The sequence below is a fragment of the Onychostruthus taczanowskii genome, unplaced genomic scaffold (genome assembly GCF_017590055.1).
Source record: "Onychostruthus taczanowskii isolate IOZ18803 unplaced genomic scaffold, ASM1759005v1 scaffold13, whole genome shotgun sequence".
Taxonomy (NCBI): Eukaryota; Metazoa; Chordata; class Aves; order Passeriformes; family Passeridae; genus Onychostruthus; species Onychostruthus taczanowskii.
In genome coordinates, this window is record NW_024498462.1 from 10,350,934 (window position 1) to 10,418,108 (window position 67,175).

General features: G+C 55.4%; 1 protein-coding gene across 1 annotated transcript; it reads right to left on the reverse strand.

The window, feature by feature from the left end:
* Positions 1-12,147: 12,147 nt before the first annotated feature.
* On the reverse strand, positions 12,148-60,583 carry EFNB1 (ephrin B1). Its single transcript, XM_041396384.1, has 5 exons — positions 60,366-60,583; positions 31,899-32,176; positions 18,640-18,732; positions 17,714-17,842; positions 12,148-16,593 (listed from the first exon to the last, which is right to left on the reverse strand). The coding sequence occupies exons 1-5, from the start codon at positions 60,479-60,481 to the stop codon at positions 16,205-16,207; spliced, it is 1,005 nt and encodes a 334-aa protein (XP_041252318.1). The 5' UTR covers positions 60,482-60,583; the 3' UTR covers positions 12,148-16,204.
* Between the last annotated feature and the right edge of the window lie 6,592 nt (positions 60,584-67,175).

The window sequence follows — 67,175 nt, forward strand, 5'->3', positions numbered from 1 at the left end:
GAGAGGCTTGGCATGAGGGCAGGAACCCCTCAGGAGGGCTGTGCCCCCCTAGGCCGGCTGATATTCCTGGCACTGTAGTTTTAAACCTCCCTGGCTTTTTCCCTGCAGGATGATGTCCTGCTGCCTTTTGATCCCGGGCACTTTGGGGTGGCACATCCCGCTGAGCTCCATGGAGACCTTGCTCCTCCCCGGGGTCAAGGCCAGCCTGGACAGGGCTTGCTCCAGTGGAAGGTGTCCCGTGGCAGGGGGTGGAATGAGATGGGTTTTAAAGTCCCTTCAAACCCAAACCATTCTGGGATTCCATGATGGGCAACCCCATTCCCACCATGGCAAGTCTACAAACAACCTTTAATAACCCCTTCCTGCCCCCCACCCAAACATTACTGACTTCCCAAAGTCTGGAAGGCCCCTGTGGGCACCATCTTCCCAAGCTACCCAAGGTTTTTCCATGCTGGGATGTGCAGAGAGTGTCACCCATCCGTGGGCACCCAGGGCCACCCAAGCCACTGCTTCCCAAGGAACAAGCCATGGGACAAGGGAAACAGCCTTAAGCTGTGCCAGGGGAGGTTTAGCTGGATATTGGAAAATTCTGTCATGGAAAGTGTTGTCAGGGCCTGCCACAGGCTGCCCAGGGCAGTGGGGGGTGTAAGAGACCAGGGGGTGTGGCACTTGGGGACACAAGCAGTGGTGGCCTTGGTAGCACCAGGGAATGGTTGGACTCGAGGATCTCAGGGAGCTTTTCCCTCAGGTGACCCCCAGCTGGATCCAGCCAAGGCGCCAGCACGGAATGCTCACCTTCATTTGCTTGGGCAAAACAGATGATGGAAATTTACTTTTTATAGCTACAAAGTTGAAGGATTTTCTGACCACAGGCTGCAAAAATCCCCTTAATGAAGCCCCAGAGCTCTCCAGGGCTTTGGGAAGAGCTCTGGCCCCCGGCCCCCCTTCTCCACTTGAAGTATTGTTTCTGTCTCGAGTCTCCTGCCAAGAATCTCTTCAGCTCTGCAGCTGGATTTGATACAGGGGTGGGGAGAGGAGCTTAATCACAGCACTAAAGAGAGAAGCAGTTCTGGGGGAGTCTTTCAAGGAGCAGAGTTGAAAGAGTCCCTGAGAGCGAAGGGGGCTCCCACTTGCACTGCCCAAACAGGGAAAAAAACCCACCCCAGAACGGCCAAACAAAACCTCGCCCAGGCTTTCCTGCCCCTAATTCCCTGCAGCCCCTGGATTAAAAGCAGGCCATTAGAGCAGCTGTGGGAAGGGCTGAGGGCAGCCCTGCCCGTGGCACTGAGATGATGGTGGTAAATCACAGCCCCGCCGAGGCTCCTGTGCCTGGCCAGGAGCCCAAATCCCAGCTGGATGCAAGAGGCACCGCTGCAGCCCCCAGCCCTGGGAGAAGGCACAGCCACGGCCCCCTTCCAACATCCTGATCCGTGGCCTGAGAGGATCAGGAGGAGGGTGGGGAGGTGCAGGGACCAGCTGGGACTGAGTGGTGGAAGCAGGACAGGAATGCTGTGACCTGGTTTTGAGGACTGAGCTGCTGCTGGGGCTCCGGAGAGAGCTGGAGCACTGCTGGCTTCCCACCTCCTGCTCACCTGGATGGGGCTTGGAGAACCTGGGATTCTGGGAGGGTCCCTGCCATGGCAGGGGGTGGAATTGGATGAGCTTTAATGTCCCTCCCAATCCAAACTATTCCAGGATTCTACAGTTCTATGCCCTGGCATTGCCCAGTGCCCAGACAAAAGCTGCTGCCCAGAACTGCAGGATGGGATGGGGAACTCTGCTCCCTCCTCACACCATGCCTGGCACTGGTAATGATTTCCAGCTGAAATGAGCTCCAGCTTTGGTGCTGCCATCACCCAGGGCCAGCAGCACCCAATCCCCAGAGAATCTGGGTCAGAACCCCTTTTCCTGCTCCCAAAATCGCTGAGAGACCAGGGCTGCCTTTCCCACAGCCACAACGTTCCTCTCTCCCCGCCCTGTGCAGCCCCTCCTGAGTTTTCCCTGTGTCCATCCTGCCCTGAGGGTACCAGGAGGGATCCATGCCAGCATCCTGCTCTGGCACCATCCATCCTGGGAGCGGGAGCCCAGCAGCAGCTGGAGGGCAGGCTCAGAGGGTGACAGCAGAGCAGCACGTGGCTCTCCCACGTCCATTGTTGTGCCCCGGGAAGGATGTGACACCTTTGCAGCTTGCAAAAGCTGAGGGGGAACGTGTTCCCTGTGGTCCCTGTGATGGGATTGCCACTTCCCCCCACAGGGGGATGTTGGGGCTGGATGGCTGCGCTCTGAGAGTGTCACAGCTCCTCTTTTCCCAGGATGAGCAGAATCCCAGGGGGCCCCAAAGCGAGAGGAGAGTCTGGGGAGGGAAAGGACAGTGCAGGGGCTCAGCACCAGATCAATAGTAATAGTAATAATAATAATAATAATAATAATAATAATAATGAACAACTCCTTGCCTCAGCCATAGAAGGAAATGCCTGTTGGATGCCACCAGCTGTGACTTCCAGATTTGCTCCATGGAGCTGCAGGGATCGGAGGAGTGGCTGAGATTCCCAGAGGGAATGCAGGAGGTGAAGGGGCTGCCACATTTCCCAGAGCTGCTCCAGGTCTCTCACTCTCCTCACCACACGCTGCAGGCCTGGTGGGATCTGAGATTTGACATGAAAGCTTCCAGCTGGATCTTCCCAGGGCTCAGAACCCACAGGAGTGGTGGGTCCTTGATGCTCCAGCTGGGAGCTGGACCCACTGACAGATGGATGAGACCCCATGGCACAGATGGGGAGCATGGCACGAGGTGTCCATGTGGGAGCATCCTGCTCCTCACCTCTCCCAGGAATGTCAGCAGAGGTGGGGTGACCCTGTCCTGGGACATGATTACTCCCCCTTCCCAGTGCCAAGAGGACCCAGCCCCCTCCCCCAACCCCTGTGCACGTGCAAGACATCCCAGGTGGCCAGCCAGGATCCAGCCCTCTCCAAACCAGGCTGATTCCCGTTGTCTTCCAGGTGGCCAAGCCACCAGCCAAGGAGGATGCTGAGATCTGCAGGACCCTTCTGCTCTTCCCGGAAGGAACCCGCAGCCTCCCACCAGGCCCGAGCATTTGGAGGCTGTGGAGGAGGAGGGCTGTGGGGGCTCTCCATGCCTGGTGCCATCCCCCTGTCCCCACCATGGGGGACACAGCCCCTTCCTGTCCCCTGCCAGCTGATGGCTTGTCCCGTGGCCAGCGGGATGGGGCTGCCTCCAATGAATGTTTCATGCCAAGTCCAAGCAGGCATTGAGGATCTTCAGCTGGCCGTGAGCACCCCCCTCACCATTCCAGCTCCCTGCCCCCCGCTCCCTGCCTGCCGCCAGCCTGGGGCGGGAGGATGTGGGGACAGGGAGGATGGAAATGGCTACAAGCACTTCCCTGGACCTGAAATGGCTGGGAGGTGTCTCTATCCCAGTCTGGGGGTGGTCCCTGCCTGGCTTGGGGTCTCTCCGGACCGGAGCTGTGCCAGGGCTCCAACATTCCAGGAGCAGGGACAATAGCGAGGAAGAGCCGGCTCTGCTGGCGCCGCGGATCCTGGGCTGCAGGACTCGCCACCCACGGCACAAAAGCAATTAAAAGTTGCACACAGAGGCCACAGTGAAGAATGAGGACATGTAGCTGTGTCACCACCGCTCCGTTCACGCCTGTCACACCAGCCCAGCCGGTCCCGGGGGACGCAGCCGGCACAGGGATGCCGGGGAGCTGCTGCTCCAGCAGGGCCAGGATTTGGGAAGCTGTGAGAAGCAGGGAAAAGGAGGCCTTGCACAAGCAAAATTTCCTCCCCCATCATCCTCTCCCTCAGCCACGGCTCGCTGCTCCCAGCCCATAAGGCCAGTGACCGGCAGCGCATCCGCAGTGACCGGCACAGCATCCCCATGGAAAACCCCACGGAGCGGAGCGGGAAGCGGAGCAGCCGGGCAGGATGAGGCAGGGGGGTGTCCGTGGGGGGGTCCCGGTGCCCGCAGCCCCCAGCACAGCCCATTGTGTAACGCGACTGGGCCGTCAGGACGCATCTCGTCACCGGCGCGGCCGCGGAGCCGCAGGGGCGGCTGCCAGGATTCATCAGGAGCGCTGGCGGTGCCCGAGCCGGGCACGGCGTGGGCAGGGACACACGGGGGGAAGGGGAGCAGGGGATGAGCCTCAGCTCACACGGGAACCCCCCGTTTGCTCCCCATGGAGGATCACTCACCGCCCAGCTGGGTATCCACACAGAATTCTGGAATTACTTAGCTTGGAGAAGATCTCGGAGATCTTCCAGAGCGCCCTGAGGAGAGGGTGAGCGAGTGGTGGAGCAGGACACATCCATAGGGATCCCCTTCCCATGGCTCCCGTGGCCTCCCCTTGGCTTTGCTGCTACAGAATCCTCCCAGCCCGGGCACACACCTAAAAAACCTAAAAAACCCTAAAGCGCACACCCCAAAAACAACCCACCACCCCGCAAAGGTCCATCCATGGGAAGTGACACCCCAAATCCCTCTTCCTTCTGGTGGGTAATGGGAAAGTTCTGGAGAAAAACCCACTGCAACAAGAGGTGTGAAAATAACGGATTTAGGGTTTCCTTCAGCAAGCAAATAATAACAAAACCCAAATCATTTCAAGGATCCCAGAACAAACAAGAAACACCACAAAAGCAAACGCCGTGGTCTGCACGAGGGTAAACAAACAATCCTACATTAAATACAGCCAGAGAAAAGGCCAAGTTTGTTTGGGAAGGCAGAGTTAGGCTGGAAAAAATGTTTTTAGAAGTGCTCCCTATGGCTTCACCTGATCTCCCAGTTCTGACTCCAAAGGCAAAGCCAAAATATTTGATTTAAAAAATGTTGAAGTGAGACATTTTTATATTTTTAAAAATCCATTCTTTTGGCCTCAAACCCAGAATGAATGAATAGTCCAGGCCAGTCCAAAACTGCATATTTTTGTTGAGCACAGCATTAATCGGACACGTTTCACCCCACTCTGGTAGAAACAAAGCCACCGCGGCAGAGCCAATCCCAGGTTTGGTGCTGGAACTGGGGAGCAGGGCATGGGACACTGGGCAGGACCAGCATGCCCAGAGGACACTGTGAAATGGGAAATGTTAATTACGTGACTTCAAGGGCTAAACCATTCCTTTAAAAGCCTGCTGGAGGGGAAGGAATGGTTTCCCCATTTTGCAGATGGAGGGTGAGAGCCAAGCTCCCGCAGCACCCCCCAGCTCCGGGGTGAGCTGGGAGCATTCCCAGCTGCCTGCTCCTGCTCCTGGCAGGATGGATCCCACGCGGCTGAGGAGGCTTTTGCTGTGCCAGCATCCCCTGACACTGGAGACAGGAAGAGCTCCACAGCCCAGGTGCCCATTCCGGCTGGAAAACCCCACTGGCAGTGGGAGCAGCCCCAGTGCCAGATGAGGATGATCCAGAGGGGCTCCAGAGCAGATCCCGCCGTGCTCCAGCTCCGTCCTCCCCGTCCTGCCAGGGCTGCGGGGCCTCCCCCGGCTGCGGCCGCGCTCCGTGCTTGGCTGCACTCCCTGAAAGGGCCTTTCTCTCCCATTCAGGGCAGGATTCGCCCGCCCGTCCCTCCCGCCGCTCTCCCGCAGCCAGCGGTGCCGCGGGGAAGAGCAGAGGGAGCAGGGGATGTGGCAGGGCTGGAGCATCTCATGGATCATCCTATGGATCATCCCATGGAGCATCCCATGGAGCATCACATGGATCATTCCATGGAGAATCTCATGGATCATCCCATGGATCATCCCATGGAGCATCTCATGGATCATCCTATGGAGCATGCCATGGATCATCCTATGGAGCATCCCACAGATCGCCCCATGAAGCATCTCACAGATCATCCTATGGAGCATCCCATGGATCATCCCATGGAGCATCTCACAGGTCATCCTATGGAGCATCCTTTGGATCATCCCATGGAGCATCTCATGGATCATCCGTTGGATCATCTCATGTATCATCCCATGGATCATTCATGGATCATCCCACGGATCATCCCATGGAACATCTCATGAATCACCCCATGGAGCGTCTCATGGAGCATCCCATGGAGAATCTCCAGGCAGAGCACACCCAAGACCCACTGCTGCTCCTGGAGAGCCATTTTTTGGCTCCTGCCAAGCCCGCTGCCCATCCCCAGCTGAATGAGGGACTTCCAACACCCAAATGGCATTCCTGGTGGGAATTCCTGCATTCCCCTCACATGCACAGGGGTTCTGTGCCTGGAAATCCACCTCCAGCAGCTGGGATCACCGGGAAGGTGCTAAACTGACTTTGAGAAATGCTGCAGGATTTTCTTCACTGAAAGTGTGGTCAGGCCCTGGAACAGGTTGCCCAGGGAAGTGATGGAATCACCATCCCTGGAAGTGTGCAAAAACATGTGGAAATGTCACCTGGGGATGCAGCAGTGCTGGGAGAACGGTTCCACGATCCCAGCGGGATTTTGCCACCTTAATGATTCTGTGATCCTGTGATACGACATGGAATAAAATCCCCACCCCCAGGCTTCACTGCCTCTGCCTGAGCTGTGAGAGAGCTGTTCACAGCCTGGGATTTCCTGGGATTCGGGATGAGCCCCTCGGCCCCGCTGCCCCTGCACCGCCCACCCCACGGCCCCCAGCCCTCTGCACCCCCCAAGGACACCCAGGCTCATCTTTCCCGTTTATGAGGAGCTAATTACCCCTCTGTTGGTTTTGAGAAGGATCGCGGGATGTTTGGAGGCTCAGCCTTCCTTAACCCTTTCCCCCCAGGCTGGGACGGCTTTCCGGGTGACCCGGGGGGGCGCAGACACTGCGCCTTTGTTCGGCTGCTCCGGCTGCCGGGATATCGGGATATCGCCTTACGAGCCGAGCGCTCCGGCCCCACTCCCTCGTCCAAGAGCAGCAAAGCCCGGCCGGCACCGGGATTATTGTTGGAAGCCCAGGGAGGGCGAGGAGAGGTGTCGGGCTCTGGCTCAGGGATGCACACCCCAGCAGGACCCACCTCTGCCTGCTCATTGCTGCCTTCTCCCGCTGGGATGAGGCTCAGCCCTTCCCGTCCATCCCCTGGGAAACCTTTTCTCCTGTCCCTTCAACCCTCGCTGTGATGCAGCTGCAGATCCCGCCAGCCTGGCCCTGCAAAGTCCGTAATTAATGGCCAATCCCATTTTACATCAAGCAGTGAGAAGCCACAGTTCATCCTGCATCCTCCTCACGAGCTGCTCTCTCGTTTCCAGCCGGGACAAATTGATGGATGCAGGATGGGAGCTGCCATCCCTTCCAAGATCCTGCAGCCATGGCACTGGAGCGAGCTGGGCATTGGCACAGCTGCAGTTTGGGGTCACCAGGGGGTCCCATGCGGACAGCAGCCATGGGAGCTCTCCACCCCATTTTTCCAAGGACAGCTTTCCCTTCTGGGACTGGGGCAGCAGGAAAGCTCCTTTGTTGATGCAAAGGGAAATAAGCCCACAAGCAGCTACCTCTGTGCTCCTGGCTGCAGGTTCACCCACTGGTTCATCTCCCCAGATATTCCCTGTATCCCTCCCCACCTCCATCTGCACCAGGAGGGGCCCATCTCCAGCTGGGACACCCCTGGGCACCCTGGGAAGCCCTTTGCCTGCTGCTGGGCACGACTGGCACCCCACAGCACCCCATCCCCTGCTGCAGGGATGGTCCCACCCCAGCTCTCAGCAGGATTCAGGGCTTTTTCCACCCCTCTCCAGACACCAGCTGGGCCACGTCCCCACCTGAGCTCCCCCAGCTCCCAGGTGGAGGAGAGCAGAGCCCCCCTCCCAGCCCTTTGGAGTCTCCAGCTCGCTTTTCCTTCTGGCTCAGCTTCCCTACAAAGACCCCAGAGCCACAGCCAGAGCCAGTTTCCAGCAGGAACCTGGCGCTGGGCTCGCTGGGGAGGATTACACCAGGCTGCAGGAATTAGGGGGGAGCTCAGCTGAAACCGAAGCCTCGCTCGGCCCTTCCCAGCCAGGGCAGGTCCAAGGCTGGAGGCAATCCTGGAATGGGAACAGGAGCTGCAGGAGGGGAGCAGCAGCCCAGCTTGTCCTGGCTATGCCCAAATCCCATCCCTGAGCTCTGGGTGCTGGCCCTGGGACACGGGAGGTGACAAAGGCTCAGCCACATCCCGCCATGGGGAGGGGTGAAATGATGGGAGCCTGGATCACACTTCCCCCTGGACACATCCACCCTGCAGTCACGGTGTCCTTATTCCCTGTGCCCTGGGGAGCAGGGGAGAAGCACAGAGTGACCAGTGAAATGGGGCGACCTCCCACCCACATCCTGGGCTGGCTCAGAGGAGGGAGAACCCCTCACAGGGTCCTGGGATTAGTGAGAGGCAGAAAAAGCCACATCAGGATCCCAGGATTGCTGAAAGCAGGACAAGCCCCTGTCAGGACTCCAGGGATTGGAGAGAGGCAGAACACCCCAACACTAGTGGGATCCTGGGTTGGCTCAGCAGCAGCTCTCAGGGTGGCCACAGCACTGATATTTCCCATTTTTCTCTCGTCCTCCATCCAAAACAAAAGGAAAAGCTCTGTGTTTCCTTCAGACCCCCTTCCAGCAGCTGGGGGACCCTCTCCAAGGGTTGTGTTTCAGGAACATTAAAACCTTGCACATAATTAACTGATGTTTGCTGTAGAGCCGTGTTCATTCCTTCTTAACGAACCAAAACCTACAGGATTTATCCTGAAGCTCCCTGTTTTATTGGGACAAACTTTCCTCCTCATCCCCCCATGGCTTCCTAGCACTCTCCTTTGCCTTTTCCAGCCCTGGGACCCCTCCAGCCCAGCCCTTTCCTCATGGTTATCCCAGCGGGTTGCTGGCAAAGGAGAGAGGTCATTCACGGGAGCCCCTGCACATCCCGGCTGGCTGGGATATGACCAGGGAAGAGCCTTTTCAGGATGCTGGAAGCGCTGCCAGGGGAAAAAGGCTGCAACCATCCCTGCTGGCTCCGGGCCTGCCTGCGGAGGAAAAACCTTGGCAGCGCGTGACGCTTTTCTCCGAGCACTTGAGCTCCGCTGGGTCCAACTGCGGGGCCTTTGTGCGAGCGGCGCCGGGCCCGCTCCACCCGGATCTGCTCTGCCTCGGGCACAGATGGCTGCCCTGGCACAGGGATGGGGCTGGCAGTGGCACAGGAACACAGGGAGAGCGCTGGAGCCCGACCCGCTGCCTTGCCAGCACCAGCTGTGCTCTTTTCCTCCTCCTCCTCCTCACCCTTCTCCTCCTCCTCCCATCCCAGTCTGACACAGAGACCACTGTCCACATTGCCACCTCCATCCCATCCTCTGCATGTCCCTGTCCCATCCCATCCCATCCCATCCCATCCCATCCCATCCCATCCCTGTGACAAACAGCCCCCCAGTGCATTCCCGTTATTGCTCTTATTACGGAGCCCGCGGGACTCGTTGCATTCCACGACAGCCTAATGGATCTTCCAGGCTCCTCTCCCTGGAAACCAGGTGCAGGAGAGCCAGGGGATGCGGCAGAAAGCCTGGCTGTGGGAAAAGCCCAGTTCCTCAACCAGGAAAACCTGTTAGTTATTTTGGATACACTGTAGGGAAAACAAGGATAAACTTCCCAGTCCTGGTGGCCGCAGCTGGTCCAGCCAAGGTTTATGAACAGGAATTGCTGTTATCCAGCCTCTTCCAGGATGGGGGGTTCAGATGCTCCCCTTGGAGTGGAAATGCCAGAGGAGGCGGCTGAGTGTGCTGGGAAGGGTGGATGAGGCCAGAAATGGGCTGCAGCAATGGGAGAACGGGGTGTGATATTGGAAAGGAAACCTGGGATATGTTGTCCTGCTCACCCTCAGCCCCACTGAGATCCAGAGAACACAGCCAAGGCTGGGAAGAGCAGAGGCTGGGGGCACTGGTCCTCCAGCTCCTTCCCTGCTGCCTCCCAGGGCCAGCTCATCCATGGATAGGCAGCAGCAACTGCAGCTCAGGGCCTTGTGGGGAGTGGGAAGCTCCAGGGATGGCAATGCCTCGGCAGTGCTGGGATTAGGAGGGAGAGGATGAGTGGAACAGGGAGAGCACCCTGTCAGCACCAGTGCCACCAGCACAGCCCCAGCACGTGGAGCCAGTGTTCAGGGAATCCTGGGGGTGTCCCTGCCCTGTGCTCCCCCTCTCCAGAGCTCACCCTGAGCCCCACAGCAGCCCCAATGTCCCTTCTCCAGCTGAGCCTGATCTCAAACTGGAGCTGGAAGTGCTGCAGATCCATCATTCCCTGCTCACCTTCCTCCAAGGGGCTTTTAGATTCCCATCCTTTAACCAGGTCATACAGGTGCTTCCCATATGGGCTCCCCTTCCATGGGGGTTCCACCCTGGCCATGACACACAGTGGCACCGCTCCTGCACATGGGGTGACCCCGGCATCCTGATTCCCAAAATGCTCCTGCACCAGAGACATGGCAGCCCCCAGTATCCCAATCCCCCCAAATGTTCCTGCACCAGGGACATGGTTACCCCAGTATCCTGATTCCCAAAATGCTCCTGCACCAGGGACATGGTTACCCCCAGCATCCCAATCCCCCCAAACTCTCCGGCTCTGCCGGCCTGGCAGCCGCCCCACTCCCGAGTGGGATCCGGCCAAGGGCGAGTTAATAAACTCGACAAAAAGCTCCTTTATGTGAAATAATTAAAATAACTCCTCCAATCCTGATGGACATCCAAAACCATTGGCAGCTCTGCAGCTTTAATGAACTTTCCAGATCCAGAGGCTCCCGGGTAGGATCCTGCTGATCCCTCACTGCCAGCCGGCCCCTGGGAGCGGAGCGGAGCCACCACTCAGCCTCGGCTCCCACGTCCCCGTGAGCACTGGCAGCAGGGTTTGGTGTCCTCTCCCACCACAGACAGGGACAAGGGTGCTCCCAACCAAACCTTTCCCAGCACAGGGATTTCTGCAGGATCTCACACAGGAGGAGAAGCAGCTCCAGCACATCCCTGTCCTATGGAGCCTCTCTGCAGCTGCCTTGGACACACACGGAGCACCAGGAGTGACCCCGCAGGGCTCGCAGGCTCTGCAGCCCCCAGTCCGTGCTGGTCCCACCCAGAGCAGCCCCAGAGCCAGGGGACCCCCCCGCTCCCAGCCGGGGGTGGGTTCCAGGAACCTGTTAAAGCACTTTTCCCTCTGCTGGCAGGTCCCAGCACGTTTGGCACTTCCAGTTCTCCCTGCAGGCATCAGGGCCCAGCAAAGCTGTTTGGAATTAAAAGCCTTATTTCATTCCCACTGGGATCAAAGCATGCAGAGAGGGAGGATTTTCAAACCAGCAAAACACATTTGAGCCCAGCTGGTGCACCCCAGGGCCCCCCTATCCCGACCCCCATCCCAGGATTCCCTGCTCTCTCCAGCAGGCTCTTGGCATGGTCCCGGAGGTTCTGCTTGAGCCCAAACAGCTCCAAACTATCCCACTGTGTTCCATGTCCAAGGCTCACCTCACCCCTCCAGGTTGGGTGAGTGTTCTCCAGCCTCTCTTAGTCAGTGCCTCGGCCCCAGTTTAACTCTGAGATCCCATAAACCAGACCCATTCCTCCCATACTCCTGTGGTCACCCCAGAATCCAACACGCCCAATTCCTGACAGGACAACCTGGACTGGAGCAGGTGTGGTTTGCACCAGGCAGGAACTTCCATGACTCCATCCTCTCCTAAAGCAACTCCAGGGCGAGGAGGAGCCAGCCTCACTCCCTTCCTGTGTTTCCCTGTGCCTGTCTGGTGGAGGCTCATTCCTGTCAGGAGTGGGACATCCCTGTCCTGTGCCACCAGCAGCTTCCAGGCTCTGCCAGCTCCAGAGCACAGGAGCAGCCCTTCAAACATGAGGGGAATCCAGTGGTCTCCAGGAACCTCCAGCTGCAGGCACAGAACCACGGAAACAGAAAATCATTTGGAGTGGAAAAGACCTTTAAGATCGCAAGGTCCAACCGTATCTATGGAGTGCCCAACCATATCCATCCATATCCAACCCTGAGTTCATCCAATCCTGAATCCATGCTGTAAATATTGGACAAAAATCTCCAAATTTCTCCTGACCAAACCAAACCCACCAGGTCCTTCCAGGACCAGCCAGTGAGGATCTGCCCCAGCCAACTCTTTCCAGATCTCTTCAGCTCAGGCTGCAGTTTCAAACCTAGGGCAGGAATAAAGCACACGGGAGACAGCCAGGATTCCATAGGAAAAAAACCCTTTTATTTAACAATATATCAGGTTCCATCACGGCTCCATGGAGTTCAGCTGCCACAGAGCTGTTACCGATGCCGATGATATGCTACTGGGCGGGAGAGCTGGGAGAAGGCGAAAGGAATCAAAACCAGGAACATGACACGAAGAAAGAAAATCTGCGGCGCCGGGAGCGCGGCCGAGGGGATCCCGGCACCGCCGGAGCCCCACCGGGAGCCGAGGAGGATCAACCAGCATGGGGATGCCAAGGCTGGAGCCAGGATGTGCCCTGCAGCCGAGGAGGTGCCAGCACACAGGGGTCTGGTTCCCTCTGTGCCCGGTTCCCCGCACGGTGCCCAAACACTCCCGCTCGGCCCAAGCCCCATCCCGAGTGCCCCGCACCAGGACCGCATCCAGGCTCCAGCTCCGTATCCACCCTTGGCTAAGGGCAGTGGAGGGTGGACAGGGAAAATCCGGCAGCCTGGCTGCTCTGGCAGAGGCACAGGGGTGGGGCAGCGGCAGCCCCGGCTGGTTGATGGCAGAGCCAGGCCCCTCGGGACAGGGACGGCGCGGATGTGACGCTGTGGGATGTGGAGGTGGCACAGCTCTGAAATGTGGGAGCGCGGTAAGGACGTGCCGGGGCGCGGCGCTGCCGGGATGGAGAGAGGGATGTCCATCCCTGCTCCAGCACCTCTGGAACCTCCCAGAAAGCCTCTGTCAATATAATGCAGGTTCACAGCCCAGCTCCTGGGAGAACTGGGGGCTCCCTGATGCCTTCCAGCTGCCCACGACAAGTGCCATGTGACACCAGAGATGGCTCCAGGCGTGGCCACCACCCCTGGGCAGGGACCCTGCACTGAGGTGGGCATGGCTGAGGAGAAGCCAGCCCAGCCCTGGCACCAAGAAGAGATGGGGCCATGGTGAGCTGGCAGTTGGCAACCAAAATAGGCAAACACAAAACGGGAGTGTTGGGAAAGGGATCTGCACCAGGAGCAGCTCCACAGGCCCGGAAAAGCAAAGCAGGATCTCAGGATGTTGCATTGAGTTCTGCATCCCCAAGTCAGGGATTTTTTGGTTAAAGATAAGAAAGCAGATAAATTTGATGTCCCTTTAGATCACCACGTCTCTGCCCATGGCCAGGACAGGGCTCAGAGCTCTGAGACTCACTGGGAATGAGCCACAGATTCTGGAATGGAATAGAATCCCAGATTCCTGCCTCACTCTCTGCTTGGAGCCCATCTGATCCTGCATTATATCGAGGGCAGGTCCCCAGTCCCGATCCCGGCAGTTCCCACACTCCAGCACAGCCACAGGCTCCAGGCTGAGCTCTATGACAATGTTTTACACCCGTTCTTGTGGTTAAAATTTCTTTTTTTTTTCATCTTTTTTTTTTAAGTTCTCATTTGTTTTTCTAAGAAAAAGCAACCAGAAAATAATTCGGAGTTTATACAAAACATCTTTACATTATTTCTTCCAAAAAAGACTAGTATTTACACAAACAAAAGGAAGGGGGGGAGGAAACAAAAAAATAAAAAAAAAAAATTAAAAAGGAAAATCAACCAAATTTCAATGCTTTCCAAGAAAAGAACCCGAGGGACACACTCTGATCCAGGACCCAGCAGCCCGAGGTGCTCAGCAAAAACCAAGAGTTCTGATTTCACCCTTTCTTCACATATTTACAATGTTTTGCAGCTGTTCCCAGCAGCAGGAGTGGGACTGATGGAGACCTCAGCAGGGGACAGCCACCATGAGAAGCCACCGGCACTGTCAGATCACTTTTGGTACAATCTGTGGCCAGACTCTGTCCCTTCTCCACCAAAACCAAACCAAAACTACATCGTCCTCCACTTCCCCCTCCACTCCAGTCACTATTCCTAACGGATTCCACTGTCACTGTCACCATCACCACTGCCACCACCACCCAGCCAGGGCTCTTCCCACTTCGGGAAACACAGGCTAAGGTTTGGCAGAGGGAAGAGGGAAAGGGGATTTTTTTTAAGACACAATTCTCTGGGATTTCCCCATTGGGGAATGGGGGTCCTGGTGGGGGCGGCTCCCAGGCCAGGATGGGCAGTGGATCCCACAGAGGAGAGAGGGATGGAAGGTGCTACACGGGGGAAGCAGTGCTGGGATGGGGAATAGTGGGGAGCACCCACCGGGGTGCATCTCTCCCGAGGGAAGCAGCCGGTTTGGGGCCCTGGAAGCAGAACCACCTCAGGATGCCAAGGGCAGGAGGGGAGCTGGGACACCTCGCTCCGCTCAGGCCCAAATTCCTGCCCTAAACCCAACAACGTGACACCACAGGATGCTCCCATCCCGCTCAGGGCCAAACCCCAGCGCAGCCGTCGGGCCACCAGATCCCTCCAAGTCACCAGATCCTCCCAGGCCACGGCCCTGTCCCTGCTCTGCCCCCGCCCCCGCCCGCTCCTTGTCAAGGCACTTTAGCAGAGCAGCTCCCTCGCTCTTTGGGCACTTCCTAAGGCGGGATTCGGGGCCCTGGGGACAGGCGGGAACAGCCCAGGCGGGGACAGCCCCACCGGCCCCACTCCTGCTCCCTGAGCAAAAGCAGCTACTGCTGGAAGGAAAAGAAAGTGAGGAAGGGGGGACAGCCCGAGGACAGGCAGTGACAGGGCACTGCCAGCCCTGCCGGGCTCACTGGCATCACTGGCTCCTCCCGGGAAGAGGAAGCTGGGAATGATCCCACCAGACAGGCTCAACCCCTTCCAGTTTTGGGCGGGAGATGGGCAAGGCAAGGGCAGGGGAGCCCGGGCTGTGGGACCCCCGGGAGGTGGCAGGACAGGGAATGCTCCTGCACCAGGAGCAGGGCAGGGAACAGGCACAGTGGGGCTGGTCCCCAAAGCAGGTCCCACCGAGGGGAACTGGATTCTTCAGGTGAACCAGGAGGGTGGAAAAGCCTTTGGCTCAGCTCCCAACCAAGCCAAGCCTGGTGCTCCAGCCTCTTGGGGGCTTCCAATCCCGAGCATCAGCCTCCTCCTTACACTCCTGGCGCAAGCTGGAAGTTGGGAATCTTTGTTTTCCAGTTTTCCTTTCCAAGGATAACCATCTGCAGTATGCCCAGCCTGGGAGGGGGCTGCAGCTTCCCCCTGCCACCCCTACTTTGCTTCCAGCAGGCTCAGCCACAGCCCAATGGAAAGCCATAGGCTTTTTTCCACAGTGGGATGCTCCAGAGGGGTTGGGAAGAGCTGCCAGGCCACGGCTGCTCTGCGTGGGGCAGGAGCAGTGTCCAGCCCCTCGTGCACTGAACGCTTGAGACAGGGTGGAGATAGAAATTTTTTTTCTTTCTTTCTTTTTATAAAGAGACTAAAACAAGAGTCAACAGCTACGAACACAAAAGTTTCCAGGGGCAGTGGGGGGAGCGGGATCTGCCCCGTGGCCGGCAGGATGATGTGCTGGAAGGAGGTGATGGCTGTGCCCAGAGGTGGCGGGCCAGAGTCCCACCCGGAATTCACAAAAATAAAAATGTTACAAAAAAATTAAAATAATTATTATAATAATAATAATAGTAGTAGTAGTAAATCGGGTTTGCCAGCTTCCTCCCTGCACAGTTGTCTGCATCTTGGCACCATGGCAAAGCATCCTCCTCCTCCTCCTCATCCCCGTGTGCGCTCGCTGCTCCTGGGACCGAGGCCCCGGCGTCGCTCCAGGCTCCGGGACCCTGCGGCGCTGGCGGGCACTTCCCACAGGGCCGGAGGGGTGACGCGGGGAAATCCCAAACCACAAAGGGGAGGTGGAGTCTCCGGGTTTGCCAGCGGTGTCCCGAGCACAGAAAGGCACGGCGCCCGCCCCCCACGGCCGGCCACAGTCTGGAGAAGAAGAGGAGGAGGCTGAAGGCTCACCCTCAGAGTCTCGGGATTACAAAAGCTGAGAACTACAAAACTAAATACAAAGGGGAGAATCAGCACGTGAGCGTTGAGCCCTCCGCTCCCCGGCGCCGCTCCCGGCGCTGCCCGCGCCGTGCCGGGGGACGTTTCGCTTCCTCCCTGCGGCGCCAGCCCCGCGCCCGGCGCTCCCGCGCTGCTGCATCGGCCGTTCCCAGGCTGCTCCTCACACCTTGTAGTAAATGTTGGCTGGGCTCTGCGGGGGCATCTCCTGCACGATGTAGACGGGGTGCCCGTAGTCCCCGCTCACCTTCTCGTAGTGCGGGCAGTAGTTGTTCTCTGTAGTCCGTAAGGGGATGATGATGTCGCTGGGCTCTGAGCCCGCGTTCCCGCTGCATTTGGGGCTGGCCAAGGTGCTAAGGGACAAGGCTGCGGCTCGCTGCTGCGTGTGCTTCCGGTGCCGCTTGCGGATCTTGATCAGGAGCACGACGAGGAAGATGATGATGAGGATGAAGATGACGCAGCCGGCGCCGATGGCCGCGAACACGGCCACCTTGGAGCTCAGGAAGCCATCGCTGGGACCTTGGGTCTCCTGGCCGTCCTGGTTGACGGAGCCTGCAAGGCAAGGGGAGATGGGTCAGAGAGGCTGCCACATCCGTGCTCTGTCCATGCATGGATCACACCTGTGGAGCAGGAGGGTGAGTTGCTCATTGGAGCCCCTCTCTGCCCCCCAAACTCAGCATAACATTCTCCTGCAGTACTCCCAAGGAGGGGAGCCCCTCACCTCCAAGGGGATGGCACTTGCTGCCCACCTTCCCACCCTAGTCAAACCCACACATCCCTGGGAAGGATTGGGCAGCACAGGCAGGAGCCCCAAGCATCCACAGAGAGGGCACCACCTGCCCTGTTCCCCATCCTGCACCACTGCTCCCCTTCCCATCTCCCAGGCTATGGAGCAGAGTGTTGATCGTGCCCAGGTGACACTATTCCAGACCTGGGGAGCCATCGCTGTCCACAGCAGACCAGGATGCCCTGGTGAATGTGGGCCCTGACACCCAGAGCCCCCTCGTCTCCAATTACTGACCCCTGGGCTGGGGCAGCCGCAGACCCTGCAAGGGCAGTGCTCAGAGGTTGATCCAGGCAGGAAGAAAAGAAAAACTTCCCAGCTTCATCTGATTCCACTTTGCTCTCAGAGGGGTCAGGAACCACCTTCAAAGGGCTCTCACACCCAAGGACCTCACCTCCTCCAAGCCCTCCAGATGAGCTGTGAGGAACACATGAGAGAGGAGGAGGAGGAGGAGGAAGAGTGCTGAAACAGCACTTCTCTGCCAAGCTCTGCCAGGAGCTGGGGAAACAAAGCTGCTCTGCAGCCTGGGCTTGGGACAGCAGCAGGACAAAGAGATGAACACAGCACTTAAGCAAGCCCATCCAGAGCCCGGATCCGGAGAGTCTGGTATCCCTGGGATCCGCGCAACAAGCTTAACTTGGAGGTCCTTCACTGGCTCCAGGACAGGCAGAGCCCCATCTCTCTCCTGGGGATCCCTGGAATACACACCTGGTTTGCCAGGCTCCTCGCAGAGATGAACACAGCACTCAAGGCAAGCCCATCCAGAGCCCAGATCCGGAGAGTTTGGTATCCCTGGGATCCGCGCAACAAGCTTTACTTGGAGGTCCTTCACTGGCTCCAGGACAGGCAGAGCCCCATCTCTCTCCTGGGGATCCCTGGAATACACACCTGGTTTGCCAGGCTCCTCCACCGCCGGGACCTTGCTGCGCGGGCTCTGCGTGACGACCTTCAGGGTGTCATCCGACTCCTTGCTCGGCCGACTCGTCGTCAGCTGCTCTGGGATTACTGCGTTGGGATCTGGCAAAGGGGAGGGCAGGGATGGATGAGAAGCCTTGGTCCAACCTGGAAGGCAGCTGCTTGTTCCCCCCCTAAAGAAGTGCCCCCCGTTGCCAACCACTCCCATGGGGCACAGGAGCACTGGGAGACGCCGAGAGCAACAGAGCAAGGCTGAGCTGCTCCAGGGCTTATGGGAAGCAGGTCCCCACCCTAATTCCCTGGTTTGCTGTTTGCAGAGCTCCCGTGCGTGGGCTGGGACAGGTTTCTTGCTCGGGCAGCAGGAGGAAAGGAAGGGAAGGGCAGGCAGGAGGCCAAGGCTGCAGCAAAGCTTTGCCTGTTTATTATAAATATTGGCCCCAACATGCAAACACAATAATGAGAAGCAGAATCGGGAGCTGCGCATCCGAGATGGGGCCGAAATAAGGCCAGGGCATCGCTGGGGCTGGGAAGCAGCTTGGGATGGAGGTGGTGGGGAGCAGGAACTCCAGGAGAAGAGTATGTTAGTGATATCCCTGATGTCCCACTGCCACCAGAGTCCTCAGCGCTTGGTGGCCTCCAGAGCTGAGATACACCAAGCCCAATTCCTGATGCCTGGCCAGCTACAATCCCCCATTGGACACCAAGGAAGTCACAGGAGCACTGCCTGTGCCAGCCCTCCCGAGACACTTGCAGGGCTCATGGGTCCTGTGCCGAGCTCACTTCCCAGGAGCAGCTGACCTGGCCTCAGTTTCCCTGGCATCTTGAACTCCCACATCCCCCAGAGGAGCAGGAACCCTGGTTCAGGGGGCAGCAAGACCCCAGGGAACAGGAGGACTCACCCTGCCCCACTTTCATGACAATCTTCATGGAGCGTGTCTGGCAGACCCCTCCTTCCCGGTTCTCCAGGCCATCCAGCGTGCCGTTGGAAGTGGCTGCAAAAAAAGAGAGGGAATGTTAGACAGGTTCCTAGGAGCTGGAAGGGCACTGCTGGGCAGCTCTCTGCTTTCTCTGGCATTACTGTGCAGGTCCTCACTGTCCCCTGGCACTGCCAAGGAGGTCCCAGCTATCCCCTGGCACCTCCTACCTCACGGATTCACTCCTGACCCCCCATTACAGCCACATCCTCACACTTCTGTCTGGAGCCCTCCGAATTCCCAGCTCCTGCCCATTCCAAATCTGCCTGCAGCAGTGAGGACATGATCCCTGCAGCTTCCTCTCACTGCCACATCCACACAAGTGAGCCATTCTCCATGCCTGCACCCTCCTCCCCCTTTAATTCCTGGATAATTTCCTTTGCTCCTGGTGCAGAATGGGAACACTTGCATATGCACAGTTTAAATTATACATCTCTAATTACACCCTGTGCCTCGGTGAAGAATGTAAACTCAGAGCCCCAGTGGACTCCAGGGGCTCTAATTGCAGGGCAGAAGTCACTTAAATTCACATTAACTTTTCGCTGGAGCTGGCACAGAGTTTTCAGCCCTTGGGTCCCATGGGAGCACAGGGAAGATTCCCCCTCCTCCAGCCCTCTGCAGGGCTCAGGGCAGGGGGGACACAAGAGAAATAAACCCAATCACAAAGATTTCAGGATTAAGCACCTAAATGGCAGATTCTGCTAAACAGACTAAAAAAACTGGTTTCTAACCCCACCAGGGCCCTGAATGTGGCCACTGTCCCTGGCATGGAGACGGATCTGCCCAGGGATCAGGACGGTTCCCACCCCATCACCTCCCTCTCTCACGGCAACACAAAGCATCCCAGTGCTCCACCAAATCTAACCACAGGGATCAATTCATCCAGGGAAGCAGGGAAACCTGGGAGGAGCTCAGCAACAGCTTGGGGAAGGAAATGCAATGGAGAATCATGGAGTCCAGGGATAATTTTCCAGACACAAGGCAGGACTTGGCCAGCACAGTGCAGCTAACACCTCCCAGAGCCTCAAGGCCAAAGCTCAGGCCTGGCGTTTCACATTCCCAGCGCAGCCCAATTCCTGCCTCCATCCAAAAAGCAGGTTTGCGAGGGCAGGTGACTGACAGAAATTTGGGATGAATCCACTGGACCCTGCTGAGTGTTGGTGAGGGGACAGGAAGAGGCTGGAGTACAGAGCAATGTGTTTCCACATTCCCCTTCCCACAGCAGGAGGCTGGGTGCCTCCATGAGCCTCCACGCTGGGATAAACTGGAAAGCACACCCGGATCCCTCCAGGAAGCAGGCTCCAAGTCCATCAGCTCCTTCCAAACACCTCTGTGCAATCAAGGCTCTTGCCTGAAACCTCAAGAAATGTTTTCCTAATCAGAAAGTCCTTGGGCCATTTGCTGAGTTATCACCTCTCCTGCAGCAGGGTCCCCCCTGCCAGCGGCTCCTGGGATGGAGCTGTGCATCCAGCTGGGATGGAGCATCCAGCTGGGATGGAGCATCCAGCTGGGATCTGCTGGCAGCCCTTCCAACAGCAGCACTGTCAGCACCAAGCCCCACGCAAATGCCTGGGAATGTGGAGAAACGCCCCCGACAGCCTGCACGAGTTCTGTGGAATCCAAACAGGATGGACCTGAGCTCAGCCTCCCCGTAAAAACACACCGGGAGGGAACTCCAGCAGAAAGCTCGGCAGCCCAGTTCTCCCAGGCTGGAGGCGCCGGTCTGGGGGTGAAATCAGCAGGTACATCCCAGCTCACAGCCCTGAAACAGCTCCTTGAACAGTTTCCCAGCTTCCCAGCTCCATGCCATGGGTGGTTGCATCTCGAAGAAACTCATCCATCCAGGGAGAAGGCAGCAGTCTGTAAAAACCAGTCCCTGTGAGGCCTCACGAGGCCTGATTTATAAATAATTAACTAATTATAATAAAATGTGGTAACAAACAAGCGTGGTTCAAGTGGGGGAAACCAGAAGACCCCACAAAGGCAGCAGTTCCTCCAAATAATTATGAAGACATTCCATCCACATACAACAAAAAATAATACAGGTCCAAAGAGGACAGAGGGCGCAGCTGGAGCCACAGGGATGGACAAAGGGATACAGCTGAGCATCCTTCTTCCCACCCCACACTTGGACACAAAGTTTCTTCTTGTTCTAGCCACTGAAATGGTGAGGGAGAAAGTAGCTTTGAGAGGGAACCATGTGGAAAAATGAAGCAGTTACTTGAGGGAACAAAAAAAGGGAAAAACATTTGTAAAACCCACAGTGATGGTCTTGGAATGGCCTCTGGAAACAAGGACATGAGCTTCCACATTCCGTGTAAATCCACAACAGGCCGGAGAGAAGCTGGATGCTCCACGCAGCTGGTTGGGCTTCCAAAAGTCAAAATCTTAAATCCCCGTATCCATCCAAATGGTGCAGAGTCCAGAGAATTTGATGTGAACATGTAGGGCAGGGTGATGTGAGAGCAGCAGGTCCCTGATCCATTGGGAAAGGCTCCTCCAGTGCAATTCCCTGTGAAGCTCGGCAATGAAGAGCTGCTCCTCCCGCTCTGTTTCCTGCTTTCCCAGAGGAAAAAGCTCCAGCAGAAGGCTCCAGGCTCAGCTCAGCCCAGCTCCAATGGATCCAGACTGGGATCCTGGTGGCACATGATGGATTCCTCAGGTGCCTGTGCCACTCACTGCCACGGTTAGGGTGAGCCGTGGTGACACCACCAATGCGGAGCTGCCGATGGAATCCAGAGTCAGCAACCCACAGAGGAAAATGTTAAATCCACAGGCATGGCTGCAGGGAAGCTGGGAGAGCCCCGAGCTGCAGAGAGGCAGCTGCAGGGCAGCAGCAGGACGCAGAGCTGTGACACAATGAAGGAAGCCGGGCAGGGAGCTGGGAATACCCATGGAATAGGAAATGGCAGGTCTCAAACAACAACACTGTCACCTCCCCGTGCCACACCAGCAAGGCTCAATCCAGCCAGACCCAGCAACACCGAGCACACAGGAGCATTTTCCTGCCTTATTCCATTTTGGATGGATTCACAGGTTGGCTGTAGGACTGGGAGAGCAAAAATAACCTCTGGCCAGTGACTTCCAAAGGCTGACTTCCAAAGGCTGCTCCCAGCCCAGAGAGCCATCAGATGCCTCTGCCCTAATGGAGCATTAAGCCCCAGGCTGCTGAGTGATGAGGATTTAACAGTGATACCATTAACCATGTAATTGCTTGTCAATTTAGAGGAGATGCTCAGCCACCATGGAAGAAGCCAGGCAGGACCTCCACTCCTGGAATCCCACACGCCCATCCAGCCCAGTGACACACACCACAGAGCTGGGACAGATGGCTGAGATCCCCAACAACCCCTTGGTTCCATCTCCAAGCCAGCAATGCCATGTGCTGTCCCTGCTGCCTCCCCAGTGCCAGCACTCGGTGTCACCAGAGCTTTTCTCCCTCCCTTAAAAATATTTCAAAGGAGAACTCGGGTTTTGGCAGATGGGAGACGCTGGAAGTAATACCTGGCAAGAGATGAAGGCAAGGGTCTCTTAAATGGTCAGCCTTGGCCAGAGTGAGATGTTTGGTTTCTCTGCTGGATTCCCTCTAGCAGGGCTGCGTTATGATTTGGGCCCCAAAGCACAATTAATGTGCTGAGACTGTAGCGAATCCAAGTCTCTTTCCTTTTATTGCTCTTAATCACTCTTCCATCTGTGCAGCTCAGCTCTGCTCCAGCCCCAGCCAGGCACGGCGTGGCCGCAGCCCGGCCGCCATCCCCAGCACGCCCCTCGCCCCCAGACCTGCACAAGGTTCGTGTTTCCATCACTTCAGGAGAGGCAGCAACATCCCACCGGTGCCCCACAGCCTGACCCCGATCCTGCCAGAACCACGGGGGCAAGGGGCAGCTTGCAGAGCAGCCTCAGCCCAGCCTGGACAGCCCTGGGCTGAAAGCCCCTCCTGGCACAGGTGGAGCCCCTACAGGTCACCCTGGAGATGTGCCTCCCACATCTCTGATGTGCTCGGACACTGCCAGAGATCCCTGCAGAAATCCACAAACAGACTGCAATTCAAATACAATCTCAGCTCCTGCCACCTCCCCTCTCCAGATCTTTCAAGCTGTTTTACACCCCCGTGGTACCGACACAGAGGTGCTGCACTGGAGCCCAACCCACCACGGGCACTGAGCTCCTTCCCCCCCATCCCAAGCAGGGCTGCCACTCCAGGGGACACGGAGCCACTTCCAGGTCACAGAGCAGAAGCACCCGCCTGCTCCACTGCACACCAACTCCCTGGGGCCTCCGGGGAGCACGGCTTGCTTACAGCCCCTGCTCCTCCTCCTCCTCCTGCTCCTCCCAGGCATCAGCCACGCAGCCCCGGCTCAGAGCATCCCGTTATTGGTACTATTAATATTAATATCGGTGTCACTTCCTAGCCAGCCCCACTGTGGGGACACGAGCCCCCCACCCCGCACACATCCCCCAGCCCCTCTCCTGAGCTCCAGCACACTGGTTGGGGCTGCTGCCAGCGCCGGGGCTGTGCGGAGGGAGCCCACCCCACGCTGTCACACTGCCAGCGGGGCCGGCAGCCGCCTTCCAGCCCTCTCCCAGCCTTCTCCCAGCCTTGCTGAGGCAGCTGCGCCGGGAAGGGGCCCTGCAGCCCCTGAAATGGCTGTGTGAGCCAGCCCGGCCCTGTCCCGTCCCCGCACGGCGCAGGAGGTGCAGGGCTTGGGTTTCACAGCCACTCCTGCCAGCTCCAGAGCTGCTCCAGAGCTGCTCCAGCCACACGGTCCGGCGTGGAGAGAGAAGGGCCATGGGGCTGCTCCATGGGCAGCTGTGGAGCTCTCCTCCCTGGCATCAGGGCACTGCCAGGCCCAGGCCCATGCCATGAAGCCAGCTGGGATTGCTGTGTCCCTCCCCACAGCTGTACAGGGCAGGTGAGGAGCCTGTGGCTGCAGCAGCTGGGAATGTGACCATCCCACCCCACACTCCATGCTCCAGCAAACACAGTGGGAAAATCCCCAGTTCCAATGCACTGCTGGAAATAGGAATGAAAATCATCACACGTGGTTTGTCTGTGATGGGGTTTGGCTTTCCCTGGCCAGGGCCAGCACTCCCAAAATCAAATTAAAGGGTTAAATTAGCCTTATAGAGAGCAGAGGGACAAACACAGTTAGAGCTGGAAGAAGGGAGGACACCACTCACCACACTCATCCTCACCACCTACAGTTCCATTCTCTCCCATTCTTTCCTGGGGCAAAAGGAGAGCAGACAAACACTGAAGTATCCACTGGAAAAAAGACACTTTACCCAAGTAGTGCTTAAGTGAAAAGCTAATTTCCCATTAAAACAGCTTTCTGGTGGAAAATTATAACCAGCTCTAATTAGTGTCATAATTAAGAGTCACTGCTGGATTGCAGGGAACCTCATCCAGGCTGGAAAGCACATCTTGGCTGCAGGACCACAGCTTGGTGACTCACTCGAGTCCTTTATCATCAACACTGTCTGTGTGGATGAGCTGTGGAAACTCCCAGTGTCCATCCTGCTTTCTGCCCAGCACAGGAGGACCACAGCCCTAAATAAACCCTTTGTCTTCAGTTCTGTCCATCCCTTCTAAAGAAAGAACACATAATTGGGAGAGGAAGGTGATTTGTGCAGTCTCTGTGGTCGCCCCAAGCAACTGGAGACAGGTCAGGATGAAAGTGCCACATAATTCCCCACCTGATGCTCTGCCAGAGTCATTTGTAAGCCCTGCTGGGAGCAGGAGGGGAGGAAACCACTTACTGCCTTTTAACAGGGTGTAAATCTCTCCTGTCAGGCAGCAAAACCTCTGGGAGCTGACTGAGAAATCTTTTGGGAAGGGGATGGAGACAGACAGTGCCATCCCCCAGCTGTAAGCCCACCTGAGCTCGGGTTCCATCCGCACTCCCAGGGGCTCAGAGAAAACTCAGGTGACCAGAGACAGAGAGGCTGACAGAGGGACAGATTCATGTGCAGATCTTCCAGAAGCTCCAGGTGCCTGGGAGAGCTCACGGAGCCAAGGAGGTGCCAGGTAGTGGGGAGGGACAGCCCTGGTGCTATGGGACAGCCAGAAGGAAACCCCACTGCAATTACAGGCAAACTTTGCATAACCACCAGGAACTTCTGGGACTGGGGAGGTGACACTGGTGAAACTCCTGGCCCAGAATTGCAAATAATCCCCTGCCTGCAAGAGGAGCCAGTCCAGGCACTGCTCCCACAGTGCCCATGCACCCACCATAGGCTGGCTCACAGTAGGATCACCTGTGGCTTCCAGTGCTGCACCCCACAACAATTGGAGCAGAAGATGATCCACTGCTCTTGAGGATTGCATGGCAGGACCTCAGGAACTGGTCTGCTCCATGCAGACACCAGTGCATGGACCAAATAGTATCCAGTAACACGCCGAGTTACAGGGTTTGGAAATTTCCAATAAACCCCTGACTCTCCAAGCAAGGATTTGCCTCCTTGCTGAGTAATGGATGGAGGAAGGGGACTCTCTACCCCCAAATCAGAGTTGATCCCACTGCAGCCACCCCCAGATTCCACTGCTCCTGCAGCCCCCTCTCCATGAGGTGTGTAACTCCCACTCCACACTGCCAGGTGAGATCAAAGAGCTCAGGAATTACACAGCAGCAGCAAAAACATCAATTCCAGGGCAAAGAGACTTTGAGTGGAGGATGACTCCAATCCTCCCTGGAAAGGTGACCTGCTGAAGGTGCCACACAACACCCAGGCTGGCCTGGCTGAAGGGTAGATAGACACAGATCCTTAGAAATTAGGGATGGAAAAGGGTGGCATGTCACAATTCATTAATGTCAGACTCTCTGCACCCTGCACGTCTCAGGATCCAAGTGTGATGGTGCTTCCTGGAGTGCCCAGTGAGCTCTTGGTCTGACAGACAGCACCCACCACCACCAGCATCCACCACCACATCCCAGCACCTACCATTACAGACCCCTCCACACCAGTCTGGAGCTGCAGTGATGCCAACAAGCCTCTTCCCAGCACCACAGGAGCAGTGGATTGCAATAGGGACCCCAGGAGAAAAGCCCGGGGAGAGCGTCTTGATGTTATGGTTATTTAAAAATATATGCCAAGGAAGTAACTGCCTGCACCTATCCATGCACAGTTCCCAGCCACACCAGCATGCCAGGATTTGTTTCAATTCCTCATCAAGCTGGAAATTCTTTCTGCCTTAAGAGTCTCCTACTCAACATTTAATCCAAAAGCAGCCACGTTTAATCACTTTCAGTGTCCCAGAGGAACACTGACCAGTGGTGACCACCACAATCCATGCAGCTGCAGCTCCAGGAGATGCCCTGGGATTTGCTGCAGACATGGCAAGAGGAGCAGGGGCTGGAAGAGCCGGGATGAGGAACGAGAAGATGGGATGCACCAAAAAACCTGCTCTGGTGTGAGCCTCCCACCACAGCTGCCAAGAGACCCTTTTTGGGGGGGACAAGCAGATTCCCAGTATCCCAGGAACAGGAGGGCAGAGCAGGAGAGCAGGATCAGGCAGGTGATGCAGGGGGAGATGTCATCTCTTCACTGCCATCACCCCTGCCATCTCTACTGTCACCTCAGTGTTCAGGAGCACTGAGGAGTTAAACATGTTTTGTTTTCTCCTAATGGGTCGTGACAATGTTAAAGGGGTCGTGACAATGCTAGAGATGCTCTTGCAAATCATTTCTCCTGGGGAAGAGCATCCTGGGATGCAGCCAGCCCCATTTCCCAGGCAGACAGCACCCAGTGCCCAGCTCCAGAGCCCTGTGCTGTGCCAGGGCTGTAGGCAGAGCTGGGCTGCCCAGCAGCCAGGGAGATGAGTGGGCACGGGGACCCCTGGGTGGGTGGTTATGGCAGGCAGGGACCCCTGGGCGGGGGTTTGTGGCAGGCAGGGCCCCCCTGGCCCCAGAGCAGATCAAAGCACGGGGTATTTACCTCCCGGCCGGGCCCGGGACACCGGCCCTTTCTGAGGGGGCTTTTCATCCCTATTAGGGCCATGAAAGGCTGAGCCATGAGATCAGCTGCCAGGGGCTGTCCGGGGACAGCGCTGAGCCGAAAAGGTCAGGAGGGAGGAGGAGAAGAGAAAAGAGGCAGAGGCTTAAGGGACAGGGCTCAACAAAATCACATTTACTGTGGTCACGCTCTTCAGACAAGCCTGCAAGACAAGGAACCGCATGTTGTCTAAGGGCCATTATTTGGGTTTGACATGGCCAGGGCCCGGGCTTTGAAGTCGGGAGCAGGACACCGTTAGAGCCGTTTGTGTCCGGCCAGCGGCTCCCACGCGGCATCACCATCCCTGCCAGCGGCTCCCAGCGGGATGGGGATGGGAATGGAGCAGCAAAGCCCCAAAACCAGATGGATGCCACCAGGCTGGCTCTGCTTGGCCCGGGTGTGTCGCAAGCCAGGCCCCTTTGGGTGAAGAATGAGGAAGCCGCTTAATTGGAGTTTTATCAGCAGAAGTTCACAGCTCCCATCATGGCATCAAACGGCCCTTGGGCTTTCAACTCCCCTCCACCAAACAAGCTGTGGGAAGGAGCATGAGGAGCACATGAAAGTGGCCACATTCAAATGGCATCAGCAAAGAGCTGGCAGGCTGACAAAGCCCCCCCCGGCACAGCCCCCAGCCCAAGGAACCAGGGAGGGAATTATCAAATCCCAAGGAATGCAGGAAGGAGTGAGAGCAGCTCTGCACACACGCACTGGCACAGGCTGAAGGCTTCCCAAACCAACGGAAGCTAGAGGAGCACAGCCAGAAAAGCGAGTATGGCAACGTGTCCCAGAAAAGCTCCTGAGGAGGAAGGATGATCCTGGCAGCTGGCAGGGTATAGGTGACCCCCTTCCTCATGCTGAGCTGCAGGAAAACGCTGACGGAGCGTGGCCCGGGGACGAAGCCACATCGCAGCAGCAGCGATGGTTTACAACAAATAACTCTTGCCAGGTTAAGACTAATTGCATCTAAAAACAGAAATGCAAGACAAGGGCTTTAACACAACACTCAGGGTAATAGATCCGCTCTCACTGCATCCTGCTGCCAAGAAGCGTTGGATTGGATTACGGACATTATTACATCAAAAATGGATTGAAGGGCTTAAGGACTCACAATAAACAGCAAATGCGTCGGATTTATGAGGAAACATCTACTAGGACCTTGCTTTTCCTTCAGCATTGTCATCAAACAAGGACTCTGTGCTTGCTTTAAAGAGGCTCATGGGACAGGTTGGACACTGAGGCAGAACACCTGGAAGAACACCTCAGCACCAGCACCACCACATCTGAACAGCTGCCGGGAGTGCACCCTGCGACTGAGGTCTCCACACCCCACTGAACACAGAAGGGGCTTCCAGGACCACCACCAGCTCCAAAATCCAGAGAAGAAGCTGGGAACTATGGGAGCCCATCCAGTTCATCCCCTGCCATGAGCAAAGACACCTTCCTTAACTAAACCAGGTTGCTCCAAGACCTATCCAACCTGGCCTTGAACACTTCCAGGGATGGGACATTCCAGGAATGGACTAGGTGACATTTAACAGTTCCTTCTAACCCAAACTTTCTTTGATTCTCTCATTCAGAGCTCTGGGATAGCAGGAAGCCACTCCAGGAGCTCCTCCTCACATCACCCTGCTGCCAGGACACCGGGATTAATGGATCTCTATCCAGGCACCTCATTACCAGAGATAGTAAAACTGGAGCAAGTTCAAAGAGGAGCAGCAAACGCAATTAGGAGCTGGAGTGAATTAGGAGGGGAGCTGGAGGGAGCTGAACCTGCAGGGCTGGATAAGCCATGGTGGGGCTGGAGCTGCCCACGACATCCCAGGAGTGCAGGCACCAGGCAGGGGGGAGGCTATTCTGGTGGGAAGTATTTTGAAAGGAGGGGACAGGACACTGGGGACAGGGAATCACACCCAGACACCAAAGGCAAGCAGGGAAACACACAGGAGGAGCAGGGATGGAAGAAACCACAGCACATCATGATATAAAACACACAATTACTAAATTCCCAGCTCCTTCACCCTCTCAGCACTTCATCCTGGGGATGGTGCCCATGTCTTGCTGGAGTCCCACGTGCCCCCCCAGACTCTGTCTCCAGCGTAGACATGCAGGCAGATGCTGCTGCATCTTGTTCATTATGGAAAGCCTCAGGAATAAGCATCACCTTTCCTTATCCATCCCCAGGAGCAAAGATGCTTTTAAGGAAAGCCTGGAGCTGGTGTGGAGGGGGTCAGCGTGAGGCTCCAGAGAGGATGGGGACAGGGAACAGCAGCTTTCAAAAGCCTTTTCATTGCTAAGCCGAGGGCTGGGGCCATGTCCCTCCATGATAAAAGTGTCCCTAAACAAGGCTTGGCATATCCAAAGTAATGGCAAGGAGTAGTCCTGAATAGGAGGGACCCCGGGAAGCCCCTCAGCTCCGGTGAGGAGGTTTTCCAGCTGCTGGGGAAGGTGGGGGATGAGTGGCACACGCCCTGCTCCCCTCGGCTCCAGCGTTGCTTCCCCGGCTTAGAAATGAAAAGGGAGAAAAAAACCCTTTTGTGTGTCCAGGCAAAGCTCGGGGAAAGGGAGGGGAGAAAAATTGGGGGGGAAAAAAAAAGACAACATGTGGGTGGTCTGCTCAGGAGACTTTTGACTTTGTTTTTTTGGCTATTTTATTTCTTGGCAGAAAGAACTCCTGGGGCTGCTCAGCAGAGGGTATGGCCAGATCACAGGAGCATCCTCAGCCCACCCAGGGGCCAAAGTTCAGCTGGCAGCTCCCAGCTCCGAGGGGTTTCGCATCAAAGCTTGGAGGAGTCAAGAGAAATTAAAGTCAGAAACGGTCCAAGGCAGGGGCAGAGGGCACTGCCGGCCCCCTGAGGAGAGGGGGGGCACCCCACAGGGATGCTCCAAGCACCCCGCTCACTGTATCCCTATACAGCCTGAAACTGGGAACAAGAGGATAAATAGGATTTCATATTAAAAAAAAAGTTCAAAAGGCTCAGCCCAACATCCAACGGGACGGGACACACAGCAGGGATTTCCCAACCTGGGCTACACTGTTTGCAAAATCCCGGCTGCGTGTCCCGTCGGATGTGCAGCGAGCCGGAGCCAGTCACCTGCAGTGACCCAGGTGTGCTGGCAGCCTTGGAGGGGAGCTGGCATCGGCTCAAAGCTGCGGGGGCCCCGCGGGAGCCGCGTTTGGAGTCGGCAATGCACCGGCGGCCGCTTGTGAAAGCACCTCCCGAAGCTCCGGGAGGTTGATTTTCACTTCAGTATTCGTGTGAAATGCAAAACATCTCCTTAAAATTTGGGTAATTCAGAGGCTGGTAAATCCTTCTGCCTCCACCTTCCTGATGGTTACCGTAAGAGGGATTCCATATTTCTTCTTCTCGGTGCTTTGTTCACCTCCTGAGTTCATTCTGGGGAACCTATTTGTCTTTGAGGGCTCTTTGCAGCCTGAGAGTCCCACAGGCTGTAGCTCAGAGGACCCCAATTTCAGCCCTCATTAGCTTGATGACTATGTCAGTGCTTGAATGTGACCCCCAAACACAGAGGAGCCACCGACCAAGTGCTTCAAGATGCTTGGCTGACCCAAGCCCGGCACTTTGGCTTCTCTTCCAAGTTTTTGCCCACTGCAGGCAAAGCTTGTATTTAATCAAGCTTTCCATCAGCTGAAGGATGGCACAAAGGCTGAACTTTGCCATCCCAGAGCCACCAGGCTGGTGCAGCTGTGGTAAGGGAGATGGGAGCCTGCATGGGAGTTGTGCCAGGGGTTTTGGCATCCCTAGCCCATCTGGGGCATCTGGGCTGGGATCAGGGTATCCTGCCCACAATGGCTTCAAAGCTGGTGCCTCTCAAGTGACACAGAACAGACATCCCCATGTCTCGACAGTGACAGCTCTGGAAGAGCCTGGCCCTGCCACAGTGACTCAGCCTTGCAGAGCCCACAGTCGCTGCCAGCACCGAGCCCAGCTGGCTCTGCAGGTTGTGGTGCCAGGTCATCACTGCTGTCACCCCTCCTGTTAGGAGAACTTCCCTGGCTGACCATGCAGGAGCCACTCTGGCATCTCCACGGCCACACAGGGAACAGAGCCCCCCACGAGGCCCTGTCACCACCCGGCAAAATTTGCCATGACAGAAGTGATGAGGGCTCAAGGCTGACCTGCCAGAGCCAGGCCCAGCTGCTTCCTCTGCATCAAGTTTATTCCAAATTATTCTGCAGCAAGAGTCCAACAGCCCCAGCCAGGTTTGCTGGGGACATCCAGACCAACACTCTCACCACAGAACCACGCTACAGCACAGCCTCCCTGTCTCCACCGCCCGCCATGGCCTTGCTGCCCCCTCCCAAAGATTCCAGGCTAAAAATACCCTGCTTCCAGCCGGGAACACACGGCTCCCACGGCCGGCAGCTCGCTCCCACACAGGCAGTGACCCCTGTGCCAGCCGCTCGCCGCAGAGCTCACGGCACGCAGCGAGGGGAGCTGAGCCGTGGCCGCCGTGCCCTTTGCAGTGCACCCAGCCAGGCGGGGACAGCCAGGCTGAGGAGGAGGGGAGGGGACAAAGAGAGAGCTGGCAGCGCTGCCCAGACACGGCTGAGCTCCCCCTTCATCCAGAGCAGGCACAAGGGGATACATTTCTGTGCAGCAATCCCCTGCATGCACAGACCACAGGCCCCAAGAAAATTCCAGCCTCCTCTCTCTCCCCTTCATAAAATGCCATGGTGCACCAAGACACAAACAGAACAAGTCAGTGTACAGAATTTTTCAGCCACTTCAATGATATCACACCCTGGACACCACCAGCACTTCCCGGTGCTGGGGCTGCTCTTGGAGGCAACACCCAGGAATAAGGACAAGCATCACCATTCCTCTTTCTCCCCAGCCCCAAAACAAAACCCCGTGACACTTCCAGCAAAGATGGCAGCAAAAAATAGGCTCCAGGCATGACAGTGCTCCAGGGCTGACCCCAGATGGGGATGTGCTCCTGCTCCCAGCCACGAGCAGGGCAGGGGACACAGCAGAGCAGCCAGATAGGGACTGGTGACCCACTCGGCCAGTGACACATTCCTCCCCCTGCTCCCATCCAGCGGGACATATTTTCCATCCGTGTCAGCTCTCTGCACCAGCCAAGTCACACACAAGCGCCTGGTGACACTCTCCAGGCGCCCGAGCCCTCCCGAGCCAGGGCTGGCAGCGAGGAAGAGGAGGGCGACTCACATGTGATGAAGTAATCCTGCTGCCGCTTGAATTCCAGGCCCATGTAGTTGGGGCTGAACTCCTGGAACTTGATGGTGAAGCGGATCTCCTGCTCGGGCCGGTTGCACGTCACCAGCACGTTGGGGTCCATGACAGTGCTGCAGGCATCCGCCTGCTCCTTCCTCACCAGGTACAGCTTGTAGTACTCGTAAGGCTTGGACGGCTCCGCCTTGGGGCAGATAATGTCCAGTTTATCCCCAATCTCTGGGTAGATGACCAGCCCCTTCCCAGTCATGAACCTGGAAGAGAGGAAGGTAAGAGGTTACCACGTGCTGAAGCAGAAGCCACACTAGCCCAGCCCACCCCACGCTGACACCATTTTTGCACTTCAGCTCTGCTGCTCCCCCTCTGTAAGACAGGTTTTGACACCGAAAACAAATTCTCCTCTTCCCTCACCATCCCAGTCTGTGCATGGAGCCAGCACAGGCTCCTGCTGACAGTATCAGGGCTGGCTTGGGTCAGTCCCACTCGCCAGCCATGATAAGGGTGGGCACCCTTCCCGGCCCCAAGCCTGGCATCCAACCGGGAATGAGTCTTCCCACAAAGGGCTGGGAGACGCCACGGCTCTGCCCGACGGCCAGGCAAGGAGCTTCCTGCAGGGACAGGCAATAATTAGGCATAGGGAGAAGTCCTGACAATGGGGTGAAGGGAGGGATCCCATCCACGCCCCAGCTCCCTGAGGAATTCCTGTCCTTAAATGGAAGGGAAGGAAGCATCCTGCAGGACAACTTCTACTGAGCCAGGCTCAACAGCGTGCCCAGGAGCGTGGGAGGACCGGATGGAGAGGAGCAAGGAGGGAGGAAAGCTATTCGGGGCTGGAAGGCAGGGCATTGGGAAGGGTAGGAAGGCAAGATGCTGATAATTAACATTCGGATCTCGTTACGGTGGGGCAAGGCACTGATTAGGTTTTTTTTCAGCGTGAAGGAGAGGATTAGGGCAGCAAGGAGGGAAGAAGCAGATCATCTACTTTGATGTAGGCAACTAAAAGCATTCCTGATGGGAGATAAGGTGGGAATGGATTTTCCTGCAGAGTTATCTCTGCTGCAACTCCCTCACGTAATCTGGGCACGGCAAACGCAAAGTGAGCACTTTGCCAAGGCTGCATGGCCGTGCTTCCCCTTCCGCTGTCGGACACAGCCCATCCCTGCCCCAGCCCACCCCGGAGATTGGATGGGGCCAGGATACCTTCTCCCCCGGCCAGCTGCTCCGGCTGGAGCTGCAGGCTTCGTGGAAGGAAGATCAAACACACAAGACCAACCTGCTTTGTGGCTCCATGCAAGTCTTAGCAAGAAGCCACAGAGCTGGAACCAGCACCAGGCCTTTGGCTGCAGGAGCCTAGGAGATCCACAGGCTGGGCTGGAGCAGGCAGGCGGAGCCAAAGCCCACGCACCCCCAAGTGCCCTTGGCACAGGCTCTGGAGCTCAGTGCCAGCTGTAGCAGCAGGGCAGACACGCAGACATCATCTGCACCTCACTTGCAGCTTGCCAGGTCAGAGGAGCATCCCAGGCACCCAGAGCACGGCAGAGGGATGGCAGGCACAGCCCCATCAAGGAGCTGGATTTAGAGGGGTTATGGGTCCATCCTCCCTGTCTGGCTGCAGCTCCACCACATCAGCTCCAGTAGTACCCAAGCAGCACAACAGGGCAGCTGAGATCATCCCAACCCTAGCACCAGTGGCACAGCAGCACCTTGGCCACGTGAGGTTGCAGGGAGTTTTGTACAAGTCGTAATTCAGGCAGAAGGTGACCAGGAAACAGCGGGAAACTTGGCCCCTGGAGGGTCTTTAGGGACGCAGGTGGGATGCAGAGCCCACCTCCGTCCCGGCATTGCCGGCAGGTGAGCCATGCTTTGCTTCAAACTACCAAGTAGGTCACCTGGCCAGCGGCCAGCACGCACTTCCAAAGGCTTGGGAGCGATAAAGGTTTCCCCACCCACGGCCAGAGCCCTGACGCAAGGCCGGAGCGGGAGCAGGAGGCAGGAGCAGCCCCCGTCCCTCCCTCCCCGCCCGGCCGCAGACACGCAGCGCAAGTGAACACTTGCACGGGTTCCCACCCCGAGAGGCAGCTGGATCCCACACTCCTTTCTCCACGGTTGGGCTGAGTCAGAGGCTTCCTGGCACAGGACTCTGGAGTGACTCAAGCTCCCTCCTCCAGCTCCTGCCAGCTCCCTCCTGCCCAGAAGATGCCAAACAGGAAGCCACAAACAAGTCAAGCAGATGTCTTGCACCGCCGGAGCAGGAGGAGAAGGCTCCTATCCACCCTCATCTCCATACCAGGAGGACCTATCACACCTCTGTGGCCAAAACCTTGGCCAGCACCTGCAAACCAACCGGTCCCTGGGCCACCAGCCTGTTGGGATCAGGCCAAATGGATTTGTAAGCAGGGGAGGGGCCACGAAGCAACCGAGGGAGCTGAGAACCTCCCAGTACCACATCCTGCTGGCACCTCTTCATCTCAGGAACTTCAGGACCAAGGTCTACCTTAGGTTTATGTAAGGATAAAACAAGGAGGCAAATCCTTTCCACGAACGCTCAGCCTCAGCTCCAGAAGCACACAGCTGCTGTCTGGGAATTAGCTCAACATCTTCCAGATCCACGCAAACGTGGAGCAAGACAGATCCACCTCCCTGTGCGTGGAGCTTTTGCGCTGCTCCCTCCAACCGCTGCTCCCCACCAGCCACAGTCCCACCTGCACAGACTGTTCTCCCTTTGTCCTCCAGTTTTCCTCATTTTTTTCTCCTCCATTTCCCCTCTTCTCTAACAGCAGGGCCGTTTCCAGATGACAGCCTGGGCAGCACAGGAGAGGAGATAAACCTGAGGCATGTATCTCGAACCCCTTAAACAGCTCTTCCAGCTTTTCACCACACACAGAGACCTTTCTTTCCCCCAAAAATTCTGCTTTGTCACAAGAACAGCTTGTGATGATCGTCCTAGGGAAGACCAACAATAGCTCCCACTATGCCAGAGGCTGGTTCTCTGGGAAATTCTCCTTTAAAATACACAGTGAAAAGCAACATTTATCACAAGAAAAGGAGAGGGAAAAAACGTCCAAAAATTGTCACATGCTGCCTGAACACAGGATTTCAGCCAGTACAGGAGACAAGGTATTTTAGTTCCAAGGGATGGTTGAAGACAAAAAGGAATTACACTCTTGACTTGTCTTCACAAGGACATGTCTTCAGATTTATCTTAACCCGGAGGAGCGAACAGAGCAACTCTTAAATTAACAGGGAAATTCATTGTGCCCTCAGAGCACCCACTGTAATTTCCAGGGAGGGAAGGGGGAATCTGCTGTTCCTCTGGAAAATACAGCTTGATTTCCCTGTTTTATGGTGGGAAGGGAAAAAAAAAAAGAGAAAAAGTAAAACTTAGCTCAACCTTAAGGCTGAAACAATTCTCAGCATTAAGAATCACTCTCCTCTACCTTGCCCACCATGCAGGAGGAAGAGGATAATGGCTCCAGCTTTATTCCTACCCCATCCCTGAAATGTCCAAGATCAAGTTGGACAGGGCTTGGAGCAACGTGGCATAGTGGAAGGTGTCCCTGTCCATGGCAGAGGGTGGAACTGGATGAGCTTTAAGGTCCCTTCCAACCCAAACTGATCTGGGATCCTGTGATTGGCACCATCACCAGTTCACAGGTAACATCCCACATTCTTCCTGGTGTCCAAGGGGATGGAAAGGATTAACTACAGCCGCTAAAGCTTAAAACAAGTATTTTTTTGCCAGCTGAGCAGGTGGAGAGGGCTTGCAGCTTCATCCCTTAAAGCCCCTGAGGTGATTTTTGGGTGGCATCCGTGGCTGCCCACCTGCAGAGGCCGGGGACCATCCCGGCCATCCCAGGCAGGCATCCCCATCCCCAGCGCCACTGCAGGCCCCCAGCTCCCGGCCCCGCAGGTTCCTTGGGAGCGATCAGGTGGCAGCGTCCAATTTCCTCATTGTTTCGGGAGGTGTTTTCTGATGGGAAAGGTGAAAAGGGGATTTGTGAGCCTTGTAAACCGATTCCTCTGAGTTGGGTAAACAACGGGAGCTCTGTTGGCAGCAGGATGCCGGGATGCCGGAGGAGGGAGATGGGATTAAAGTGCAGCCTCTCCCGTGCCCTGAGTTGGGGGGCTGCTGGTGGGGCCCCCAATCCCTTACAGAGCCCCCCTCACTTCCTCTTGGGGGTCCAAAATACAGGATCTGATGGAGCGACTGGGAGCTACAGGTGGGACCTGCTGAAGAGCCATGGACTCAGCCAGGGCCCAGTGTCACAGGCATCCCAGAGAGGGTTTGCTGGGACAGGAGGAAGAACACAAACTAAGGAGGAAAACCAAGCAAGTTGGCCAGAACAAGATCAGGAGTTATACCGGGAATGATATCCCACTCCTCCACATCCCCCTCCCATGCAGGCACTCTCCTCCACATGGGCACACATGGATAGACGTGGATGAGCCACCACATTCCCAGCAATCCCACAGATGCAAGTGTCCTGTAGATAAGTCATCTGGAACCTTAAAATCCAACAGTCCCTCACCTCTTCGTTAGGAAAGACAAAAAAAGTGGCTTAAAAATACAATTTTTTAGAAGAATGGGTTGACACATTTTCCAACTGCTCTCTCCCAGGATCCAGGCACTTCTTGCACCACATCAACCACAAAACCTCCGGGGCAGCATCACCTTTCCCCACATCTACAGCATACGATGCCCCTCACCTGATTCCAGGCTTGGCAGAAACAGAACAACATTTCCCAAGAACCTTCTCCTTGGAGAAGATGTTCTAAAGCCGATGCTGACATACATATAAGATGACATATGCTAAATGCTGTTTGCTTCAAAGAAATCCAAAAATAACTGGATCTTACATGGAGGACGTGTATGTCTGGCAGGGAAGGCTGACAGTGCCCGGCAGAGCGAGACCTGCAGGAGCTGGGAGGTTTTCCTGGTGTCTGGGCAGCTGAAGCCCCCATGGGCCCAGCTCTTCACACCAACAGAGCATGTGAGTCCTTCCAGACGGATCACAGCTCCCACCCACAGGAATCTCCTCAGGGAAGGGATGGGAAAGGGCCAGATCCAGTAAAAAAGCCAAAGCTCCAAGTTCAAACTGGGTGTGGGATCCTGAAAAACACTCCTGAACCCTGCGATTTGCTGGTGCCCAGCCACACACAAATCCAATCCTGCCCTCTCTGCCTCACTCGTCCAAGCTTCCCTGGGACACAGCAGCCATGCCCAGGCGCTGGTGGGGACTCTCTGCCACGGGCCAGAAGAATCAGTCCTGTCCCCACAGCTGTTTTCCAGACCCCAATGTCACAGAGCCACATTACATTCCTGCCATTGCAGCGTCCCTGCACAGCTCGTCCAAAGCTCCCTTAGTGACACCCCGCCACCTCTGCCCTTGCCTAAATCTGTATTTTCATCAAGAAAGAGAATTAAGAGGTCAGTAGTAAAAACTCGAACCTAATTTAAGTGAAGTGGAACGTCACAGGTCAAACAAGATTAACAGACAGGGACAAACACATGGTCCTCAGGGAGCTTGAGCTGAGAACATCAGTCACCCCCTGTGACAGGGAGAGGTTCTCCTGCTGACACCAGGAGGTACCAGTGAGACAGAGCAGCCCTCACCCAGCTCACTTCACATCTCCAGAGCGGATGGCAATCAAGCCAGTGGAATTACACCTAATCCCAAAGGCCCACCTGACTGATCCCAGCACAACACCAACATCCACAGCCCTTCCCCAAAGTGCTGCCAGCACACAGAGGCACAGCCCCTTTCTCCTATTTGACTCCCCATTCAGCTCTTGGGAACAAAGATACTCCGTGGAAGGAAGTTAATTACAAGTGGAATGAAAAGGTTCCTCCCTCTGTATCTGTCGCCTTCTCGCTCGTCCATCGCACCGCTCATCACCACAAGAGGGTAAATAGGAGCACACGAACCCCCACGCTCTCAGATCCCACTCCTTTCATGTGCTCCTCTATTATTAGTCTCCTTTAGAACAGCCTGCCATCTTCTTTCCCCCTGCTAATCTATGGATAATTATTTTCCTTGCCCTTCAGCAGCCCTCTTCTATTTCTGCTCTATCCTTTTGGAGCCGAGGTGGCCACACAGAGCCAGCAATTCCAGGTATCTGAAAGCAGCTCACATCTCCTCCACTCCTTTGGTCTCCACTGTTCAAGGAGATATTTTTCACCTTCCACCACCCCCCAGCTCCTCACCATCCCTGGGAGAGAGAACAGCCTCTGCTGAGCCCCTCCAGGGCCGTCCCATCCAGTCCCCCTCCCAGATACACTCTAAGGCCCTTTTTTTTTCCTCATCTCGGGTTTAATGAGGCCCATTCAACCCTCCCAAAGACAAAAGGCCCTTCTCGTTTCCAAACGGATTTACACGACGCATCAGTGAGGCATAAACGGGTCTCCATGGCAACACTCACCGACCCCCCCCAGCTCTGGGATGCCATTTTCCAACTCTACTGCTCCCCAAAACCCTTTTGTTGCTTCTCTGCCAGCTGGGAAGCTCCTTGCAAGCTGGTAACCCCCCACCTCACCCGCCCAGGGGTGACATTTTTTGAGGTGAAGTTACGAGATGCCCAAGCCAGTGTCCCCTGGCACAGACACCCTGGAAAGCTCCGCACTGTGACCGACTCCAGGTCATGGTCAAGCCAGGGTTGGGACTGAAAGGAAGGGATGGACCAAGTGCAAGGGAAGACAAACCCAAACTGCCCCTCTCTGCCCAAAAACGGGGGTGATGCCCAAGGCAGTGCGGTCTGTCCATGCTCAACACCAGCCCCAGTCACAGCACGGCTCCCAGCACCTCTCCACAGGGAAACCACTGGCTCTGGGGATTCCCATGGCTTTGGCAATGGCCAAGAGGCCACTCCAGTGCTTCACACAGAGGTTTGGCAAACACTGCACCATAAGTCTCCCCAGGCAGCCTCAAACACCAAAGGTTGAGAGAGCACCTTGCTTACATTGAACAGCCCTGGAAGCAGGGAAGGTGAGATTCAGGGAATGTGGGATGCAGGGAATGTCTCACTGTAGCTCCCTGAGCTTTGTTCACATGTTGCAGTCACTGCCATAGCTCTGAAGACCAAGCCATTACCCAGCATCTGGGGAACACACCAGAGAGCCCACTTTTTCAGGAAAATACCCACCACTGCTGGGTTTCTCAAGCGAAGTCAGGAGCAGAATCCTGGTTTCAACTGCAAACCTGCAGCTTGTGGACAGGTCTGCTTCCCCCTCCTGCAGTCCAGACCCCTTCTCCTACCACCAGCCAAGAGCAGAGGAGGGTTCCAGCCATCAGGATGCTGGGAGAACAGGTCAGCAGGCTTCAGGAAAGCTGGCATGGATACTGTGGGATGCCAGCCACACCTCAGCACCCACAGAGAGCAGCTGCCACCACAGCTGGTGACATCCCTGGCCCCAGTGACTCAGCCCTCCTGTGCCACAGCAGGGCTGCAGGAAGGGCTTTCTCCCTGAGCTATCCCCATAATTACAGCATGGCCAGGGAGAATATCCAAGTGCCAGACTCCCCACGAGCTCCAAGGAGGATGACAGATCATCACCACCGAAGGCAGCACCCACAAATGGAGAATGTTCTCCTTTGTCCTATTGTGGGCTCAGCCAGGAAGTATCCTGATGCCAGTCCATCACTTCCAGGAACAGCTGCTGACCACTCTCATGCCCCAAGGAAGAGGAAGAAGAGAAGGGGGAGGAGAGGGAAGGCTCCCAGCCCTCACAGCAGCCGGGCCTGCCGTGAGCAGCCATGTACTGCTCCATCCTTCGAAGTCCGCGCATACTCCATGCACCCGGACGCTGCACCCGAAAGATCTCAATGCAAACCTAGCAAGGGGGAAAACAAAACCTGCTGCTAATTGAGGGATTTTGGAGTCGATTTAATTAGGGCCAGAGCACTGGCGCAGGCTGCTGCTGCCACCTGCAGCACTCTCCACAGCCGCTGGCGTGGGCTCGGGGGACCCCAAGCTCCCGCCCACGCCTGCCTGGGGTCCAGACAGGGAATGAGGAACACCAGGAGTCCTGCAGGCTCACCCCCATCACACACCCACCCCCCAAACCCGTTATTTCCCAGCACAATAAGCACCTCCAGCAGCGACGGAACCAAGGGCTTGGCCAAAAATAAAGAGGAAGAAAAGCCATATTTTCTCCCTGGAGTCAGATCGTCCCGATCTCCCCTCGGAGGAATCAAGAGGGGCCGAGTTATCTAATTAATGCTGGCAGAAGCGGGAGGCCGAGGGCTGGGGGATGGCGGCGGCCCACAAAGGCGGCGTGGGGAGCGGTCTCCCCGCCGCCGCCGCCGGCATCCCCCGGCAATGGGGCCCCACGCTGGGAGTGAGGTAAGAGGGGATTCAAAGGGGGGTTTGTCAGGGGTTTTGTTTTTGGAAACGGGGGAGGGGAAGGGGACAGGGCTTGACAAGAGCTGACAGACAACTGAACAAAACCATAAGGGGCCATGAATGGCAACACGGCGCTTTAATTGGCGTAGGAATGGAGAGAGAAGTGAGACAATGAGGCTGGGCGGCGGCAGCAGTGGGCACTCACCTTCTCCTCCCCGCACCCCAATCCCTACCCCAACAGAGGTTGGCAGCTGGAGGCTGCACCGTGACCCCCATGCCAAAAAACACCACCTAAAACCCACAGGGAGAACACGAAGGCGGAACGACAGAGCCCAGCACACGTCAGGCATCACAAAACCCTGACGGCACCAGGAGCGGCACAGTCCGGGCCCCGGGATGCTGCAGACATTAAATGATCCATCGGAAGCAGCTCATGTTCCCGCTCGGCTCGGTGTGTTTTCCGGCTTCGGTTTGGCCACTCGTGCCCTGGCTACGGCCCCGCTCATCCGGAGGACGGGGGGCCAGGAGGGGGAGAGAGGGAGAGGCAGGTTAAAAGGGAACACGGTTGGATCAGCAGGGTTCCCACTCCTTCCCTGACCCCTCCGAAATAAAACGGAGGAGATTTCGTCTCCCGGTCCAAAGCAAAGAATTACTTTGGCAGGGGCTGCGGCGGCGGCCGGGCGCCCACTTGGAAGGGAAAGCAGCAGGAATATGCCCAAGGAACCCAAGACAAGCCCTCCCCGCCAAGCCCCGCTCATTCTCATGCAGATCAACCCCAGCCGGGACAGAACTGAGGCAAATTGCAGGCCCCCCTCCCCAGAGCAGGGCCGGGGGCACAGGGAAGGGAGGGTGGGGGGCTCAGCACATCAGACCTGACAGAAACCTCGGTGTTCTCCAAGATCCCCCCTCTTCCCACCTCTCATTTTTCAAGCTCAGTTGTGAAAAAAAAGAATAGAAAGCTAAGAGCCAAGAGCTGAAGTTACAGCTGGTAGTTGGGCCTTAGGAGGGAAGGAGCCCCTTCCTTCCTGATGCCCCACATAACCCTGCACCCCACACACACAGTTTGCAGGCAGGAGTCTCAAAACTCTCCATGGGACAGTAACTGGGTGCTCCTGCATTCCAAGGGGCACAAGAGGGCTCCCCAAATCCCTCAGCTTCCCACTTCACTGGCCACCTCCAAAGCAAGGGAGAGGAGCCACCAGCCTCCCCATTTTTCTGAGAAATGCCAGAAAAATAAAGCCCACACATGTCCTGAGGAACAGTAGAAACCACAAGGTTTCTACTGCCTCCTAGAAGCCCCTCTCTGTGTCCCAGGGCTCAGGTTTCCATCCCTCTGAGGGCTGGGAGGCAGCTCCAGAGCACCCACCCAGGTCCCTGGGGCTCTGGCTCAGCCCGGGGATGCAATGCTGCGGTTTGAAGGATTAATCCCAATGCTAGGAACTGGGCAGGGAGGAGCAAACCCTGCGGAGGGTTCCCCATCCCAGCTGTGGGATGCCCTGCCCTGCCCTGACAGGTCTCCCGGGTTTCGCCAGCCCTGCCAGCCCCTGGTCCCAGGGGAGCAGCGTCACCCCCACCGCGCCGCCCTGACTCACACCGGGCCCCTTTGATCCCCCGGCTCCCGGAGTGGCCAAACGAGTTCTGGCATTCCAGCTCTGGCTCCCGTCTGGAAGCGCCATCTTCCCAGGCAGCTGCAAATCACCAGCCCTCAGCCCCGGCGTCATTACTGAGAACTTGTTCTGCTGCCACCGGCACTGGGGGTTATTAAGAGCTTCCCAACCCCCATCCCAACACAGGCCATGTGCACATCTGCCCACAGCTGCCCAGCTAGAAGGGACCCTGATGACCATCCAGTTCCAATCCTGTCATGGGCAGGGACACCGTCCACCAGCCCAGGTTGCTCCAAGCCCTGTCCAACCTGGCCTTGGACACTTCCAGGGACCCAGGGGCAGCCACAGGTTCTCTGAGCAACCTATGCCGGGGCCTCCCCACCCTCACAGGGAAGAATTTCTTTCCAATATCCCATCTAACCCTGCCCTATGACAAGTGGGAAGCCATTCTCCCTTGTCCTGTCTCTCATCTAAAATCCCTCTCCAGCTGTCCTACAGACCCTTTAAGCACTGGAAGGGGTTCCAAGGTCTCCCTGGAGCCTTCCCTTCTCCAGGCTGAACCAGGTCACCCCATGTTCCTCCCTCCCACACCAATCCCACCACCAGCTCACTGCACTCAGCTGCCCCAGACCTTTGGCCCAGCTCCACGGGGGTGGATGGGGCTGGGTTAGGTCCGGCAGAAAAAGCTGAAGATGAGTCACAGGACCTCAAAAGTTCATTTGTTCTCTCCTCTCTTGTCCTCCTGCACATAACTGAGCGATCACCAAAGCCTGGAGAGCCAGCTCTGCAGGGAAGCTGGATCCAGTCTCCTCCTCCAGTCCTGCTCTGTTGTCACTCAGCAGGGCAGAAACTGCCCCTTTCTCCCCAGACCTGTTCCCAGTGCTGCCCACACCCCTCTTTACTGCAAGTGGAACAACAGCCCGAATTTTCTCCACGTCTACACCAAAAAGACCCTCCTAAAGGTTTCACCACTGGGAAGAGTTGGGACATTCTTGTTCTCCTCCTCAGCAGCCCTTCCACTGCTCCCAGTTTACCCAGCTGAGGACTGATGGGAAGAGCAGCAGCTGAGGGAGGGGCCAGGAGAGAGGCCAGCACAGCACAGGAGTGTCAGGTTTTAATTCCTCCTCCAGTACAAAGAGATCTGGCTTGTAGTTGCTTTTATTTTTAGGCCAGATTTACAAGTACAGCTGAACTTCAATCCAACGTACAACTTCCAGCTGGGAATGGGAGAGGAGAGGAACCAGAACCCAGCCAGAGATCTCGGGACTGGTGCTCCTTTCCATCTCCAAGGATGTCACCAGACTCCGCCAGGACACACGGCTCCCACTCCCAGAGGGAGCTTTCACAAGGCACTAAGCAAAGCTCATGTTTAAACCTAAAAATAACCCAGCCCTTGGGCCTGGGGAGGAGGAGGAGGAGGGCAGAGCACCCAGCCTGTCCCGCTCCAGCGCCAGCAGTTTCCAATTGCCTGCGGACGGGGAGTGTTCCCAATCCTCCCCCCAGACAAAATCCTCTGCCTTGCCACCCACACTCATGGAAGAAAACTGGCGTGAGCCACAGGGGAGACCAAAGTCTCCCCCAGCCACATCCTGCCCCCCTGCTTTGCTGCCAGATGCGACCCCCCAGAGCCTTGTCCCAAGATCCCGCTAGCTGCGGCGTTCCCAGCAGCGCTCCTTGCTCCACTCAGCGTGTGCCACCGGGCTGGGGCCACGTCCCAGCCATGCCACCACGCTGGGAGCCTGAGAGGGCTGATGACACCAATGCAACAGGAGTTCATTCCAAGGCTGGTGTCTGTCTGTCCTGCTGAGGCAGAGCCAGTCCCAAGTCCCCAACAAACAGCAATCCTCAAACCCACCGGAGCTCTGAGAGCAGAGACCAACCCCCACCTTGGAGCGATGGTTTTGGGTGCCCCCTAGAAGAGGGGGTCCTTCATCCTGGCTTGGGAAAACCCCAAGTGAGCAGCACCAGTGTTGTTGTGGGTCCTCCCTGCCCTGCCCTGCAGCCCCTGGCAGGACTCACCCACACAAATCCCCCACCAGACTCCAAATCTCCTCCTTGACCCTCAGCTCTTCCATCCCGCCCTGCAGCTGCCAGCCCCTGGCAGGACTCACCCACACAAATCCCTCACCAGACCCCAAATCTCCTCCCTGACCCTCAGCTCTTCCATCCTGCCCTGCAGCTGCCAGCCCCTGGCAGGATTCAACCCACAAACCCCACGGTGGACTCCAAATCTCCTCCCTGACCTCCAGCTCCTCCATCCCTTTCCTGCTTCCCTCTCCCAGAAAAGCCCTACATGGGGCTCTAGCTACCAACTATCCCGCTTCACTCCAACTCCCTCAATCCATTTAAGTCTTTTTTTGTATGTAAGGTGTTTTTTTCTTTGCCTTTCTCTTTTTTTAACTTATTAAGGAGAAAGTTCAAACCGTTGGCAGTGTCTGCGACGCACTAATTTGGAACTTAGTGCGGTGTCGACATTGCATTAAGTATTTCTGTCAACCATGAGGACACACCATGTCTGTGTAAGAAATTACACCAGCAATTATAGCTAAAGAGGCATGTAAAATTTAAAAAAAAAAAAATTAATGTATTCAGAAATGATAACTGACATTCTTATTAGGATTAATCTAATTTTAGTAGACTCATTTATATCCTGCCTCTGGATAAAAAATGAGTTTCAATTTTAAAACCTGGATAAAAAGTGGCATTTTTTAAAAAAGTACTTTTAGAAGTCACCCTGCATGATTAAGCGGGATGATAATGCGAGGAAGCTTAACAAAAAGCTGTGCCATTAAAGGAGATATTTGTTAAACAAAACAGAAGCAGAGATATTTATCAAGCCCAGCAGATTATTCCAGGGTAACTCTGGACCTGGCACTGCTGGGTGTTGCTTGCGGTGGCAAGTTAATGCAGAGAAATTTGGGAATGGCAGATAACGGGGAAGGGGCAGGAGTTTTGGCGGGTGCATCCTGCAGCAGCACCAGGGAATGGCAGCACTGAGGAGAGCCATCCATAGCCTGGATGAGTCCATGCCTCACTGGACATGGCAGGCATAAGGCAAAACACAGGAGTCACTCACAGACTGGGGGAAAACCCCTGAAAAGTCAGTCAGTTCAACATACCCAAAAAGGGGGAACACCAAAGTCCTTCCCAAGGTTTGCTGAACACCAAGTGGGGCTGTGCCTGTTCCAGCATGGCCCAGCCCCCCTCCATGGCACCGCCTTAGATGGGCTGCTGGTACAAAATGTGGCTGTAGTGCTGGCATGTTTTATTTCCATGGCAATGGGTGCTTTGATTGACACAGGTTCTGACAGGGCACAGGAGAGTCTCTTCTCCCTGTGCAAGCCCACCACACACTTCCTGCTACATCCATCTCCAGCAACACCTCACTGACCCACAAGATGAGGAACCAGCCAAGAGGCCTCCTCCAAGCTCACCTGTTGCTCCATGTCCCCACATCCACATCCCCCATGTGTCCATGACCACCACATCCCATGGGACACTGATGAGATCCCAGCCAGGGGACACTGATGAGATCCCAGCCATCCCAAGGTGCAGGACACAGAGGCAGGAGGGCACGGGTAGCCTGCACGGCCAGGATGGGAGCTGCAGCACCCACAGGGCTGGGCTCCTTCCTCTCACCCACATCCCCCATTACAAGGGAATTAAGCACGGAAGCAAAGCACCAAAAGATTTAAGAATATGTGGAAAGAGTCAAAAGACGAAGAGGGAAAAAATCCCAGGCTGATTATTTTATTTTCTCCTGACAGTTTGAGCCACAATGGCCAATAAATCCCAATTACGGATTTTAAAAATGCTTCCTGCAGACACTTAGACCATCAAGGCAATTCTGGGCTCCCATAACTCCTGGTTTATGATGGTCATACATGTCAGTTTTCCACAGAGCCCAGCATTTCAATAAAATGACCATAAACCTAGATTAGAGATTAAAGGACTGACTCAGAAGTTGTCAGAGGAAGAAACAAGTTCCTCTGCAATTGCTTTGCCATTTTTACCGACCAACAGTTTGGCTTTTTGATGGGTTTATGCCAGCAGTAAATTTTGGCTGCTGACAGCTCGGTGTGTGAGACAAGCGAAGGCAGCAGCAGGGAGGTGCGGGGAGGACACAAGCCCAGCCCCGGGCTCAGGCGACAACGCGGAGATGAGAAGTGACAGGACTCCTCCTGGGCTCCCCAGCCGGCATGGGAACACGGATGCTGGCTCCCACTGACCTTCCTGGCCCCCCCTCCCAGCCCCCCGACCTGTCAGACTTCTCTCCAGGGAGCAGCTCTGTCCTCGTTTCTCCTCCTCCCACCTTGGCAGGGTCAGGAGCTGCCAACACATAGGAAGGTGACCCCCCCCAAGGGCTCCCCACTGCCAGCACAGGGGAGGTGACCCCCCAAAGGGCTCCCTGTGGCCAGGCAGGACCAGGGACCCCGGGGATGATGCACAGGGAAGCATCCCCAGGCTCCCACCAGCAGCTGCCTGTCTCCTCAGCCTGTCTCAGCAGCAGCAACAGCTCAAGGGAGACGCCTTTGAAAGGATAAACGGCAAGCGTTTGTTGTGCTCCCGTTTCCTGGATGAATGCGCTGCTTCCTTTTACTAAGTGCTCTCTTAGGAGAAGGAAAAGGGAAAAATAAAACAGCAGCAGAAAGGAAGGATGACTCACGTTGAGGCCACATCTCCACCAACACGCGAGAGCTGCGAGACGGTGCCAAGGACAAAGGCTGGGATCAAAAGCACGGGAGAGGATCAAACACGCGCCCTCCCCAAGCAGGGGGAAGGTTTCAGGGAGCTGCCCGGGGGGAGGAAGGTGGGATAGAGCCGGGCCCTCCCGGCCGCCCATGGGCTGCAAGCAGCCATCTCCTTTTCCTGAGCTTCAGCCACTGCTTTCACCATCAGAACAGGAGCTCCGGTTGTTGGAGCTCAGTTAAGACACGCACACAGGGCTCCACACCAGGACACGGGCAGCGATGGGGACAGAGAGCACCAGAAGGAACCGTGGCTGCACTCAGCAGGAGGTGAAAAAATGCCCTTTTCCTGGGGAAATGAAAGAGCTGAGCCCGGAGCTCAGCACGCCGAAGGGGGCCGGTGCCCTTTCTGCCGGTGTCTCTCAAAGTCTATCAAAAAGTCCCATTTACATCAAAATGCCCTTCCAGACATGCTTCGATTTTACTTTTCCCCTTTCATCTCCGTCCCCCTCCCGCCCCACCTCGCAGCCCCATTGTCCTCGCAGCACCAGGAGCGGGCCGAGCGCGCTGCCAGCGGGGAAGGAACAGGAGAGAAAGAAAAGAGCTGGAAACTAAGAGAGAAGCCGGAATCGCTCCTGGTCCCGCTCCAGCGGGAGCTGTGACCCCATCTCCTCCCGCCTGCTCGGCGCTGGTCGTGTCCCCTCCGAGGGGACGGGGACTCGCTGCCCCAGCCTCCGCTGCCGCCCGGGGCTCTGCTCAGGCTCCGGCGGCCACAGATGGTTTCAGTGAGCTTCAACAAAAGCCCCGAGCAAGGGCTGCAGGAGCCACCATCCTGCTGTCCCCGGCCAAGCAGCACTGCACACCCTGCTCCCAGCACCGAGAACACCGGTGGCACTGGGAAACCCTGACACAGCACTCTGGGCTTGGTCACGACTGCACAGCCCAAATGGCAACAAAGTGGATCGAGCATAAATGCTTCACTCTGCAGATGAGTCTTGAAAATGCCAGGGGAGCTGGAACACGTCCACAGGTGCCAGTGCCAGACTCTGCTCTGCCCCAGCCCTGTCCCACCTGTCCTCCTCCAGCAATTTGCATTTACTGAGCTGTTTCCTCCCCCAACCCTGGCCCCAGCAGTGCCACATCCTTCCCTCACTTTTCCAAGCCCCTTAAAAGCAGAAGTGCTTTTTCCCCAGCCTGCCGGATGGACACGCAAGCCCAAGACCGAAATCTGCTCCAGGTTCCAAGTGCAAATGTGGTTTAAATGCAGTTTAACCCAGTAAAGCCCAGCACTAGCAGTGCACAATCCCAATGCCGTTCACCAGGCTTTGTCCACCTTGCCTGACACAGAGCTTTTCCAGTCCTCCTGTCCTATTGTCAGCATCTATTTTTAACCCCCAGCATTATTTCTCCCTGCGTGACTTTAGACACTCTCTGGGGACGAGGTGGAATTGCTGAGCTGGTTCCAGGCAAAGTGACTCAACTCTCACCTTCAGAAGCCACACAGGAATCAGAGGAGAAGTAAATTTTCCTCCATTCACATTTTCCTTTCTTTTTCCCTCCAAGCTCTGTCTGGGGCTGAAAGCAAGGAAAGCAGCAGGGAGGTAAAGTCTGTGTCCATCAGTGAGGACATGCGGCAATGCCATTTTCCTCCCTTTTCCTCCCTGGTACCTTTATAATCAGCTGGATTTATCCTGGGGAAAAATCCTGCATCAACTGCTGGTGTATATGAAGGTTAGAATGCTAACCTTAACACAGGTGTTATGAGTGGAGCTCTGAGCTGCCAGGCACAGGGAATCTCATGGAGAGAGGCAGAAGGGAGGGAGCAGCATTCCCCTCGCGGGGCCCTGGGCCGAGCACGGTGCCGACGCTTCATTGCTCCCTTTGAGCTGGTCTTGCCGGCGCCGCAGAGCAGTAATTAAGGAGAAGGTCAGCAGCGAAGCCCTTCAAGAATCTGTCCCTTCAGGGGAGTATCCAAACAACCCCACCATTTGCTACCTTCTAATTCCTAAAGCGCGCAAGCCCAACGCCAATCCAACGCCAACCCAACGCCGAGCACTCGGAGATGCCTCACGGAATGAGGGATGCGTGTGCTGCGTCAGCCAGATGTTGACATTATTCGGCATTAAGAGCCAATAAATAATCATTAATGCTGCTGCAGCAACCAGGCTCTCTGCAAGAAAGCCCAGATGCCAAAAACGCCGTGTTTATGGCACAAGAGGAGGCAGGATCTGGGAGAGCCGCCTGCCGTGCACAATGCAGCCAGCGCTGCCAATTCCAGCACGCATCCCGGTCCCTCAGCACTCGGCACTCCTCCTGAAGCCCCAGCTCAGGGGCTGGCAGAACTGGGAGAGCCCCTGCAAGCCAACCTGCTTCCACAGCCACACAGGATCACACTGGCCACCAGAAGCTCGGGTGACACGAGGAGTTGCTGCATTCCGAGCTGTCTGACACTGCTCCAGCCAGCCCTGTTTTTTGGGATGACTCCCTGGTTTCGCTCACTGGAGCTGGCAGGACGCTGGAACACACACAGCCCCGGAGACAAGGGAAGGCAGCATCTGGAAGCAATTATCCTAGCACTCTTGTATCTGTCACCCACTCCTTTTGTAAGGAACCATTCCCAGTATCAGCAATCTCTCTGTCACAAACCAGGAAAGGGATTTTACCCCTCATCCGAATGAGGCAGTGGAGACTTTCCCGATGGAGAGCAGGGTGTGCAAGGTTCCTCCTGCCAGGTCACAGAAGAACTGGGCACAGCAGGGACAGGCACCTCCAGGCACCTTCAGGAAGAAGGCCGCTCACATAAGAATACAACAATATGCCTCCTTTGCCTGTGCCCTGGTATGATGCTGCAGCACTTTCAACACTATACTTCTGAGTTTGACGCCCCAAAAACCTCCAACTGTTTTACAGGCATGGATGAACTTCTGGGAGCTCTGTGGGATGGTCCCCATGCCTCCAACGCACCCCGTGCAATTCCATCCTCAAACCATGTGCTCCATCCTAAGCGAACACGCCTCCAGCCTCAAACCATGCGTTTCCATCCTCAACCCACATGCCTCCATCCTCAAAGAGGAAAAACAAGGAGGAACAGGCCTTGCCTAGGCGAGCAGGAGCCAGGAGGATCCCACAACCCTTCCCCACCAGCCTGAACACCCCCTCCCCAGGCTAGGTAGTCCCTGCATTCTCCCTGGCATTGTCCTCATCCCACACCATGCTCAGGGACAAAACGTAGCTTGCATCCCAAAAGGAAAATCCAGCCAAGAAAGGCTGGCCGATGGGCACCAGGACTTTTTCAGCTGGCTGGCACATCCAGAAAATCGCCAGCAGCTCAAACAGGGGCACCCCCCCACCTCCCCAAGCCCACAAACTCCACATGCAGCAGAGGGAGGTGGCTCACGAAGACTTTCGTGCCTCTCTTGGATGTTATGAAAGCAGGCAGGGAGCATGAAACTGCCTGCCGTGGGTGGGAGCACCCAGGGCTACATGGAGAGCCCGGAGGATTCCTCCGTGGTCTGGGAAAGCACGTGGCTCCCCCGCCCCGCACACACCCTCGCAGGGTGGGTTTTTCTTCTGGAGAGACTGGGTGAGCACAAATACCCAGCACAGCCCCACATGAAGGGGGTAATTAGGGAACAGCACCCAGCACTCACCAAGTCAGAGCAGAGATCAAAAGCAGAATCGAGCATTAAACCTCACCAGGATCAGGAGCTGCTCCTGGGAATGGACTCCTGTAGGACATCCCCCACCAACCCCTGCATCTCAGAACCACTCACTGCAGGTAGGGAATGCCAAGCCAAGGCAATACAAGCAGGCTTTCCTCCATCCCCTACTCCCAGCAAGTCTTCCTGTAGCTCAGGGAAGTGAAATAAAAAGAAGGAAAATAGGTAAAAGCTGTTCTACTGCCATTAAATGAGCAGCAGGCATGAAGCTCCAAAAGACAGAGCAGTGGGAGAAGGCTGGGAGTCCAGGAAGCACAAGGTACCCTCCTCTCCCCTTTCCCCTCCCCTCCTGCTTTGCCAGGATGTTGCTGCCTCAATTATTTCAGCAATTAGTTGAGCCCAGGCACAACTAATGGGGGGGCAGTGGAGGAGTGGCACAAGGAAAGGGGGTTGCAGGAAAAAGGGGGCACAAACTGGCTGGGATGCACAGCCAGATATCGGCCTCACAAAATTTCCATGAAAGAAGAATAATACAAATCTTAAACCCAAACACAGCTGAAGGGGAAATTCCAGCTGCCTCCAGCCCTTCACACCTCCAAGCGCCTTCCTGAAACCCCAATCCAGCCAGGCCTCCTTGGCCCAGGGAGAGGGAAGGGGGCTGTGCATCCCCAATGGCACCAGGACAGCCTTTCCCACCTCCTGGGGAAGCATCTCCTCCTCCTCCTCCTCCTCCTTCTCCTCCTCCTCCTCACATGCTGCGAAGGAAGCTGGAAACAATGGGATACACCAGTGCCAGCTCCAGCAGGGATGGACACTCATGGACCACCCACCTGACCATGGACAAGGGACAGGCTGGGAGGGACAGCCGAGAGCAGGGGGCACAGGCAGCTGCCAAAACCCCCTCCCTTGCTTGGTGTGAGGGGCAGATCCCTGTCCTGGTGACATGGGGGAACATGAGAGGGACACAGGGAATTCAGCAACTGCAGGCTGTGGTCACTGAGGGAGGGGATGTGCAGAGCTTCCCCATCTTCCCCCACCCCAGCTCTTCCCACAGGAGAGGGGCTGCTGGCTGAGCCATGGGCCAGACTTTCCCTTACAAAAATAACATTTCATCTTTTTTTTTTTCTTTTTTAATTTCTTCTTTTGAAATAATTGACTAATTGGCCGAGCCCCAGGTCCGTGCTGGGAGTGGATCCCAGGTCTGCTCTTGCATAAAGCGTTTATTAAAGACATCACAGGAGGACAGAGAGCAGAGGAGGGGAGGGGGGCCAGGCAGAGCCCAGCAGGCCGGGGCGGTGCCCAGAGCACGCTGGAAATTTCCCATCGCACCCAGAGGGAGGAAGCCCAAAAATTAATCCTGATCATCCCCCGCAGCACAGCTCTGCCCTGAGCAGGGCCTGACTCAGCCGGGATGGGCATCTCCCGGGGCGGGCATCACCCAGGATAGGCAGCACCCAAGGAGGGCATCCCAGTCCCAGCACCCTCAGAGCGGGGCTGCGAGTACGTGAAAGGGAGGGGGACCCCCTCCTCTCCTCCCTTTAATCCCCAGCCCCAAAGCAGAGCCCTTTCAGGGGAAAGTGTAATGCAATACCTGGAAAATTTCTCCCACCCGTTCCCCGCTGTCGGCTGCCAAATTTAAAACATATTTGCTGCCTGGCCTTGAAGAAACGTAACCTGCTGCCCAATTCCAACACGTTCATTCTTTGGGGGGCAACGAAAAAATTCACAGAGCCGCTGGTGGCTCCTCTGCTTACACCCCACAGCCCTCGGGGCTGGGAGCTGCCAAAAAGCTGCCTGGGAGCCTCCGCCAGCACACACCAGAACGCCAGGAAAGAACAGGAGGGAGGGAGTCCTTGCACAGCAAGAGGTTTTTGAGTCAAGGTCCACGAGCCCTGAGAACCAGCTGAGGGTGCTGACAAAAGCCCGTGGAATATGCAGCGCTGAGGGCAGTACAAAACCCTGGGGAATAGGCAGGGACCTGCAGGGAGAGGATCTCCATTCAGAAAGGGAGCCACCCCATCTCCCCTCACAATGGGGAACCGAGGGAGCAGGTGGATGCACACGCAGCCCCATCCCTCATCCCACCACCCCAGCTCCTCACAAGGAGGAATTTTCTGGCAGGCCAGCGTTTCGAGGGGAGGCTGGAGCAGTGGGAAGGGGCTGGGGGAGGGCACAATGTGTTTAGCAGACTGAGCGATCCGACAGGGCCCATTAAAGGAAACAATTTGTAATACAATAATTATTATGCCGTTTCTCTGGCCTCTTTCCTAAGCCTCCCTTTAAACAGTTTGAGGCTCGAGGGGCCTCTAGAAAGCAGGAATCTGTGGGGTGAGGGTGCTCCAATATCTACATGTGCCAGGATGACGAAGATGGGATGGACACATGGAACAGACACTCGCTTGAAGCTCTCCATGAAATGGGAGCTCATCCTGGTTTGCTCACAATCCTTGAAGAACACATGGAACAAAGAGGAACTGCTGCTCCATAACTGCAGGGGATCATCAGCAGATAAGGGTTCTCTCTGGGAACACCACTGGATGTGGATCCATACTTGCTCTAACCCGGAGCGAGGCCGGGCCCCGCGGCCACTCCAGCTCGGCTTTTCTGCTCTGAAGTTCTCGGCCACACATCTGAAGAAAGCGGCAGTAGCGAACAACAGAGCGAGAGCAAGCAACACAAATCCCCGGGATAATGAGCCCGGAGGAGGGAGACGGTGGGCTCTGTCTGAGGAGGGAGCAGTGCTTTTATTGGAGAGGCCTAAAAGGGCTATAAATCCTCAGATTCAAAGGCGAACTCAAGCTCTTTCAAGTCGGAGGAAGGCCTGGGATGTGTCAGCTGGGAGGACTAACCACGCCGCGTCCCCTGCTGAAGTGGCCTCTTCAGCAAAGCCGCGGAGCAGCCCGGGATATTACACCCAGATCCTTTCCATATGCTCCCGGCCGGCCGCAGGCAGGGCACCACGGCATCCCCGCCGGTACTGGGAGCCGCCCGACCCCCCGCACAGGAACACCGGCCACCCCGCCTTAATGGGGGTGCCTTTGTGCCCATTCCCCTTCCAAACCCCACTGAGGATTCGCCCCCCGAAATCCCAGCGGGAGTAGGGGGCTGCGTCCCTCCCTCTCGCGTTTGGCTGCGATACTACAGCAAGCCCAGACAAAGAGCGCGGAGCCCAGCACCGGCGCATCCCTGCATCCCTCCGCATCCCGAGGCTGCCAGCCCTGCCTGCCAACCCGCACGCCAGGCCGTGCTCCCACGTTTCAGAAATCCATTAAACGGGAAAAATCGGTGGCAAAGAGGAGACGGCGCCGAGCCTCAGCCCTGCGCGAGTAACCGCAGACGCTGCCCAGCCTAACGAGAAGGAAAACACGGACACAGTCTGGGATCAATGGGAATGGTGTAAGGGGGTTTATAGCTCATAAGCCATGAAAAGGCACTTTGCTTTTCCCAAAGTGTCTACTTGGAAGAGGTGGGATGGCAAAAGCCAGGCAGGGCAGCTGGTACACAGGGCTGGGCTCATCCTGGTAGGATGCCAGGGGCAAGGAAAGGGATTGATGGGAAGTGGGGATGTTCCTGTCCCATCACTAGCAGTGACGCAACCCTGGCTGCCATCAAAACCAGCCAGGACCCCCAACTAGGGAGGGCACCCACTCCAGGGCTTTGAACTTCCCAAACTCCAGCCTTAAGGTGCTGGGACAGAAGGAGCTGGGACAGCTTGTGCAGTGTCTCCCAAGTACCCCAGCCTGGCACCTCCATGCTGGCACCAGCAAGGGCCAATCCATGTTAAACCAGGTGACTCCAGGCTTCTCACCATAGCCCAGCCCCAGCAGACAGGACACACGTGGATCTCTGTGCAGGCACAGCACCACAGAGGGATAGAGCCTTTGAAAAACAGCAAGGGGAGCCCACAGCTCAGCCGGGATGGGCAACCAAACCCCTGGCTCTGCCCTCACACATGGGAGCCCACGGCTGGACACCAACCAAACCCCTGGCTCTGCCCTCACAAAGCCCCCCTGGAAAAGCCCTGTCCCATGGCCTCAGAAAGGGCAAGCAGCCCACCTGGGAAGGGCCGGCTGCGGGTAGGAAAAGGTTATTCCCGAGCAGGCGAGCAGGGTTATAAATAGCTGGCATTTTTGAAGTGCAGCTGCTCAGCTCAGCTCGGCCGGGGCAGCACTGCCACGCCGGCACCTGAGCCGGCTCGGATCCCGCCCAGGGGCTCCGGCAGGGAGAGCTCACAGAGAAGCCACTGCTCACTGCAACACCACGAGGAACCCCCCAAACCTGTCCCCTCATCCTCCAGGGCCCCCGAGCCGCGCTCCGGGGATTGCCCGCAGCCTCGCTCCAGCTCCAGCAGAACCTGCTCCACGGAAGGGCAGGGGCCAGGAAAATCCCACTGTGCACAAATCCAGCCTCACCAAGCAGAACGTTTAGCCCTGGCTTGTCCAACTCCTCTGGGACCAAGCCTGGACAGGCTGGAGGAGCCAGGAGTGCCAGGACTCCAAGGCTCAGCGGGGAGCAGAGCACTGGGGCTCCAACCAGGGATGGGATCCTGAGACTCCATGAGCCCAGCACCACTGCTCCAACCACACACAGGATCCCAAGGCTCCAGCACAGCCATGATCTGATGCTCCAACTGGAGATGAAATCCAGAGGATCCAGCACAGCCCTGAGCAGATCAGCAGGGTTCAGCCACAGATGGGACCCCAAAGCTCCAGCACAGCCACGAGCTGGTGATCCAACCCACAAGGGACAAGAAAACCCCTCCCGAAGGACACCAGGACTGCACCAACCCTCTCCACAAGCAGGAGGACCAGCACCACCACCCCTCCTGCTCTCCAGAGCAGGATTCTCTGCCGCACCACCCGACCGAGAGCAAGGGATGGGAAGGGGAAAAGCATTGGGAAACAGCAGCAAGGAGCTGGGCTCTCTGTCAGTCCTGCACAACAAAAGCCCCACAGCCTGGCCGTGCATTCCTGCCCAGATGCGACGCCGTGATAGCGCCGAGTGAGTCCTGCTCCTGCTCCCTGATCCCAGCAATCATTAATTAGAGACAGAACGGAATCAGCTTTGTTTCTCCCCACCCTATTCCAGCTGCCAGACTCCAAGTAGCATGTGCTACTGATCGCTCCAAGATGTTTTCCCACTGGAGTCCAGCGCTCCTTGGGCAGACAGACTTCTCAGCAGCACGGCCACTGCTGTGCCAAGGACAGGGTGCCTTGCCACAGGGTCAGCGAGCACAAAGCTATGGGAAAGCTGGGGGGAAGCTGGGACATACAAATCCTACAGGGAAACAAGGGATCATCCCCACTGCTAAGCCTCTGGTTTATAGGGGACAATCCAAAAAGCTCCTGAAGGACGTCATGCAAGGGACTACTCGTGCGTTCCGGCTGTTTGCGACACCCATGATCCCTAAAAACATGGACAGGGCTTGGGGGGACCCCTGAGCCCCCAGTGAAGCTGTTTGGGGGGGAACCCCTAAATACCTCGTGAAGATGCTCAGAGGGACCCCCAGCCCACACCACTAAGGGCACAGGCATGTCCCGCCCTGCCACAAACAGCCTCTTTGCGATAAGGATTCAAGGGAACAGCTCAGACTCCAAAGCAACACAGGAGCTCAGGTGCAGCGGAGGAAAGCAGCCCCTGCCAGACTCCTGCCAGCCCTTCCCGGTCAGAACTGGCATGGAAGCCCCATGGAAGCCCCGTCCAGCCCCACTGCCAGGCGGATCCAAGGAGCTGCAGCAGCTGTTTCGCTCCGGAGAAAGCTCCGGCTCCTTTTACAATCAATCAGCCACCCCATCACAGCTCTTTTTTTCTTTTAAAGGAAGCAGTTAAATCCATTTTATGGAATCCAGCGGTATTTACCCTGCTACTGCAAGAGCCGCAGCCCTGCCTTCCCTTTTTTTTTAATTTAAGTTAATGAAGTCATTCCCAAACGACCTGCAAGGAGCCCTGGGTGCTCCTTTCCCCCTGGCACAGGCAGAGGGAGAATGCCTCGGGTGAAATGCGGGATGGAAAGGCCAAAGTGCACATGGGGGGGGCACGGGATTCTTGATGGGAGCACAGAATCATAAATCCTGGAACGGTTTAGGCTGGGAGGGGACCTTAAAGCCCATCCAGCCCCACACCCTGCCATGGGCAGCGACACCTTCCACTAGCCCAGGTTGCTCCAAACCCTGTTCAACCTGTCCTTGGACACATTCAGGGATGGGGCAGCCACAGCTTCTCTGGGCAACCTGTGCCAGGTCCTCCCCACCCTCCCAGCCAAGAATTTCTTCCCAATATCCAACCTAAACTTCCCATCTCTTTAATTTAAGTCCATTCTCCACCTCTCAGCCTCAGGAAGGGGGAGTGTCCACAAGTCAGAAATTAAAATTTTTAATTAAAAATAAGCAGCGAGTTTTCCCTATTGCCTAAATCCTGACATCGCGAAGCGCCTCCTGCGCCCACGGCTCCCGGAATTCCATTCCATCTGCTCCGACAAGTGCGAGCCCCCTGCTCCAGAGCTCCAGGCCAGCCTTTCCCCTCGGAAACAGCCTTCCCACAAGCACTTTGTCCCTCGTAAAACGGCATTAAAAGAGGCAAAGATCTGCCAGGCTTCAACCCCAGCGCTGACAGAATTCCATGGGACACCATCATGTCATTAAAGGCAGAATAAAAATACCACAAAGGATTAGACTTTTGTCTGGGTTTTTTTTCCCCCTTCTTTCCCTCACCTTTTTTTTTTTTTCCCTTAAATAAATGCATTTATTTGGTTTTTAACAGGTTTGGAACTAAGCAAAACTTTCTGGAAGGGGAAGAGGGAAAGCAGAGGCGAAAGGAGGCGTTCTCCGGAGCCGGGTGGATGATGTGTCCCATTTCCCCCACCTCCTTATTAAAATACTTTCTGGGGAGGCGAATTCCAGCCTGAAATGAATTTTCCAAACCATATTTTATTAGGAATGTTTCCCTTTAACGGTCGGTACAGGAGCCCACCAGGGTCAATATTTCTCCCAAATTACAGCCGAGGGAGTTGAGAAAGGATTTAGCCAGAATTCCTCTGGCAATTCCCGGCTGTCCAAGGAGAGCACGCTCCCACTGCCCCCGGCTGTGCAGCAAAGGGGACGAGTAAATCCCAGAAGCACTTTCCCCAAAGCCCCCCTTGGACACGATGGGATAAATTAAAGCCACATTGCCTCTCCAAGCCCCCTTCCCAAGGCTCTGCAGGCATCCCAAGGAAAGCTCACTCACAGGGTGAGCTCATCCCAAGCACAGGTTTGAGACAATTATCACTTTTTCCAACAAAACCGTTCCTAGGCCTATTTTTTTCCCTTTCAAGACCCAGCATCCTCAGAGTGGGAAGGGGGCAATGATTTCACCGCTGGCTTTGGGACACACACCCAGGAGCCGACCTGGGCTTCCCAACCCAGCTCACAGCTTAAGCCTGACTTAACCCGATTAGGAAATCATTCCATCTATCGGATGTGTTATCAGCATCCCTCTGATAACACCAGGAGCCCCAGACTTGCTCGTGGAGCTGGAGACCACAGCTCCCAGCTGCTCAGAAAGGGCAGGAAAATATTTTCCTTATTTACAGCAACCGTGCTGAGGCTGGCTGGGCCCGGAGCGCCACGCTTGCTCCTCGGATTCGTTGGAAAATTCCACTTAGCTGTGTTATTTTTAAAGGCTTTAGCTCTCTTTACTCTAAAAACAAGAGTTAAAGCTCAGCAGAATGGGATGGGGGCTGGCACAGCCCCGGCACTGCCCCAGGAAGGGGCTTGGAAGCCCAAGTACGGTGGCGAGGGGTTTTTATGGATCTATCTGGAAGATAACCCCAATCCAACCAAGAGCATGAGTTTTCCTCCAGCTGGAGCCGGACTTTGCCCAGCACACCAATCCCCTGACTGGTTTCCTCAACTGGGTTTGCTGGGAGCGGCCGTGAGGAGGCTCTGCCCGATGCCACGCAGCCGGCAAAGCTCGGAGCCGGGAAAGAAAACGACGGATCCCAAAGACGGATCCCGGACACGAGGATCCGGGGTTGCTCTGCTGGGGCACAGACTGCAAGGATCTGAGTGGGATCACAGCCGAGCCCTGAAAGTCCCCACTGAGGCAAAACACTTCCATGGGTTTTGCCCGTGCATGTCCCAGCAGAGCCATTTCTGGGTGGAAACGCCGACGTTTCGGGTGCTTCTCACTCTCTCCTGTCCCTGTGGGGATACAAGGATGGGAAGCACCCCCAGGAGCAGCCCCACACGGGAATGCACATTCCCAGAAAGCTGGGTCAGGGCAGACAACCTCTGAGCTCTAAATCCATGGACAACCGAGAGCAGACAACCGCCGAACTCCAAATTCCCGGAGAATGGAGAGTGGGCAACCACCGAGCTCCAAACTGGGGGTGGAAAAGCACCGAGCTCCAAACTGGGGGAGAAGCAAGGGCAGACAAACACTAAGTTCTGAATTTGGGGAGAACAGAGAGTGGGCAACCAATGAGCTCCAAACTGGAAGAAAACTGGAAGCAGGCAAACTCGGATCTCTGACCAGGGGGAAACCAAGGGTGGACAACCTCAGTCCCTGAATTCAGGGGGAACTGAGAGTGGGCAACCACCGAGATCTGAACTGGGGGAAAACCAAATCTGGACAACCTCCGAGTTCTGAACTAGGCATGAACCAAAGGCAGAAACTGCTGAGCCCCAAAAACTGGGAGCAGAAAACCACCAAGCTCCCAGTTCGGGAAAACCAAAGAACCCCTCAAGCTCTCCGTGGGCACCCCACCAGGGAGGGACATCTCCAAGGCCACCTCTCCAGGGCTCAGAGGGAAGTCCTGGAGTGTCACCCCTGTGCCAGCCAATGGCCACGGCCTCCTCCCAGCCTCCCAGTCCTCAGGAGCTTAAGGAAAACCCAGGAAAAGGAAGGGAAGAAGGGTGACATGGCATCCTCCACCACCAAGCCAGAGCCGCCTCCACCTCCAGCTGCCTTTTCGCAAATAAAATCTCTATTTTCTGGAAACAATTTGCTTGCCCCTCACCAAGCTCACGAATCCAGCGGGGCAATTCCTGAGGGAAAACGCTCTCTCTGCTCCCAGCCAACTGCCACAACTCCCAAAGAAAGGAAAGGGAAAACACACCGAGGAGAACGAAGTGACGGAGCCGCCGTCCCGGCGCTTCCAGAGCTGGGGACACGCAAAGTGTGCCTGCAAAGTTCCTTTTTCCCCACCAAGAAACCAAGGAAATAAACATTTGGTTGGAATACATGTCCAGGCAGGAATGTTGTCCAAATTGTTTCGGTTCTTTCCAACCCTCAAAAACTCTTTGGATTATTTTTGAGTTATTTTTTACCTTGAGAAGTGTGGCGGGGAGGAAAAAAAAAAAAAAAAAGCAGCAGGCTAAAAGCAGGAATTTTTTGAAGGGAGAAAGGAGTAAGGTAAATAAACATTCTATGATCTACAAGATAAAGCTGAGCAAGGGCCACCGACCCATCCTGACCACCAGCCCCGGCGTAGGGGCGACCAAACACCCCCCACTCCTCCTCCTCCTCGCCCTTCATATTGTTCCTGCACGGCAGCCCCGTCCACATCCACAGATTTATATAAAAATGTATAAATTGATAGAATTTAGGTGGCTCTACAGGCGGAGCAGCCCCACCGCCCGCTTTGTTCGGACCCAGCCCGAGGTGGGGGCGGAACGAATCCCCTCGCCTTCCTCCGCGGCTGATTTCGGATGACAAAACCCAGGGAAAAAATAAAAATAATAATAATAATAATTAAAAAAGGTAATAAATCCAAACGCTGGAGGCAAGCAGCGATCCAGGAAAAGAAAAAAAAAAAAAAAAGGCGTAAAATAAAAAAATTAAAAATCAAGAAACAAAACGTGGTTTTCAAAAATAAAAACGGATTTCAAGAGAGGAAAAGCTGCGAGAAGTGGAAGCATAGTTAAAATCGGGGGGGAAAAAAGGGAAGAAGGTTTTTTTTTTGGTACGAAAAGCAGCGCGGCGCCGCGGGTCCGTCCTCAGCCGGGGGTCGCTCCGTCCGCCGCCCGCAGCCTCCAGGCGCGATTTTACCTTAAAAACCTCGCTGTTTCCATTAAATCCGCATTTAGAACGCGGTTTCGGTGCCTTTTTCCCCGCGGGGGGTGCGAGGCGCGTCCCTCCCGACCCCCCCCCTTCTCTCGCCGCACGTACTTGGGGTTCGCGGAGCTCCACGACACCGGCTCCAGGCTCTTGGCGAGCGGCGCGGCGAGGCGGCACAGGGCCAGCAGGACACCCAGCAGCCACCGCCCGCCGCGGGGCTGCGCCATCGTCCCTCGGCGGCGGGACGGGCCGGGCGTCAGGCGCCCATCACGCTCCGCCGCCGCCTCCTCCCGCTCCGCTCCCCACCCGCCGCCTCCGCCCGCCCCGCACCGACTGAGGCGCCGCCCGCCGCGGCAGCCGCTCTACCCCTCCGCGCAGGCAGCGGCGCGGACAGCCCGGACGAGCGGCCAATGGCTGAGCGGAGCGGGGGGGGCCTTGCGGGAGGGCACGCCCATTGTGGGTTCTTAAGGGGAGCGCGGTGGATTTTTGCTTTTTTTATGCCCCCCCCCACCCGTTGCCGGCCGTTGCCAGCGGGTTACCGGGGGGAGGGCGAAGAGGCGACAGCACCGGGGACGAGCTGGCAGAGCGCCGGTATGGGCGAAACACCGGCCCGTCCACACGCCGTCGAGCCCGTCAGCCCCCCCGCTGCGCGCCGCGCTTGGCCTCGCCCTCTATTCAGCCGCGATCCTACAGCGCCCCCTAGCGGCCGCCGCCGGCTGTGTCCGAACCGGAATATTCCCAAAAATCCCGGGGCTGGCCGCGCGTGGAACGGATCCGCACCGCGCTGGGACTTTGTTTTCCAGCGGAGTGGAGGATATTTAGTGGTTTTCATTTAAAAAAATTGATTAAGTTTTTCTAATTTTATTTTATTTTATTTTTTCCAGCGTTTTTCAAAGGTTTTGTTCATTTTTCCCATTTTTTTAAGGATATTTTCCGCTTCTTTGATGTTTTGGAGGGTCTCTGAAAGATTTACAAATGTTTTTGCTTTTTTCAAAGGGTGTTTTAAAGATCATAAACTATTTTGGTCCTTTTTTTCTAGGGTTTTTTAAAAATACTTTACTTTTTGGGACTTTTTGATGGTTTTTCAGTTTTTTAAACTTTTTTTCTGGTCTTTAGAAGATTTCTCAATTATTTTTACTTTTCTGAGGTTTCTAAAAGTAATTTCTAACTTTTTTTTTACTTTGGTTAAAGATTTTTTTTTTAAACTTCTGGACTTTTTTGAGCATTTAAAAATATTTTTCCTTTTACCAGTTTTTTAAAATTTTGAGTGGATTTTTATAATTTTAATTTTTTCCCCCAATTTTTGATGCTTTAAACTTTTTTTAATGCAGTTTTTCAGTTTTCTGATTTTTTTTTTTTAGTATGTTGAGGGTTTTGGCATTTTTATTTTCTTTTTAATTCTTTGGAGGGGTTTTTTCCCCATGGTTTTCACATTTTTTTAAAGCCTCTTAAATCTTGATCTTTAATTTTTTTTTCTTTGGTGTTTTAGGGTTTTTTATGTTTGGAAGATTTGGGATGGGTTTTGAGGGTCTTTTTTAGATTTTAATTTTTTTCCCACGTTTTCTTGATTTTTTTAAGTCTTCTGAACTTTTTTTTAAACTTTTTTTTAAAATTGTTTTTCATTTTCAAAATTGTTTGGAACTTTTCTTTCTTATTTTTTTTTAACTTTTTAAAAATTTATTTGATTTTTGGGGGGTTTTGAGGTTTTTTTAAAATTTTATTTAAAGTGGGTTTTTTATTTCTGTGGCAATTTTTTTAATATGTTCTAGACTTTTTGGAGTTTTTGTAATTTTTTTTTTTTATTTGGTCCATGAGGAGGGAGGAGCCAAAATCCAGAATTAATTTACTTCCTATTAAGAAAATCTTTAGAGTCACTTCACTTTCTGTTACAAGAACAATAATAAATCCCTTTGGAGTTGCTTTAATTTCTATTAATAAAACAAAACCAAAATAAAATAAAACCCCCTCCTGAGTCTGTTCACTTTTTATTAAGGAAATTTTTTTAAAAACCCTCAAGTCAGTTCCTTTCTGTTACAAAAATAAACCAACAAATTTTGGTGTCGCTTTCATTTGTGTTGAGAAAATTGAAAAACAAACAAAAAAGTCACTCTGGAGTACAAAAATAAACCAAACCCCCCCCCCCGAGTCCCTTCAGTTTTTATTAAAATAATTCAAATTAAAGCTCAAAAATTCCAAAAAATGGAGTCAGTTACATTTCTATTGAGAAAATTATAAAAAATTATACAATCAGGGTCAGATTGGCTCCATATTAATAAAATTTATGAAAATTGGAGGTTTTAAGTATGGTTTTTCCAAATTTTCCATGAAAACCCCAATTTGGGTGTGGCACGTGGGGTGTGGGGCTCCCTGGGCACAGGGAGCAGCAGGATTTGGGCTCTTGGAGCCATCCCGATCCAGAGGAGAGGGAAATACCTGAGGAACGAGGAGAAAAACATCCAAAAATGTGAATTTTTATATATCTGAGCACCTGGTTGTGTCCTGGGAGAGGGGCCTGGATTCCAGTCCTCGCTCTGCCCGTTCCCTGCCCAGTCCAGGCTCTTCCCAGCCTGTTCCTGGGCTTCCCTGCCCATTCCCTGCCTGTTCCTGGGCTTCCCTGCCCATTCCCTGTCTGTTCCCTGCCCGTTTTGTGCCTGTTCCCTGCCCACTCCCTCTCTCCCTGCCCATTCCTTCTCTCCCTGCCCATTCCCTGCCCATTCTGTGCCCATTCCCGCTCTCCTGCCCCTCCATCCTTGCCCATTCCCACTCTTCCTGCCCATTCCTGCTCTCCTGCCCATTCCCTGCCTGTTCCCTGCCCGTTCCCTGCCGATTCCCTGCCCATTCCCGCTCTCCCTGCCCGTTTCCTGCCCGTTCCGTGCCCATTCCTTCTCCCCTGCCCGTTCCCTGCCCATTCCCACTCTCCCTGCCCGTTCCCTGCCCATTCCCTCTCTCCCTGCCCATTCCCTGCCCGTTCCCACTCTCCTGCTCATTCCCTGCCCGATCCCTGCCCATTCCTTCTTTCCCTGCCCATTCCCTGCCCATTCCGTGCCCATTCCTGCTCTCCTGCCCCTCCATCCTTGCCCATTCCCACTCTTCCTGCCCATTCCCTGCCCATTCCTGCCCTCCTGCCCATTCCCTGCCTGTTCCCAGCCCATTCCCTGCCCGTTCCCTGCCCGTTCCCTCTCTCGCTGCCCGTCCCTGCTCTCCCTGCCCATTCCCTGCCCATTCCCTGCCCGTTCCCTGCCCGTTCCCGCTCTCCTGCTCATTCCCTGCCCGATCCCTGCCCGTTCCTGCTCTCCCTGCTCATTCCCTGCCCGATCCCTGCCCATTCCTGCTCTCCCTGCCCGTTCCCTGCCCATTCCCTCTCTCCCTGCCCGTTCCTGCTCTCCTGCCCATTCCCTGCCCGTTCCCTGCCCATTCCTGCTCTCCCTGCCTGTACCCTGCCCATTCCTGCTCTCCCTGCCCGTTCCGTGCCCATTCCCGCTCTCCTGCCCCTCCATCCCCGCCGCCTCCATCAGCCCCGTTGCCATGGCGATGCCGCTCTCCCGGCTCCGGCTCCGGTGGGGCTCGGGAGCCCGGGAATCCTTTGGAAAGGAGGAGGGAGCTGCCCCCGCAGCTCCCCTGTGCCCAACCCCTCCACCCCAGCCAGGAGGGAACAGCATCCCTGCAGGACGGCTTTGGGAACACTTTGGGATCAGCCCCCGTGGCCTCGCCCCACTTTGGTGCCGTGGGGGGATGCGGATCCTTGGGATGAGGGCAAGGAGCAGGTGAGGCAGGACCGGGCCAGCCAGGCACGAGCTTCCAAAGGTCACCTCTTTATGGAGAGCTCCAGGGCACAGCCACACCTGGCACGCCAGGAAAATCCCGGGTTGTGGCAACGCCAAACACTCACAAGGTGGGAGAGGCCCCGTGGAACGGGAGCAGGTCTCGCCCAGGGCAGTGGGACACCTTGGAGGGGTGGGAGCACGGGAAAACTCCTTCCCAGCCCTCCTGGTGTTGTCCCAGCCCAGGGAAGTGGAGCACCTGGTTTTCCCACCCAGCCACGGGAAGGAATTGATGGTGACCGACCAGGGCGATTCCTTGGATGGTTCAGGAATAAAAAACCCCAATCAATTAAATGGGAAATGGTTCCCTGCCTCCTGTGCACCGATGACACTGGGATCTGGGCTGGGCTCCAGGTGGGAGAAGGAAGGGATCCATGGCCTGGGGGGCTGAGCCGGGGGGCTCTGAGCAGGTCCAGGGCACCACAAACCCCATCCATGCCCAAAACTCCAGGCATGGTGGATGATCCTTGTGCTTCCACAAGCAGTTACTGGGATTTCCACCTCCCTTCCCCTTTCCTGGGGCTGGCATGGACATTCCCATGTGGATATCACAAGTTTTGGGGGACTCAGCTCCGACACAGCTCCATCCTGGGGTGCTGCTCCAGGCTCCCACTCCATGAGGGATCCAAGAGCCACCCACAGACCCGGTGCTCCCCAGAGTCCTCACCTGCAAATGGTGAGGGACAAGAAAGGAATTGTTGAATTCCCAAATTCTTCACCTTTTTGGGGCCCAGGAGCTGCCTTGTCCCCAATCCATGCCCCCTTCCCACAATTCCTGCTGGGCCCTTCCCACACCGTGTGGATTCTGGACTCTTGGCTTCCCTCTCCTCTCTCTTCCCTTTGAAACATCAATAAAGCGTTTTTGGGTATAATCGGGGTTATTTCCCCCTACCTGCTCTATTCTAAAAGGACTGGACTGGTGACACCCGGCATCATTCCCAAAATTCCAGGCTCTCCCACCTCCCTCCCTGCTGGCAGAGTCTCTCTGAGCCCAATCAGCCCCTCATCAAGTGATGAGCTGCAGCCCAATGTATTCCACAGCCACTTCACATTTAAATTACCTGAGACATTTCCGAGCTGAGGAAAAAAAAAAAATAAATAAAAGAAAGAAAAAAAAAAAAAAAAAACGAAAAAAAAAAAAAAAAAAGAAAAAAGGAGAGACATGGGATAAAACAAAGGAAGGGGAAAAAAAATAAAAAGAGAAATTCGGCTGAACACCAGGAAAAAGTGCTTAGTGCAGAAATCCGGGGGATGGTTCCCCCAGGAAAGCGCTGGAGTTATTTAAAACTCACCTAAATAAAACATCGGTGGGGAATAAACTTCTCTCATCCCACAGGCGCCGTGGGACCAGGGAGATATTCCCCCTAAGTGTTTTCCAGGATGAAAGGGACGAGATCCCACCGGGCTGGCACGTGTATCCCCAACACCCTGGCTGAGGCACAGCCCCTCTCCCTGGAAAGTGCTTTTCCAAGGAGCCTTGCATAGATGGGACCAAAATTCGTGATTAACCCAAATCTGTATAAAACAATAAACAAAAACACCAAAAAAAACCCCAAAGAAACTCCAAAAAAAAAAAAAAAAAACTCAAAAATACACAAACCACCCAAAAAACCCCTACAAATAAAAAAAAAAAAAAAAAAAATTTTGATTTTTTTTTTTTTTTAATGGCATGCATGGAGACGTCCAAAGAGCCTTACACCCATGGAATAACAGCCAGCCAGGCAGGATGGGTGCCAGGGAAGCAGAGAAATCAGAGCATCAAAACCAGCAATGAGGGTGATGTCAAGGATTCGCCTTTCCCGTGATTTATCCCATCATTCCCGCGCTCAGGCTCCGGGAATCTTGCACCTTCTGCAGATGTTCTCCCTGATTAAAATGATGCAACATTTTTGCTGGCTGTGTCATAGGATTTCAATTTTAAAAAAGCCCCATTTTCCACCTGGAAATCCGGGCGCTTCCCACCTGCCCCAAGGGGAGAGGGAAAGGGGGAGCTGGGAGTGTTTGATCCATGGGGAAAGGATAGAGCAGGGAAATGCAGCAGCACGAGGCCGTGGGGCTCCAGAGGAACATTTTATGGGGCTGAGAAATCGCTGCATAATAGGCTGGGGAAGGAAGTATTAAAATCTTTAACCGGTTTTCAGAGCCGCGATAATTAAGGTGTTGCAAGCTACAATTGCCTGGAAAAAAAAAATCCAAAGGCAGGGAATAAGATTTTTATCGCTTGCAGAAGTGGCCACTCATGGATTTGGGGTTTGAAAAAAACAATATATATATAAAGAAAAAGAATAAAACCCTGCAAGAAAGGGGAAAATTCAAAGGTGGCTGAAAAGGGGCTGGGCTGGAGATGGAAAGTGGGAGCTGGGGGTGCAGCTGTCGGCGCTGGGAAGTCAGGGAAGCATTGTCTGGAGTCCAGCACTTTAATCATGAGCTTTAATGGAACTGGAGTAGAGGTTTAACCCTAAACATCCTCACTGGAGCAGCTCCTTTTCCTCCGGACCTCTGGGAAGGGAGGAATATTGGCTTCAGTGAATGAGGCCACAGAAATGGGTGAGAGAGGCTGAATTCCCTCCTGCTGCTCTCTGGGACAGGACACATCATTCCCCATCTCCAGCAAATCCATGACTTGGGCTGTGCCCTGGGAAAGACAAAGGGAGAGGGAAGGAACAGCAAAAACCACAAGAAAAATCCCTGGCAGGCAGCTGGTGCCATCCTAAACATGGAGAGAGGGCAACAGAGAGGTCCTGAGCATCCTGGTATTCCCAGAAAACCAAGCAATGCATCCCAAAAACCCCACCAGAAGGGAATCAGCTCACTCTTGCAAGAACAAAGGTGAAGAATGAGACGTGCTGGCAAGCTGCCTTTAGCTCTTTGTCCATTATTGTTGAAAATATCAGGAAAATGTCTCAAATTGGCTGGAGAAGGAGCAGCCCTGAGCAGCACTGTGGGAGATTACAAGAGGAATATGGTGGGGAAAGAAACATCTACAAATATATATTAATATGTGTGTGTGTGTGTATATATATATATATATATATATATATATATATATGTATATATATATATATATTTTTATATAGATATATGTGTGTATATATGTGTG

Coding starts and splice junctions, on each gene's coding strand:
- EFNB1 (XM_041396384.1), bottom strand. CDS start 60,481: ATGGCGCAGCCCCGCGGCGGGCGGTGGCTGCTGGGTGTCCTGCTGGCC. Junction 32,177..60,365: donor TGGAGCTCCGCGAACCCCAA/GTACGTGCGGCG, acceptor CCTCTCTTCCAG/GTTCATGACTGGGAAGGGGC. Junction 18,733..31,898: donor GCAGGATTACTTCATCACAT/GTGAGTCGCCCT, acceptor CTTTTTTTGCAG/CCACTTCCAACGGCACGCTG.